Here is a 72089-nt window from a genome sequence, read left to right as displayed (position 1 = left end):
CCCCTTAATTTTTTTTTGTCGACTAGGAATTTTTCGACTGGGATTTTCGTCCCTTTCGGTCAGGATTTTTGTGTTTCTGACCGAATTAACCATCTTTCTTTCCTTGGTTGAAGCTATTTCGAGCAGAATTGATTCGACCAGGAATATATCTTGTCTCCTGGTCGACAGGGTCAAGGAACAAATACTATTCTGGCATTTTGGTCGAAGAACTATCATTTTCAACCAATAATTTTGGTCAGAATTCCTTTTTTGACCGAATTAGCTTCTTTTATCAGCCCTGGTCGAGGGAAATTCGACCTCAGACCATTCGACCAGGATTTCTTTGTGCTTTTTGGTCGACAAGGTCAAGAATATGTGCATATATATTTTTTAGGCCCCTAATGTTGGGCTAAAACTTGGGCTCATTTTAACTGGGCTTTCAATTTGGGCCAACATTTTGGGTCCAGGCCCAATTTTTTTAGTTGGGCTTCTTTTCCACCCCTAAAATCATTTGGGCCCTTAACTGGGCTTTTGTTTTCTAAGCCCAAATTCCAAATTACTCTAGGATTGTTCTGGATTCTTCCAGAATCTTCAAAAAAACTCAAGTTTTTTCTCTTGAATTTTCTAGGAATTTCCTGATGCTTCCAGAATCTTCTTATTTTTGGGCTTGAATGGGCTTTCCTAGGCCCAATTTCCTCTTTTTCCTCCTATATAAAGGTGGGGGGAGTGTGCTCTGACTCACACTCTTCACTCTTCATTTCATTCATTTCTAAAATTCTCCAATCTTTCTCCTCTCTCAACCTTCCTCCCTTAGCTTTCAGAACCTTCTTCCTTTCAAAGTTTCCAAGCTTTTCCAGCTTTACTAATGGCTGATAAGAGTTCCGAGAGGGCGGCCAAGATAGCCTCGGCTTCAAAATGAGGTAAGGATATCGAGATCCGTTCTTCGTATATGTCTTTAATCGATATGATTAATACTAGGGGGGATGAATACCCCTCTACTTCATATCTCGATTCTTTTAATCATTATAATACTTGGCACAACATAGATTTCGATAAACTAAATGCACGTTATAACGTCCTTCCTCCTCTTAGATTAGTTCCAGTCTCTGGTGGTGACTGTACTTGCCACTGGAGACCCGACACTCTCTTTATTTACACTGATGCCCTTAATGCTGGGCTTAAGTTTCCTTTCCAACTTTTTATTCCTCATCTTTTAGGTGATTTATAAATCAACCCGTGTCAGCTTCCTCCAAACACTTGGAGGAACATTTTATGTTTTATGGTCTGCTGCCTTAGGGAGGGCTTTCCTCTTTCTGTAGCTATTTTTAGGAAGGTCTTTCAGTGCTATAATAGTTCTTCCAGTATTTGTGGTTGGTCTATGTCAAGCAAAGGCCCAAAAGTAAACATATCTTTAACAGCGCCTCCATTCCTGATAACAACCAAAACTGGAGGAACAGTTTCGTTGGGTTACGTTGGGAGAATGGTGACTGGGGCACACTCTTCCGATCTTCCTTCGGGAAGGTCAGTGATGGTAGCCTCAAATCAATTCACTTAACTCCCGAAGAAACTATTATTTATAATGGGCTTACTCAAGACGATGGCACTACTACCAGCTGGACTCTCTTAGAGGAGTTTTCCCTCATTCACGTGGGACTATCCGCTGTTTCTCAACAGGGTATTTTTCTTCCCTTCTCATCTTTATTTCATTTCATGCATTATTAACATCACTTATTTTGTCTTTTGCCCTGTTTTACAGCTGCTAAGGAGATTAACGAGGATAATGTTCCTCCCGTTGAAGAGACTGCTAGGATGAAGAAAGCTCGGCTCGCAGGCCTAGACACCCGGGGAAAGGCGACAGAGCCTATCTTCTTGAGAAAACACAAGGAGCCTATGGGGGAGGCTTCAACTGAAGGAGCTGAGGGCCATAATGCTCCTATCACTGCTACTGCCCCTGCTGCTGCTGCTACAGGCGCCTTTCAGCCTCTCTGGGGATTCCGTCGAGAGGATACCGTGGTTGGTTCCACGAAGCATGCTTGGGATTGGTCCTACCATAGCGTGACTCCCAAGGACTTTACTAACGTGGTGGCCACCCCTGACCTTGAGAGGATTAAGCTCATGGGAGCCCAGTCTCTGGCTTCGGTATGCCTTCTCTCTTTTGAACTTATCTTTCATTCTTGTAGCATTTTCTTGCCTTATACTTTGTTAATTGCTTTATTTCAGTCTAACGCCTATTTTCAAGGCGCTGTGAGGCAAGCCGAGTCATGGAAGCGGGCTTCTGATAAGGCCGATAATGCCCTCAGGAGGCAACAGAAGAAGTATGCTACCCTGGAGAAGAAGCTCAAGCGCAAGGAGGAAGAACTCGGAGAGTCTAACGCCGAGCTGGTGGTACTTCGGGCGGAGAAGGATAAAGCTATAGACAACTATCTAGACTCGGAGGAGTTTGCCCAATCCATGAGGATTAGGGATGATTCAGTCTTTCCCGGGTTTTTTAGGATTGGTTGGGACAGGGCCCTTGGGATCATGAATGAGGCTTGTCCTGATATCAACCCGGCGGACTATGTCTGCCCTGATGACGAGGCTTTGCTACAGAGGTTTCGTACCCGAGTAGTTGTCTTGGATCATGTTCCTCAGGATCCACTCCTTCCTCCTCCCGAGTCTTCTTCCAGACCTGTTGAGGACGATAGCTCTTCCTCCTCCTCCGAGACGACAGAGACATCCAGTGAGAGCGGAGATGACGATGATATGGATGCCGAGGGTACCTCAGCTCCTTAGAGCTTTTCAGCCCTGCGTGGCTTGTCTTATTTTCGAGACTTTATTTATCGAACTTTTTGTAATATTTATCAGACCTATTTTATTTATCACCTTTTATGCTTGCATCCATGCATTTGGTTTTTACTTGTTAGGCCATAAACATACTTTGAAGAACTAATGAATTTCCATACATTGTCTGGGATTCGTCCCTTACACAAATCTTAATAAACTTCAAAATAAAACTAGAACATATAAATCCTATGCAAGCAAAGCTTCAAGGTATTTTTCAACCTACTCGTCATCTTGACAAGTGAGAATCGTATCCAACTGCCCTACACATAGTAAACCTTCAGGTTTTGTGCATGCCAAGTTCTCGGGACTTCGAAACCATCCATAGTCTCTAGCTTGTAGGTTCCTCTACCCTGAACACTCTTGACTCTGTACGGTCCTTCCCAATTTGGGGCAAGCTTCCCTTTTTGTCCTACACCAGATGCTTCTATCTTCCTCAAGACTAGATCACCTTATTTGAAAAACCTTTCTTTAACCCTTAGGTTGTAGTAGAATGAAGCCTTTTCTAATATTCTACTATCTTTGCATGTTCCTTATCTCGCACTTCATCAATTAGATCCAGGGCTAACCTCTGCCCTTCTTCATTTTCTTCTGCATTGAAATCCTGAATCCTTGGAGAGGAATGTGATATCTCCACTGGAACTACTGCTTCTGCCCCATATGCCAACATGAAGGGAGTCGCTCCTGTCGTGACTCTACAGGTAGTCCTATAGGCCCATAATATGGGAAGTATCTCATCCACCCAATTATTTCTTGACTTCTCGATCCTCTTCTTTAGTCCATCCAGGATTATTCAATTTGCTACTTCCGCTTGCCCATTGGATTGTGGGTGAGCCACAGAGGTGAACCGTAACTCAATTTCATTTTCTTCACAATACTTCTTAAATTCCTCGTTGTTGAATTGTGTTCCATTATCAGTGACGAGGATACGGGGAATTCTATATCGAAACATAATGTTTTCCCACAGGAATTGTGCAACCTGCTTAGTTGTGATTTTGGCCAAGGGTTTGGCTTCAATCCACTTGGTGAAATAATCAATGGCTACAATCAGAAACTTTCTTTGTGCCATGGCCATAGGGAAAGGCCCCAGAATATCCAACCCCCACATAGCAAAAGGAATGGGCGAGTTGATAGATGTCAGCATCTCGGGAGGTTGTCTAAAAACAGGTGCATGCTTCTGACAGTGGTCACACTTCTTCACATATTCTTTGTCATCAGCCATCATTTCTGGCCAATAAAAGCCTAGACGAGTTATCTTATGAGCCAAGGCCCTGCCCCCCAAATGTTGTACACAAATACCTTTATGCACTTCTTCAAGAGCCAAGCGTGCCTCATCGGGCCTGAGACACCTCAAGTAAGGAACCACGAAAGGTCTTTTATAAAGAATCCCATCTATCAAAGAGTACCTTAGTGCTCGAACAGTTAACTTCCGTGCTTCAGTTGCATCACTTGGCAACCAACCGGTTTGAATGTGAGCCTTGATAGGATCAATCCATGATGTCCCTAGGCCTATGGGAGCCACAAGCTTAACATTTATGCTTCGTGTCTTCAAAACACGGAAGTACACACTTCCCGAACTTTCTTCTATCTCAGATGAAGCAAACTTTGATAGCGCATCTGCCTTAGCATTTTCTTCCCTTGGAATGTGTTCAACATGGCATTCATTAAATTGGGTCATCACAGCCCTTACTAGGCGGACATACTTAGCCATCGTATCAATCCTTGCCTCAAATTCTCCCTTTACCTGGGATATGATCAGCTTCGAATCTCCACGGACCTTTAAGTTTTTGACTCTAAGTGTCCCAGCTAGACCAAGGCCAGCTATCAGGGCTTCATATTCTGCCTCATTATTTGTGGTTGGGAAGTCTAGCTTCATAGCATACTCAATTAAGAACCCATCAGGGCTTTGCAAAACCAATCCTGCTCCACTGGAGTTTGTTTTTGATGCTCCATCAAAATAGAGAACCCAATATTCTTTTTCTTTATCATCCTTCTCTTTGCCCCCATTATCGACTCCTTTGTCTTGAGGTATGGTATCTTCCTGCCCCCCGACTTCTTGGTTGGGTATGGTACATTCCACCACGAAGTCAGCTAGTGCCTGGGCTTTTATTGCCGTACGTGGCTTATACTTGAGATCGAACTCTCCCAGCTCTATTGCCCACTTAATCAATCTCCCACTTGCCTTGGGACTGTGAATGATATTTCTCAGGGGCTGATTTATTAGCACCTCAATCTGGTGAGCCTGAAAATAAGGACGCAGCTTTCTTGAAGCCATTACCAAGGCTAAAGCGAATTTCTTAATAGTTGAATAATTCAACTCAGCACCATGCAGAATTTTGCTGATATAGTATACGGGTTTCTAGACTTTCAGTTCCTCCTTAACCAACACCGCGCTCAAGGCGCTCTCTGAAACAGCCAAGTACAAGAATAAAACTTCATTCAAAGATGGTTTGGCCAACAACGGGGCCTGAGCCATATACTTCTTTAACTCTTCGAATGCCTTCTGGTTTTCCTCATTCCATACAAAGTTTTTGATGTTCTTTAGTGACTTGAAGAATGTCAAGCACTTGTCTCCTGACTTGGAGATGAATCGTCCTAGCGCAGCGACCCTTCCTGTGAGCTTCTGAACATCCTTGACAGTTTTTGGTGGTTCCATGTCCAGGATTGCCTTTATTTTATCGGGGTTAGCTCAATTCCTCTCTTTGAGACCACCAATCCCAAGAATTTTCCAGATCCTACTCCGGAAGCACACTTCGTAGGATTCAACATCATCTTGTGGTACCTCAGGACCTCAAAAGCTTCACTCAAATGGGTTATATGATCAGTCTTTACTAGACTCTTGACTAACATTTTATCAACATAGACTTCCATAGTTTTACCAATAAGATCCTTAAAAATTTTATTCACCAACCTTTGATAGGTGGCTCCTGCATTCTTGAGACCAAACGCCATAACAAGATAACAATAAACACCAAAATCAGTGATGAATGATACCTTTGGAATGTCATCCTTATGCATTTTGATCTGGTTGTATCCACTAAATCCATCCATGAAACTCAGCATCTCATGCCCAGCAGTGGCATCAATCAAAGTATCAATCCTTGGCAACGGAAAATAGTCTTTAGGGCATGCATCATTCAGATCAGTAAAGTCTTTACACATCCTCCACTTTCCATTAGCCTTCTTCACCATTACAGGGTTTGCTAACCACTCCGGAAATTGGATCTCCTCAATGAAACCAGCCTCTAAGAGCTTTTCTACTTCCTGTTTTATAGCCTCTTGTCTTTCCGGGGCAAAAATTTCTTTTCTTTTGTTTCACTGTCTTCTGGTTTGGATCCACATTTAGCTTGTGAGTAATCAGCTCCGGGTCTATGCCTGGCATATCAGCTGCTGACCATGCAAATACATCACTATTTTCTTGCAAAAATTTCACCAATTTCCCTCTAAGGGGCTCCTCTAATGTGCCTCCAATGAAAGTCATCCTCTCAGGATTCTCGGGGTCTAAAGGAACCGAAATCAAGTCTTCTACTGGCTTTCCTCTCTTCTCGTCATTTTCTCGGACATCTATATCCTCAATAGGAAGAACCTGCCCCCCGACTCCATCTGCCCTCAAAGAGGCCACATAACAGCTTCTAGCCATTTTTTGATCTCCTCTCTCTTCTCCAATCCCGTTTCGGGTGGGAAACTTCATAACTGAATGGTAGGAAGAGGGGACTGCCTTAAAGGCATGTATCCCTGTTCTCCCCATGATAGCATTATAAGTTGAACTAGCCTTTACCACCACGAAATCCAACATCTGCGTTGCTTGCCTTGGTTCCGTACCTATGGTGGTTGGCAATTTGATTATCCCTTCCACAGGACATTCTACTCCAGCAAATCCATATATCGGCATGTCTATTGGTGTCAACTGGGAGTCGTTATACCCCATCCTTAGAAAGGCGTCGTGGAGCAATATATCCACAAAAGCACCATTATCCACAAGGACCCTCTTAACCGGGCTATTTCCTATTATTGGTGTTATGACCAGCGGGTCGTCATGAGGAAACTTTACACCCTCTAGGTCAGAATCATCAAAAGCCAATATTACTTCTGTCTTGGCCCTCTTCGGGGCTTCTCCAACAATATGCATAACCTCTCTAGTATATGCCTTTCTGGAATTTTTGGACAATCCAGCAGCAGTTGGAGCTCCAAAGATCGTGTTTATCACAGGTCCTCGAGGTCGCGGCTCTCCAAAAATTGCATTTATAACCGGCCCTCTAGGTTGGGGATTCCGCCTCTAATCGTCTTGGTCCCTTCTACGATCTTCAAAGTTCTTCCTTCCATTATTATTCCTATCCCCTCCTTCCCCAGTATACTTGTTCAATCTTCCTTTTCGAATCAAAAACTCAATTTCGTCTTTCAATTGCCTACACTCATCGATGTCATGGCCAACATCTTTGTGGAATCTGCAATACTTGCTCTTATCTAGCTTGGCGGGATCAGCCTTCAAGGGCTTAGGCCAACGAATATCTCGATCTTTCTCGATTTCCATCAAGATCTGGCTTCTAGGAGCATTCAGCTTAGCGTATTTGGTGAACTTTTGCCCAGGTCCTCCCTTCTTGGGGGTTGAATCAGGATTTTGTTCGGTTCTAGGATACTTATCCTTAGCGATATACTCCAGATCAGTTTTTTGCTTCTTGCCTCCAGTGGGCTCATTACTTACTACGGTCTTCCTCATGCTTTCTTTAACCTTGATATACTTCCCTGCCCTCTCTTGGAGCCGCAACATGCTTTCAGGGGGACGTTTGGCCAAGGACATCTTGAAAAACTCATCCTTAGTTCCTTGTTACAGTGCTATCATGGCTACCTTATCATCAAGGTCTGGGACTTTTAAAGCCTCCTTTGTAAAACGATTCAGGTAATCTCTCAAAAATTACTTAGCTCCCTGCACAATACTCATAAGAGATGCTGAACTTTTCTCATGGACTCTCCCACTGATGAACTGCTTAATAAAAGCCTGACTTAACTCTCTGAACGATCCAATAGAGTTTGGGGGAAAGCGACTATACCATCTTTGAGCCATACCCGACAGGGTTTGAGGGAAGGCCCGACACTTTATAGCATCATTCACGGGTTACAGCAGCAGTGCATTAGAGAATGTCCTAACATGATTAGCGGGGTCTCCCGTGCCATCATAGGCTTTGGTACTGGGCATCTTGAATTTCCTTGAGATATGGGCATTCATTATCTCTTCTGTGAAAGGTGGAGTTGGATCATCAGGATCTCCAAGGTGAAGGAGATTGCATGGATCAGTTCTTGGGACGATAGCCCTTCTTCGTACCGGACCATCCAGGTCTATGACAGGAGGAGGATTTCTCCCCCTAGGAGGTATCTGGGGTCTGGTGGCCAGGTGAGCCTCCAAGTCACGCCTCAGCCTTTAGATCTCAGCCTCATGAGCCCTGATCCTTTCCTGCACTTCTTGGGGATTTGCCCCTTGGGTGCTTTGAGGGCGTTGCCTTCCATCGGCCATTGGCTCTTTGCCAGGATGCCTCCTTCTTGGGGCCACTTCATCATCCGAAGATTCGGAGTCTCTCTCAGTGTAAGGACCAGAAAATTCCCGATCCTCGGGGATAGGAGCCAAACCTCGTATATAGGGGGCGATTGCCCTCGTGTTTCACTTCGCCCAGCATATCCACTTCCTCCAACCTCGGGGTGAAGGGGCATCCCATAAGGGGGGTTAGTAGTAACAACAGTTGAATATTCATACCCGACGGGTCGAGAATTCACAGGTATATATACTTGTTGAACTTGAGGATTCGTACCTTGAATAGTCGGGGGAGTCATCCCTTGTGGCTGAGGTTGAGTTGCCCCTATCTGGGTTTCAGCTTGAGTAGATGCATAAGTTGAGTGGGGAGGTATCTCCACGGTGGACGAAATCATCTGGGTTGTTCCCGATGGTGTTCCTTCCTCCAGAACTCTAGTTGTTCTCCGTGTTCTCGCCATGGTTGTTGTTGTACCTTCCCACAGACGGCGCCAAATGTTATGGATTAAAACTAATATATATAATTGCTGTATTTAATACTAAGGAACGTGTGTTTCAAGGCTCGATTTTGACTGCTCTTGTGTTTCGTGACTCAATCTGCCTTAACAAGATGCCTACGTCCCTTGCTGATTGCCAATGATCAAGTCAAAAAACGTAGTTCTGATTGGTGGGGGTGAGAGCCCTTATATAGATGTTGGGAGTCCTTGAATTGGACTTGGTATAGGAGACTTGGTGGTCAAGTCCCTGAATTAGGATAGACTTAGGAGTCCTAGGGAGTAGGAAGCTGATTCCTTATCCTATGAGGTTCCTTGGAGGCCAATCTACAAGGACTTATATCCTCACTAGGACTTATCTTAATAGCTATTTTTCTCCCTTATTTATTAATTATGAAATTAATAAATGATCAGGGTTTTTGGGCCTTCTTTGTTCCATCAGGCCTGATCTGGTCCATCAGGCCTGATCGACATGTTAACCATTCTGGTTTGAATGTCATACATCTTCTTATTGGGCCTAGGAGCCCATACCTTGTACAATTAATGCAATATTTAATTATACAATGAGGATTTATTTATCCCTATCACCTTCAGACAAATTTCTTGTGGTCTGTGTGGTGCATCAGCCATTCGGAGATGTATGATGGCCATATTTTCTGATATGATTGGCCAGAATGTGGAGGTGTTCATGGACGACTTCTCTGTATTTGGCGATTCTTTTGACGAATGCTTGTAGAATCTTATACAAGTTCTCAAGAGGTAGGGGTAAGCAGAAAACCGCACAAACCGCACAAACCGCCCGCACCGCACCAATCTGCACCGCAAAACGCGGTTTTTAATTTTCGTGGTGTGGTTACGGTTTGAATTTTTAATAAACCGCGCGGTGCGGTGCAGGTTGTGGTTTTAAATTTCTGAAATGTGGTTCAAACCGCACCGCACCGTAATATTTAATATGTTATAAATAGTAAACTCATTTAATAGAAATTAAGAGCTGTATATTTTTACCTTTGGTTACTTGCTCTCGTACAGGGAGATCGGTGGCTTGGGAAAATGACTACTCTGCTGTATTAGCTACCAAAAATATAAAATATTTAGACTTGCAATGAACCATTATTGTGCACTAGTTATTTTTTAACCAGTTGTAAAAATCATAACTTAGATTTTTGATTAGAATAATTATAACTTATAATTTATAAGTTATTTTTGTTTTGTAATTGAATTCCTAAAAAAGTTAAACTTTCCGGTGTGTAATTTCTAATTTATATTATTGAAGAATATTGGCGACTTTGTGTTATATTATTCGGAAATTTAATTAAATTTAAGTTTTGTATTTTATTTAAATTTAAGTTTTGTATTTTATTTAAATTTTTTGACCTTGTAAAGTGTAAACCGCCGTGAACCGCATCACACCACACCGCATTTTTGTGGTATGGTTTATGAGGCTTTGAGGGTACGCGGTGCGGGTGCAGTTTGAAAATTTGATAAAACCGCATGCGCGGTTTGGTTTGCGATTTAAGGAAAAAACCGCACCGCCCGCACCGCGCTCACCCCTATCAAGAGGTGTGTTGAGACCAACTTGGTTCTCAATTGGGAGAAATGTCACTTTATGGTGCGACAGGGCATTATTCTTGGGCATAAGGTCTCTAGAAAGGGTCTTGAGGTGGACAAAGCTAAAGTGGGGGTCATTGAAAATCTTCCTCCACCAATTTTTGTTAAGAGAATTCACAGTTTTCTTGGTCGTACAGGTTTCTATAGACGTTTCATTAAGGACTTCTTTAAGATTTCGAACCATTGTGTAGTTTTCTAGAGAAAGATGTCCCTTTCAAGTTTGATTACGAGTGCCTTGCCGCTTTTGAGACATTGAAGAAGAGTTTAATCACGACACCTATCATAACTGCACCTGATTGGAATGAACCTTTTGAGATGATGTGCGATGCAAGTGACTATGCAGTTGAAGCAGTTCTTGGGCAGAGAAAGAACAACATATTTCATGTGGTCTACTACGCTAGTAAGACACTGAATGGTGCTCAACTGAATTATACTACTATGGAGAAAGAACTCTTGGCTATTGTCTATGGTTTTGAGAAATTTCGATCTTATCTACTCGGGACGAAGGTGGCAGTTTTCACAGATCACGCTGCAATTCGTTATCTCGTCTCAAAGAAGGACTCGAAGCCAAGGTTGATTCGATGGGTTCTTTTACTTCAGGAGTTTGAGTTAGAGATCAAGAACAGAAAAGGGACTGAAAATCAAGTCACTGATCATCTTTCACGTTTAGAGAACCCTAATGCTACTTTACTGGACAAGACATTGATAAATGAGTCTTTTCCCGATGAGCAGCTGTTTGGAGTGCAAGAGGAAGAACCCGTGGTTTGCAGACATTGTGAACTACCTTGTGAGCAATGGCATGCCTCCCGACTTGTCGTACGCTCAAAGGAAGAAGTTACTGCATGAAGTAAAGTGGTATATGTGGGATGAGCCGTTTCTTTTTCGCCAAGGAGCTGACTAAATCATCAGGAGATGTATTCCTTACAGCGAAACAGGGGGATCTTGCGAGATTTCCACTCAACGGCTTATGGAGGACATTATGGTAGAGAAAAGACAGCAGCTCGTATTCTTCAAGCAGGGTTCTTTTGGCCAACTTTGTTTAAAGATGAACAAAATGAATTCAATTTCAAGTTGGGTCGGATGAATAAAAGGATATAGATAGAGCCCTAATGGCTTCAATTTATTGATTATAGGGAAAAAGCAACGAGCTTTTGTTCTTAATTTGAACGATTTTACCGATCTAATTAGACGTTAAATATATATTAGTGCCTGATACGGGAAGGGATCATCCCATGAACAAATTCTTTATATTTTAATGAATCCTAACTGTTGACATTTTCCATTATGTAATAGAAATACTTAGATTTATACTAATTAAACTTTGAATTCTAATTCTTTAATTCTTAATAAGATAAGATATCTTTATTATATATATATAAATTAATAATAACAGGTATCATTATTTCCGAACCCAATGCCTATATTGCATTTGCGGGTAAAAGAGTAATTGAACAAACAAAGAATAAAACAGTACCTGAGGGTTCACAGGCGGCTGAATATTTATTCCAGAAGGGCTTATTCGATCTAATCGTCATCAGTTCGTTTTGAAATGTGATCGATGTCGACGTGTGGGTAATATTTCTAAGAGAGATGAGATGCCTCTTAATGTGCTTCTCGAGGTATGTTTGGGGAATTGACTTCATGGGGCCATTTGTCTCATCTTGTAATAATCAGTATATCTTGTTAACGGTTGATTATATGTCAAAATGGGTTGAAGTTAAGGCGTTGCCAACGAACGATGCAAAAGGGGTGCTTAATTTTCTTCACAAGCAGATATTCACAAGGTTTGGAACTCCAAGAGTCATAATCAGTGATGAGGGGTCACATTTTTACAACCGCAAGTAAACCGCTATGATGTAAGGGTATAATGTGAATCATCGCATTGATATGGCTTATCATCCTCAGACAAATGGTCAAGATGATGTGTCTAACAGAGAGATCAAGCATATTTTGGAGAAATTTGTGTGTCCATCGAGGAAAGATTGGTCTTTGAAGCTTGATGAAGCTGTTTGGGCGCATAGAACAATATACAAGACTCTGTTGGGAATGTCGCTGTTCCAGTTGGTTTATGGTAAGGGGTGTCATTTGCCGGTGCAGATAGAGCATAAAGCGTATTGGGCTTTGAAGAAATTGAATCTGGATTTGGATGCAGCTGGTAAGAAGAGGATGCTTCAATTAAATAAGCTCGACGAGTTTCGACTTCAAGCTTATGAGAACAAAAAAATATATAAGGAGAAAGTCAAAAGGTGGCACGATCGGGGTCTAGTGCTCAAATCATTTGTGCGGGAGCAACAAGTTCTTTTATTCAACTCGCGTCTCCATCTTTTTCCTAAAAAGTTGAAATCAAGATGGTCAGGGTCGTTCGTTGTCAAAATTGTGTTTTCACATGGAGCGGTGGAGATTTTTTAGAATGATACGGGCCAAGCTTTCAAGGGAAATGGTCAGAGGTTGAAGCATTACTATGGTGACACGGTAAACTACGAGGTGGTTAGTGCCATTTTGTTGTCCGTTTGATCTCGAGTTTCTACGTCAAGCTAACGATGTAAAGCAAGCGCTTCTTGCGTGGCAACCCAAGTTTGTTCTATATTAGTAAGTAGAGGAAGCAAGAAGAAAAGAGAAAATCACAAAAAAATCAGAAAAACAGAAAAATTCAGGGCTAACTTCAGAAGCCAGGCGCGCCCATGCTAATCTAGCTCGCGGTCGCACTGAAATTACAGAGACACGGCGCGCCCGCGCTGATCTAGCGCACGCCCGCGCCGATTTGGCAGAATTAGAGCTCGGCCGTGGCGAGGTCCTGACTCTGAAAAATAAAAATAGCAGTTTTGAAGTGGAAAAATGTGATTTTTGCTACAAAATCAATTCCTACCCGAATTTTACTCTCCCACATCCCAAATTTCCCTCTCTAAATCAAACCCATTATTCCCACTATTCCCATAATCAAATCTTACTTTTATTCCATATATAATTCTCCTTTCATCTTCTATAAATACATACACTTATACACAAACTTCTTCACCACTTCAAAAATTTCTCAAACACAAATTCTCTCTCAAACACAAACTCTTATTCTCTCCACTCAATTCCAATGGAACCCAAGAGACAAAGAACACAAGTAAGCAGCAGCACCACCGATTCTTCGAGTGCGGGTAGTGTGAGGCCGAGGTTTTCTACTCTCGAGGCTGAAGCAGAGTATACGAGGCTTCTCTCGAAGCCTATCATCAAGGAGAGAGGTTTTCTGCCATCGGGGAAGGATGGTAACCTGTTGGAGATGATTCTAGAGATGGGATGGGTTCCTTTTTGGGAGGCACCCGCTGCTATGCCCATGAGTGTTGTTCGCAAGTTCTATGTGAACGCGAAGACTGAGAAGAATGGTTTCACGGTGGTGCGAGGGATGACTGTGGAGTATAGTGCTGATGCTATTAAGAGAGTGATTGAGCAGCCCGCGAGGAAGCTCGGGCAGGATACTTGGAATGATAAGACTCTAGAGGACTTTGAGCTGGATCTTATTGTTGCTACGCTATACATGCCTGACACACACTAGAAGATCAAGAGGGGAACTACTGAGTACTCTACGTTCCTGGCTTCCAGCATGAACAGGTTTTCCCGTGCATGGAACGCGTTTATTTGTGCTAACATCATGCCATCTTCGCATGTGTATGAGATTAATGTGGAGCGTGCACGACTGTTGTGGGGATTCTTCAGGGAAATTATGTGGATCTTAGGATGGTGATTTATCAGGGTATTCTGAAGTTCTTGAAGGGGAGTACCACGGGGTCTATACATTGTGCGTCCATTGTGACGAAATTGTGCGTGGCAGTTGGTGTTCATTGGCCAGCACATGAGCAGTTGCAGATCCTGAGTGCTCCTATTGACAGCACTACTTTGGCTATGATACAGAGTGGGATGGAGGTAAGCCCAATATGAAGGGGTTTGGTTATACTTTTGACCATCTACCTGGTGGGAGGCTAGCTGTTGGGGCCATCCAGACGAGCAGGACTGCTTGGAGATTTCAGCTAGGAGATGAGGCGGGGCCATCACAGCAGGCACATGAGGAGGAGGAAGGAGCTAATGTTGGAGCTGGCATGAGCATGGCGTAGTATAGGCGTCTGACTAGGAGAATGGATGCGATGCATGACATCCACAGCAGGTTTACACATGATCTAACCCAGGCATTGGGGACAGCTTTCAGAGCCACCAGTGTTGACATTCAGTGGCCAGTATTTTGTGAGGACTCCGTGTATCCACCTCCAGACACGTCTGACACTCCACCCGTAGAGGGTGAGGATCCTAATTCAGATTAGGTATGCCTGATTCCTTACTATTACCTTCACTGAGGACATTGAATATTTTAAGTTTGGGGGTAGTAGTTGAAGGAACATGTTTGGTGTGAGTCGCATATAGTTTGAATATTCATGATAATTTAGTTCATATAGTTGCATATTTTTTCATGTAGTTTTTTTTAAAAAATTTTCGGTAGTTTTTATAGTAGTTTGTTCATATAGTTCATGCATTTGCATAATAACATGATCCCGTTGATAATTTTTCCGATTGACTTGTGATATTGATGCTAGTATAGTGATGTCGTATTTAGTGATGTTAAGTCTTATCGAATTGATTTGCATGCTAGAGACAACTGTATTTCACTAAGTCTTATAGGTTGCTAAAGTATTAGATCATGGTCATGGTTTATTTGTTTGTCGAGATTTAATCACTTATTTATATTTAGAGTTTAGGATATTCTCTTAATAATAAATTAGCATGGATTTTTAGAAATTGGAGAAAAATTGGATTTCATTGCTAGTTGTGTTGGATAGGTGTCAAATGGCTAGTAGCCGGCTCATATTTATATGAGTAGTCTAGGGTTGAACGAGATGGAGCGAAACACACTCGTTCAGAAATTGTGAAAGAAAAAAGAAAAAAAAGAAAAAAAGAAAAAAAATAAGTGTTATGTATAATTGATCACGAGTAAGCTCTTTAGTACTCGAGTTATTAAGTTCTTAGGGGATTTTGTGCCTAGTGACCAAAGGCTTTTCTAGTCTGGGATCCGCTAACCTAACGTTCGCCACATGGGTACTATTGTATAAGTCTCTTGTGGACCTCACTCATTGCACGATCAAATAAGCATAAGTGTGTTGTTTTATTGAATAAAAGTATGAATCCATATAAAACTCCAATATAAGAATTGAAGTGTTATAAGTTATTTTGAGTCTAGCTTTTATTCTGTTTATAACCTTGTGATTGCTTCAATGAATAGTGAGTCATGATTATTGATCTAGTGGCGATAATATATCTGTAAGCAGTTGCACACGTCTCTGGTTCGTAGATTGATTTATGAGGTTTGATTGATCTTAAGCGAATAACTGCATTTGTTGAGATGTTGCTTGTTGATTGGTTTAGTTATTCTATTGGGGATCGATTGCATTCATTTAGTTGAATTCATGCATTTTTATTTCTTGTTCGTTGAGTCTGTTTATGCTTGGGGACATGCATCGATTCAAGTTTGGAAGTAAATTGAGTGGCATTCATGATATTTTATTACGCTCTGTAAAGCTTTGAATTGATGTAAATGTACTCAAGTTGTTGGTGTTTTAATGTGTTTTCTAGTATTTTTTCATTTCAGGTATTATTCTAATAATCAGGTGAATTAGCATTGTTTTGGTGCTAATATGGTGTTAGGATGATGTCCAAAGAATAAAGCTCCGGAAGCCAACTCGATTGCAGCAGGAATTAAAGAAATTCCGAAGTTTCTCCAAAAGCACGGCGCGCCCGCGCTGGTCTAGCGCGTGGCCGCGCCCATTTGTCAGTGAGCCAGCGCGTCCGTGCCGAGTCGGGATTCCAGAATCCTGATTCTAATTAATTTATAATTGGAGGACTTCTATCTTGCATGGGCTGCTATATATACTTAAATAAAGGATGTATTCTAGATACGGATATACCAGAGCACAAGGAGAGCCGTAAGAAGACCGTGTTAGCACGATTCAATGAAGACAAAGAAGATCTTGTTTTTACTTCTGAATCTTTGTTTTAAGTTGTAACTTGGATGCTAGTTTTCTTATTCGCGAACCTTACTCTTGTTTCGTACTTGGTTTTATTATTTATTCAGTATAAAGACTACGTTTATTATACCATGCTTTCATCAGAACCCACGTTGATGATGAGTTCGATTATGGGCTAATCGTTATCGTGGGGTTCTAGCGGATTTATTTATGGATTTCTTTAGTTAATTTATTTCGATACCTTAGTGTATGGTAATTGTATGATAACCTAGTATTGGTTGTGCTTATTTGTCTTATGAGCGTCGCAAACTTATAAGATAGTGTGTTAATCTTTAATGAAGCGACAATGAATTTAAGGATTTATAACTTGTCATGCTAGCATAGGTTCATGTGTTATTGTTATGCATGATTCGTAGGTAATTTTAACCATCTTACTTGCCCTATGTAATCACGATAGATAACTTGTGCTTTAAACCTTTTATGTTGTCAAATTCTATAGACATATAGGGTCTCAATATAATTGGTGTCTATTCATCTTCTATCTATTTTGTGGATGTCTGGTAGTATGTTATTCGTGCAACGAAAGTTGGCATTTATCAGTTTCATGTTATCTGATTAGTGTCAGCACCATTACACGCTAAGGTTAAGAACAATAAAGCTATTGAATGAAGTATTTAATGAAGTTAGAATCCCATGTTTTTCATATATATTAATTCAACCATTCTTATTCTCTTAGTTATAATTGTTAAGTTAATTCTTAGTTATAATCAAAAACCCAATTTGTTATTCGTCTTAGCATTGAATAATAGCCATATCATTGGTGCATAAGTGCATAAATTAATTAGTTAACCAAAGTCAGTCTCTGTGGGAATGAACTAGAAATAATTCTATATTACTTGCGAACGCGTAAACTTGTGTGTATTATTAGTGCGTGTTTAGCGACTAACAGGAGTATATTTTTATTCGCGGTGGGGATTTGGCATGGGTGTCGGGCTGGAATATGAAGATTGATATCCCTCTTAAACCATTTACCATGTATGAGGATGAGTTGCGTGAGATCCACAGGTTCACGCATTGTGAGCCGGACGACGAGCGGATTTTAGAGTTGATCCAAGATAGGTCTTTCTTGGTGATGTATAAAAGTAAGAAAACTTTTTGCTTTCCCTACCCATTTTATGCTTTCATACCATGCATATATGTTTTTTTTTGTTTTTTCGGTTTGTGATCATAAGTTGTTGCATAACATAGTGTATAGTTATTGCCCGGGTTTGTCACATTTGGTGGTTTGACTCTTTATTATCTCTCTTGCAGTTCTTCACCATGCTCTTACATATCCAGAGATGTTGACCAAGAGGGCCATGCTCAAGGTTTTTAAGGAGAAGTCAATAGATGGCCTAAAAGAGGGCATAACCAAGCGGAAGCTGGCTGCTGCTACTAGCGGTGATACTGACACCGCGTCTCATGCGAGTGAGATGACCGTGGGAATCCTTTTAAGAGACATCACACTTTGGAGCCTTATCTTCAGCAGGCTCTGGATCGTACTGGTACGGTTGTCGTACTGGAGTGGAGGAGATTTTGAGCTCGGATGGGGAAATTAGTCCTCCGAAACGGGATGTTGGTAAGGAAAAGGCCAAAGAAGGTGAGGATGTGGAGAAGTGGGAAGTAGAGGAAGAGGTGTGGCCAGGTGTGAAGTCCGTGGTCGGGGGTTACCAGGAGCCGATCAAGAAGATGACGGGGCCCGTAGGCGACTTGAAGTGGTCAACCCTTGACATGCGGACTTATAAGGGTTGGAAGATGTAGGGTCCCCCTTACCCTTATGACAGTTTAAAAGCATTCCAGATCCCAGTCAATTTCGAGTATTATCGGGGTCTGAGCTTGAAGGAACTCGACTAGATACTCAAAATAAAACAAGAAAGGAATGCACTAGTCTCGTAAGTCCGATTTTTGTAACTCCCTTTATATGGGCGGACTTGATGTTTATCCGATATGTTTATGTTTTTCTTCTCAGTTGAGGTCTGTGGTGATGGCCACTTCTGGCCGATTGGCGGGTCATCGCAAAAAATTTGAGGCCGAGCAGCGGAATAAGGAGAAAGCCGAGTTTGATGGTACCTTGGCTGCGTCTGAGCTAAAGATGGCCAAAAATTAGGCCAAGCTCTGGGAAGGGAAGGCTAATGAGTTTAGCAGCAATATTGGGAGAAGGATCTTGGAGATATCAATATGTGGGTGCTCTTAGCAAGCCGAGGAAGGAAAAAGGAGAAATGGGAGGCATATAGGGTCAAGTTTGAAGTGATGAAGAAGGAAAATGAGAAGTTGAAGGCTAGGAAGCCCGCCGAGGGGTATGTTGAGAGTGTGAAGAGATTTTTGAAGATTATGACCTATCCCCAGCTAGTTACTCAAAAGGCGGCCCTCTCCTATGAGATGGGTTTTAACGACTTTGGGAGCTTTTTGGGGATGAACAATGTGTATGACCCAACGGTCCATACCTATGAGGCGTATGTCTGGGTCAAGCTGGAGAAGGGTGAGAATATCGATGCTGATGCTGAAGCGGAGGAAGAGGTCGGCCCTATTGCTCCGACTGAAGATGAAATTCCTCTGGCCGAGCTCGGAGAGCCCGTGGAGGAGGAGGCTGAAGATGGTCCTTAGTTTGTTTACTCTTTATTCTTCATAGTTTGTTATAACATTTCCAATATTTTGTTGAACAATTGATTTAGGATTTCCCTTTCAGTTGAATGGTTTAAATTTTTGTTGAATGCTTATTTGATTTTTATTTTATTCGTATTTTATGAACTTCATTGCCATTTTAATTTTTGTTCATAGAGCATAAAAGTACATCTTTTTATAAATAATCATGGGTTTGGTTTTTTATAAAATAAGCTTGCCACAACCGAATATGGTTATATAGATAATTTTTGATACATACTTAAGCATAGAATTTCTGTAATTAGAGCCCATTCCAGGCATTTGGAAGCTCTGTTCCTTCCATATCTATGAGTCGATAAGATCCGGGTCAGATGACTTTGACGATCTTGTATGGTCCTTCCTAGTTGAGACAAAGCTTGCCCTGATTGGAGACTTCGGTTGCTTGGAGGATAAGGTCATCTGTGAAGTATTGGTAGGGCCTGATCTTTTTGCCATAGTTTTCTGTTTATAATGATGATAGCCTGATCCTGCCATTCGTCAAGCAAGTTGAGGTTTGTTCTGAGCCCTTGCTCATTGGTCAATTAATTAAAGTTAATAAGCCTGAATATGGGTTCACCGATCTCGATCGGGATGATGGCCCCGGTCCCATAGAAGAGCTTGAAGGGTGTTTCTCCTGTTGTCGTCTGGGGCGTGGTTTGATATGACCATAGCATCTTGGGTAGTTCCTCGGCCCATTTGTCTTTGAGTTTTGTGCGGCATTTTTCCATGCCCCTTAGAAGGCTCTCATTGGTGACTTTGACTTGCTTGCTGATCTGAAGGCGTGTTACTGTCGATCGACGGTATGTGATGTGGAAGCTTCAGAAGAACTCCAAGAATAGGCTGCTCAAAAATGGGTTTCTTTTTTGGAGATTAAAATGACTAGGATTCCGAATCATAAAATGATATTTTCATAGAAGAATCTTCGACAGTCTTTGTCAGTGATGTATGCCAGTGCCTTTGCTTCAACCCATTTGGTCATGTAGTCAATTGCGACAATGATGTATTTCAGGCGACGGGGAACGGTCCCATGATATATGTTCCCTAGGTGGCAAACGGCATAGGAGAGAGAATTGAGGTCGGGGGTACCGGGGCATATTTAGGGACGTTGCTTTAGAGTTGACATTTCTTGAATTTTTAGACGTAATAGATGGAATCTTTGAAAAGCACGGGCCAGTAGTATCCCGTACTCAGTAGCTTGTGGGCTAGGGCCTTTTCCCCCAGCCCACAAGGACTTCAATCATTGCGTATTTAGCTTTCTCTGGGACTAGGCATTTTAGCAAGGGGTACCTGGAAGCCTATTCGGTAGAGTGCTTCGTCGATGAGGGCGTATCTCGAGGCTTTGGCCTTGATCGCTTTTTCTTCTGTTGGGTTCGTCAGTAGCACCCCTTGCCCAACGTATAGAAGGAATAGGCTTTGCTAGCATGGGTTATTTGATATTTGCATGATGTCGGCCAAATTGATGCTTGGTTTTTCCAGGTACTCAAGGTAGACGGGCCCTTCTAGCTATGATGACCAACTGGAATATGGCTAGCTTGGAGAGCGTGTTAGCTATGATGTTGTTTTCTCGGTCCACCTGCTCCGAAAGTTTGAAAGTTTTGGATTCTTGTTGGGCAAGATGATAGTATTTGAGAATGACAGGGTCTTTTGCCAGACATTCTCCTTGGATTTTCTTGACGACCAACTGGGAGTCGCTGTGGGTGGTGACATGGCTGGCCAGCAAGTGGCACGCGAGGCGGATACCGGCAATTAGTGCTTCGTATTCGGATTGGTTATTGGTTGCTTTGAAGGAGAAGCAAAGGGCCTGCTGTATTTGGATCCCGTCGGGTGAAGTCAGGAAGATGCTGTGCCGCTTCATTCTTCCGTGGAGGATTCGTCTACGAATAGCTCCCAACTACAAGGTTGGCAGATTTTTCCGTTTTCCATGGGGTTGAATATTTCCCGAACTTCGGCTAGGAAGGTGTATTCCATGACCAAATCTGCTAAGGCCTGTCCTTGGATGGTTGCACGTGTTGGGTTTCGAGCACATAAACGCAACGAAAACAATAATTAAAATATGAAAAATCAGAGTTTTTGAAACCCACCACAGGATCCATGCGAAACACAGATGTTTAATTCAAAGATCAGATTGTTTATCTTAAGAAGCTTTACGATTATGGTTGTCAAAAAGAGATCTTAGCTTTAACCGAACACCACGTATCCCGCCTTAACGATCTACGCCGTAGAGGTATCCACACAAAAGCTGGTACGGAGGAGGCGTGTACTAGAACCAAGAACAGACTTATTTTCCCCTCTCTCACTCTCTCACCTTTAGCTGCTAGGGTTTTATGTTTTTATCTAATAAAAACGTAACCCTAATTTTAGCCTTAAGGATTTTTATATAGAGAGGCCAAAAATAGTCCTAACCCTAATCCAATTTAGAGTTTATTAAAATCTAAAATTCTATTTATTTAATAATTAAGTTTAACTCAATTACTAAATAACAACTGAATTTCGGATTTAATAATATACAAATTCGAAATTCATTTATCACATTAACTAAGTCCAACTTAATTAATAATAAATATTCAAATTTCCTTTTTTAATTCAAATCCAAATTTAAATTAAATATTCCTCCATGCTTTCTTTGTGTGACCCTATAGGTTATTATTACGTTGGCAATAATTTAAATATCTTATTTTTAAATTATAAACAATGAGTGGCATCTAGTAATACACCATTACTACCCAAGTAATAAAAATTAAATCGGTGATCGATTAAATCTTTCGTGAATAATGTACAATGTAATATAATCCTTTAACCAAATATTATAGATTAAACTAGAGGCATGTAATGTGTCATCCTCATCATAGTTTAATCCAAGTTTTCTTAATCAATGAGTAGACTATCATATCAAATCAACATTTGAGCGTGGCCACGCATTTCGTAGTCTAGCTCACACAAAAGGCCAATAATATCACTCCTAAAATAGGAGAGTTAAATCCCATCTAGATTATTCATATTTCTCATATGATTCATAATATACCCAATGTCCACTTTTATCATTACCTGGTCAAGGATAACTTTTAATGAAATCAATATATATTAATTCTCGTATAATAATATAATGACTTCAGGTCTAAGGACTATTACATCATTATCACTGTGAGAATTACTTATGACACAACAGACATGTAGAATCTCATATTGGATATGTCCAGCATCATGTACATATACATCTGCCTGTGTTTTTGACTTTAGTATCATTATACCTATGATCAATGAGATGTGATCATCAGTCAACAAACACACCAGTCTTAATACATTATTATTGTCCCTTAATAATAATACTCGACTAGGGACCTTTAGGAATATTGATACTATTCTCATAATCTCATTTCTAAGTCATGTACTTAGAGATATAGAATTGCATATCATATTTCAAGGAAATTTATTAATATAACATTTATATCGCAGTAAATTAAGAATTAATAAACTATAAAGGGAATAATCGATAGAACATAAACATTAATAATCCTAATGTCTTAAACTAAAACATCATAGTGTTGGCTCTAGGGCCCAAACACTAAAAATCTCCCACTTGCACTAGAGCCAATTACCCATGTATCTAGTACTCATGGAACTAGTATGACCATCGTGCTTATGCTGCGACAAAGCTTTAGTCAGTGGGTCTTCAATACTATCATTACTATGCACTTTACATTTATATCTCATTGATCATTTATCTCATTAATAAGGTGATATCACTTAAGGACATGGCTAAACAGTCTCTTTGGCTGTTTCGAAAATATCAATATATTCGGCTTTCATAGAATCATCAATGTTCTTGCTGTGAACTATTCAAGCTAACATCAATTATATTTAGACAAAACATAAACCAGGCATAGACATATAATTATCCTTGTCTATCCATAAATTAGTTTAAGAAACTAGTATCAGTGTAACCCTTTACAACTAGTTCCCTATCTTCTCCTTACACCAAAAATAAATCTTTAGTCCTCTTTAAGTACTTAAGAATATTCTTGACAACTATCCAATGACCCTCACCTGGATTAGACTGGTATCTGTTCATCATGCTCAAAGCATACGAGATATCAGGACAAGTACATATCATTACATATATTATAGATCCAATTGCTGAAGCATATGGAGCTTTTCTAAGATGACCCTTATCATCTAATGATTTAGGGCAGTTATCCTATGAGATCACTATCTCATGAGACATCGAAACATATCCTTTCTTTGTCTCTTACATCATAAAATACTTTATCAATATATGTACTCCGACTAGGTTGATTGATCTCTTCAATCTATCTCTACATATCTTGATCCCTAACATATATGTAGCATCGCCTAACTTTTTCATCGAGAAACTATTTCTCAACCAAGTCTTAACAGCCTGTAGAGAAGGTATGTCATTCCATATATGTTATATATAATACTGTGAATGTCACATGGATTCCACTAACCTTCTTGCAAACACATCCTTTGGCCAAATCTCATAGTCAAAGTAAGCAACTATTGCTAACAAAATCCTGATGGACTTGACCATAGCAACTGGTGAAAAAGTCTCATCATAGTCTATACCATGATTTTTTTTGAAACCTTTTGCCACTAGTCGCACCTTATAGGTTTGTACTTTACCATCCATGTCCATTTGCTTCTTGAAAACCCACTTGCACCCTATAGGTTTTATCCCTTCGAGTGGATCAACTAAAGTCAATACTTTATTTTGATACATGGATTACAACTCGGATTTCTTGGCCTCCAGCCATCTCTCGGAGTTTGGACTATTCATAGCATCTTGGTAGGTGAGAGGCTAATCATTATCCGTAAGCATCACATCACCATCTTGAGTCAAAAGAAATCCATAATTTTTCCCGGACTCATAGTGAATCCTACTAGATCTGTAAATAACCAGTATTTCCTAAACAGGATTACTTTCAACATTTTGATGTACATCCTAATCTTATTCCAACTATGGTTCAATATTATCATGTGGTTCTCGATCTTCATCGAGATGTATTATCCTCCCACCGATTTTCTTAGAAAGTAGTTCTCCCTCAATAAATACAGCGTCCCGAGCAACAAACATTTTGTTCTCGTAAAGATTATGATAACTATAACCTAGTCTCACTTGGGTATCCCACAAAATAGCATCTATCTAATTTCAGTCCAATCTTGTCAGAGGCTAAACGTTTTACAAACGCTTCACGTCCACAAATTTTCATAAATGACATGCTATGACATTTATCAGTACATATCTCATACGAAGTATTTTGAACTGCTTTAGTCGGAACTTGGTTAAGTGTATATACAGCCATTTCCGGAGTATAACCCCAGAAATCGAGTGAAAGATCCGCTTGATTCATCATCGATCGCACTATGTCCAACAAGGTAGGATTTCTCCTCTCAGAATCCCTATTCCATTGAGGTGTTCCAGAAGGAGTAAGTTATGATATACTATCACACTCCTTCAAGAAACTCTTGAAATTAAGGCTTAAGTATTCTCCTCCACGATCTGATCGTAGAACTTTTATACTTTCCTCTATTTGCTTTTCTACTTCGACCTTATATTCTTTCAACACTTTAAAAGAATCGGATTTGTTCTTCATAAGACATACATATCCATATCTACTAAAATCATCAGTAAAAATTATGAAGTAGTATAAGCCACCCCTTGCCATTATACGCATTCGACCACATACATCATTATGTATAAGTCCTAATCGTTCGGTGGCCCTTTCATCTGATCAGGTAAAAGAAGCTTTAGTCATTTTGCCAATGAGACAAAGTTCGCAGCTTCCCTATGATTCAAAATCAAACTTATCCAAGTATTCATCTATATATAACTCAGAAATGCGTTTCTCATTAATATGGCTTAACGACAATGCTAGAGGTAATGTTTGATTTGAGTCAACTTAGAACATATAAATTGTTAACTAATTGTGCAATATTATAAGTATTATCATTGAAATAGAATAAACAACTATTGTTTATTTAATTAAAATGAAAACCTTTCTTGTCTTGACAAGAAATTGACTTAATGTATCCGCTAAAGGCAGGCACGTAATAAGAATTTTCAAGTTCTCAATCTCGCCTTATGGGCAAAATTAGGTATCGAGTTCCTTCAACTAGAGCAACAACTTTTGCTCCAATTCTAACCCTGTACCTGAAACTTGACCATTGCTAGTCTTCTTCTTTAGATCTTCCAAATAAGCTCAACAATTTAACTTCCATTCATCTAGTTATTTCCACAGAAATGACAATCATCTCCTTTAGCAACACCACTATTAGGCTTCAAAAGCCCTTTGGGATTGGACTTTGGTTTGGCACTGAATAAGATCAAATCTTCACCTTGCCTGTCCACTTTCCTTTCCCATTTGCATTCCATGTGTACATCATCAATATAGACGTAATTCATGCATTTACCGTGTTATTTTCAGCAGTTCTAAACATGCTTAACAACTTAGTGAGTGTTCAGTCTATCTCATTCCTTTTGTTCTTAAAAAACTGAGAATAGAATTTGTTCAAAGATTGTTTGATCAAATCAAGCTGAGTCTCTAGACCATTCTTGAAACCCAAAATATCAAGGTACATATGCCTATCACCTTTAGAACATGCGGTCCAACCAGATATGATTTTCCCATTAATGTAAAAGTATGGTGCCTTATTATTGTCAAATATTTCTGATGAGCCTATCCTTCAAACATCTTTTGAAGGTGCTCAATCATATTATAAGCATCATTATTCTCTTATTGCTTCTAAAGCTCAGCACTCATAATTACAAGCATGAGACATGAAACATCAGTTGCATAATTAATTTGCTTCTGGTAAGCATTTTGTTCTGCACATGTTTCATTCTCAGCTAGAAGAAATAAAGGAGGGGTTTGAGTGACATCCTTGAACCCGAGGACAATCCTCAAGTACCCATGTCAATCGAGGAAATTATTTCATGTGAGCTTGTCCTTCTCAACGACTATTACATAGAGAAGTTATTTGTGTTATTTGTCATTTGATATCTACAATATTAAAGTGCATAAAATGACTTAGTCTACAGATGATCATTAAATTATGTTCAAGTGATTATTCATATATATATTCACAATATATATCTCCCACTATTTTTATCAAATCAATAGCCCTAACTATTAATTTGGAAAGAATATCTTCTATATCCTTTCTAGTGAGCCAAGATCCATATTTCAATATCTGTTAGGTCAGTTTTGGATTTTCTCCTAAAACATGATTATTTAGGTAGACAATATTTGTCAATTATATCAACTATTTAACTCTTGGATAGCTTGGTGGAACAATTTGTTCATATTTATCTAATAAATCTCGCCAAACTCGATGCCTATAAGTTCACAATCCTATTGTGGTAAGTTAGTTAAGTCAAACCCAATAGTCAAAAAGTATTGTGGTAACTTAGTTAATATACTTCAACACATCTCCCACGATAGATGGGAGTATTTCGCTTTGGCGAACCCACTCCTTTTCGATCTAGGGGTTAACGCATTGGATGCATTGGAAGACATATGATCAACTTAATATTAACATTAGGGTTTTGTTAATTTTAAAACAATCATGATCACATCATTAAGAGATTCTCAATTTTTCCTTGAATAAAATACTTCAAATTAATATTCTCCAATGGTTTGATTTCTAGGTAGTGAGGGAGTCACAACGGTCTCGCTTAAAACCCACAACCTTACAAGTTCAATGAACTCGCTTTTGACAAAATCTCCCCATGTCAGAAACAAAGAAAATTTGTATTTTATTTCGTGTTTCATAAACACGAGAATCTCATAATCGTTTGTTCATTTTAAAATCTTGAATCATTACAGATTTTATCTTGTTTAGCAAGCATGACATGAGTGTCGTATCTAATACATACATCCTTAATCTAATTAAGCATGCATCTTTATAAAATACTCTACATATAAATTCATCATATGCGCATATATATGTAAAGTGCAATAAATAAACGTGGTTGTTTACGGCTTTATCCTATGTGATATCCATCAAGCTAATGACAAAGATCTAGGTCAATCTAATGTGAAAAATAAATATAAGCTAACTATTACATGTCTTCTTTCATGTATTACTTCCTTGTATAGTTCCATCAGATATTACCCTTCCTTGGTCTTCAAATCTTTATGTCTTCATGTACATTACACGAATGAAAAAATAAAATCAATCTAATGTACTTACAATAAGAACTCGAGTTACATTCGAGATTTAATAATTACAAGATCGAACCAAAACCATTAACCTAAGGTCATAAGCCATAACCATCCACCATGCTCAATTAACACATAAGAACATGTTAAAACACATAATCTGATCTTAACATATCATACCTATCATGATCTAATCATAAAAACAAAATATGGAAAAAATCTGAAAAATCAGAATCAAATTCTGAAAACATTAAATCGCTGATTACAGGGTCTTAACGAAGTCAAACGCCTCTCAGATCAGTAGATGATAGCTTTGGCTATCTATTTCATTCAGACGCTCGATTCCATATGAAATAGCGTATTCGTTCATTAAAATCGGACACCAGACCCAGATTTTAGCAAATCCGCTGCATCCGATTCAGAATCGTATCAAATACGATTCATATAATAAGAACAAAAACAAAACATGTTTATATCAGTATATATACATATTATATAATCATCATATTATTATACAACTCTCATGAATTTCATATATTCAAAATATATACATAATACGCATATAAGTTTCAACGGATAATGCACATTATACTTTAACGGATAAATCCATCAATGGATAAATCATACTTAACGGATAAATTCATCAACAGATAAATCATACTTTAACTGATAAATCCATCAACGGATAAATCCATCAACAGATAATCAGTTCTGTGCATCAACGGAAGACCAGTCTTGTACAGAAATCTCAATTTCAGGACTACAGATCATATCTGAACCAGTCTCTGCCACTACCGCATCGTGATGTAGTTTCAGAAGCATGTATCATATACATACTAATCATTCCCCGTTTAATAGATCATGTCAATACATCATCAGGCTAACAGTTTATATCACTTAATATAAACCAGACATCAAACATAACATACAAATCGCATACTTATCAGTCATGGCATATTATATACATGTTATCATCATAAAACTAGTAAACAAATAAACAAATTAAACACTTTTCGCAAGTAGATCTGATACCATTGTTGGGTTTCGAGCACATAAATGCAACGGAAACAGTAATTAAAACGTGAAAAATCAGAGTTTTCGAAATACACCACAGGATCCATGCGAAAAATAATATTTAATTAGTAGATCAGATTGTTTACCTTAAGAAGCTTTACGATTATGGTTGTCAAAAGAAGATCCTAGCTTTAAACGAACACCATGTATCCCGCTTAACGATATACGCCGTAGAGGTATCCACACGAAAGCTGGTACGGAGGAGGCGTGTACTAGCACCAAGATCGGACTTGTTTTCTCCTCTCCCACTCTCTCACCTTTAGCTGCTAGGGTTTTATGTTTTTTATCTAATAAAAATGTAACCCAATTTTAGCCTTAAGGATGTATATAGAGAGGCCAAAAATAGTCCTAACCGCAATCCAAGTTAGAGTTTATTAAAATCTGAAATTCTATTTATTTAATAATTAAGTTTAACTCAATTACTAAATAACAACTGAATTTCGAATTTAATAATATATAAATTCGAAATTCATTTATCCCATTAATTAAGTTCAACTTAATTAATAATAAATATTTCAAATTTCCTTTTTTAATTCAAATCCGAATTTGAATTAGATATTCCTCCATGCTTTCTTTGTGTGATCCTATAGGTTATTATTACGTTGGCAATAATTTAAATATCTCATATTTAAATTATAAACAATGAGTGACATCTAGTAATACATTATTGCTACCCAAGTAATAATAATTAAATCGGTGATCGATTAAACCTTTCGTGAATAATGTACAATGTAATATAATCCCTTTAACCAAATATTATAGATTAAACTAGAGGCATGTAATGTGTCATCCTCATCATAGTTTAATCCAAGTTTCCTTGATCAATGAGTAGACTATCATATCAAATCAACATTTGAGCGTGGCCACGCATTTCATAGTCTAGCTCACAAGAGGCCAATAATATCACTCCTAAAATAGGAGGGTTAAATCTCATCTAGATCATTTATATTTCTCATACGATTCATAATATATCCAATGTCCACTTTTATCATTACCCGGACAAGGATAACTTTAAATAGAATCAATGTATATTAATTCTCGTATAGAAATATAATAACTTCAGGTCTAATGACCATTACATCATTATCACTATGAGAATTACTTATGACACAACAGACATGTAGAATCTCACATTGGGTCTGTCCAACACCATGTACATATACATCTTCCCGTGTTTTTGAGTTTAGTATCACTATACATATGATCAATGAGATGTGTTCATCAGTAAACAAACACACCGGTCTTAAAGCATTATTATTATCCCTTAATAATAATACTCTACTAGGGACCTTTAGGAATATTGATACTATTCTCATAATCGCATTTCTAAATCACGTACTTAGAGATATAGAATTGCATATCATATTCCAAGGACATTTATTAATCTAACATTTATATCACAGTAAATTAAAAATTAATAAACTATAAAGGGAATAATCGATAGAACATAAACATTAATAATCTTAATGCCTTAAACTAAAAACATCATAGTGTTGTCTCTAGTGCACAAACACTAACAGTACGCGGTACATATTGTATCTAGAATTGGCTGAGTTCCATCGCCCGGTTTAGCATTCTTCTACGGTAACTCGGGTTTATACAGGATCTTACAGAGAGGCTGATTGGGTACGACCCGTATTTCACTGCCTTGAAAAATAATGCCTCAGTTTTCTACTGGCTGTGACCAGGGTGAAGGAGAATTTTTCGAGGTCTGGGTATCTGGTTTCTGCATCCTTCAATATCTGGATGACATAATATACCGGCCGTTGGCCATCGGCATCTTCGCGTATAAGGGCGACACTAACCACTTTTACACCTTCCAAGAGATAAATGTATAGTGGTTTTTCTGGTGATTCCTTTGATAGGATGAGGGCGATGGTCAGGTAGCATTTTAAGACTTCGAACGCGAATTGGCATTCCGGGTTCCATTCGAAGGCCTTGATACTTGTAGCCCCTTTGAGAGTGTCGAAAAACGGGATGCACCGTTCCACAAGCTTGGAGATGAATCTTCTGAGGGCCTCTAGATGACCCGTGAGCTGTTGGATCTCTTTTTAGTTCCGTGGGGGTTTCATGTCCAGCACGGCCTAAATCTTATCTAGATTGGCCTCTATGCCTCGATTGCTGACGAGAAAGCCCGGGACTTTCTCGGCTCTTATCCCAAAAGTGCATTTCGTCGGGTTGAGTTTCATGCCAGTTTCCCTTGAGTTGCCGAAAAATTCCTTCATATCTAGGTGGTGGTCCTTTTCTTTCATAGATTTGACAATCATATTATCGACATATACCTCCATATTTTGGCCCAGCTGGGTTCTAAAGATTTTGTTCATTCCGGGTATTATATTTCATAAATGATTCTTGCCATGAAGAGCTTCTGGACCACGGTCTCGATTGCATGTTGTCTTTGTGGTACAAAGTTTCGTCTTTTTTGTTTGACAGGGTGACATCGAGGGCCGACGCCTAGCCGGTGAATGGTAACTAATTCTGGTATATCAGTCGCTGACCATGCGAAGAGATCTTAGTAAGTATGTACAAGGTTGATTAGCCCTAATCGGGTTTCGGGCCGTATCTCAGGACCTATGCTGATCCTCTTCTCTGGATCTTCCGGGGCGATCAAAATATCTTTTGTCATTTCATCCGGGAGCAGCCGTGGCTGGTCCTCGATCGTAGATTGGGTGGAGGTTGAGGCCTTTGAGGTTTCAACCGAATGCTCCATCACGTGGCCCTGTTCTGCCGGTCTGAGGCGTTCCTTTTATTTCCTTTGCGAGTTTCTCCCAAGGCCAGAGCAATTTCTTAGCAAGTCTTGGCTCTCAAGAGGTCGGCTCTTAGTTCCTCGACTCTCTTGGGGGTTAAAAATTTGACCTTGAGGTGGGGGATCGAGGTTATTGCATGGATTTTTTGTAAGACATGCCTCCCAAGGATTGCATTATAGGTCGAAGGGATGTTAACGAAGTAGAACTTTATGACATGAACCACTTGCTGATGTGCGATTCTAAAGGCGATGAGCAGGTAGATGACCCTTTGAATGACGATTGTTTTATGTCCAATGTCATAGAAGGCGCATTCACGCTTATGTCCTCCTAGGTGCAGTTGGCTAAGGGCGTCGGAAAAAAGGACATCTATTAAGGACTCATTATCTACCAGAGTTTTTCAAACACCATGATCGGCGATATCCAATGTGATGACTATCGCGTGGTTGTGGTCGGGGCAGATTCTCTCATAGTCGGCTTCGCTAAAAGATATCACATTATAATTTTGAGATCGGTCGATAAGGTGGACCTTCTGAAACATGTCCGGCTCGGGGGGCTGAGTCTCTTCGATGAGCATATTGATCACCATTTGGGTTTGGCTGTCGAATTTGGTACCATGGCGGTAGATGGTAAGAAGGCTGAGAGGTGTCCCTGTTTAGCTAGTTTTTCTAGTAGGAACTTTAGGGAGATACATTCCTCTATCGTGTGCTTGGGTTCTTGGTGATAGTCACATTTCTTTGATGGGTTTTAGGTTATAGACGGGGCCATTAAGCGCGTTTTCTCAAATTAGGGTTTGTCTTTTATGTCGACATAGATGGATGAGGGGCTGCAGGTGAATTTCGTCCACTCCACTAGGGGTCTGGGTGGTCGAGAAGTGTCTGAAAATTGGGAGCGGCTATTTCTGACTGGAGGAAGAGGAGATTCGAATGCAGGTATACTTGTAGTGGGAAATTGGTGGATGAAATGGCTTTGTTGGCTGGGTGCTAGAGCTCAGTTGTGATGGTGATATTTGTTCTTTTGTGGGCTTCAGGCTCTTCATCTTCGTCATCTCCTCGGTTGATTCTAATGGCATTGAGAGTGTTGTCGGCGGTAATGTATTCGAAGGCCATGACATATATCTTAGCTAGGTCTCTTGGTTTCTTTCTGATGAGCTCTAGGACGTAATCTTTGTATACGTAGCCCTTGAGATTTCGGCGAAAAGCACTAATGGCCTCGTTTCCGTCCACGGAGCTAACCTTGTTGACACCTTCTTTGAACCTTCCAATAATGTCGCTAAAACTTTCATTCTTCTTTTATATTATGGCTTCCAAAGAGACCATGTATATGTCATGGGGTGGTTGGCTTTAAATCGTTTAAGGAACGCAGATCGAAATTCATCCCGAGTGCCTATGGTGCGGGCTAAGAGAAGAGAGAACCACTTTTGTACATGCCCTTCTAGGATGGATGCGAACAATCGGCACTTGATCAGGTCATTGTGGTCGTATAGAGCCATCTGTTTGTCGAAGAACTGGTTATGGTCCCCCGGGTTTTGATCCCCATTGTAAAGTCTGAGCTGCGGGGGCTTGATCTTAGGGTTCTTTTTCTAGACTTCGAGTTTGGCCGTGAATGAGGACTCTTTTGGGTCACAGTCCTCTTCGTCATTGACACGACGATGCAATTGGTCGATCTGTCTATGAAATTCCTTGTCGAAGCTCCTTCTTGGGTCGGAAGAGGATTTTTATCGCTCTCGGGTAGGGCTATCATGTACTGTTATGTGCGATCGTCTCTTTTGGGGTTTTTTACCCTCGTGTTTTTCGGTCTCTTTTTCCTTTCCGACGGGGTGGGGGTTGATCTAGCTCGTCGTGGCCTTTAAATGGGCCCTGGGAAATTATAGTTCTAAGGTCGAAAAAGTCCTCCAAATTTTCCTTGAAGTGGTCTTGTGTTTCTTTTCTGTGATAAGGGCCACTGTGGCGAGGGTGGTCTTCCCAATATGATTCGCCGAGGCGGGAGAATACCGCCTCCTTGGGGACCCGACTTGAGAGTTTTCATCCGGGTAATGCGACAGGATAAGGTCCCGGTCAGCGTTTTGTGTTGAGGATCTGGCTCAGGGTGTGAACAAGAGGCTGGGGGCATCATGGTTTGGTAGAAGCCAATGAGGGCTGCTAGTTGGGGTTGAGTTAGTGTCTGTAGCTGTTGTGCGGTCATTATTTGAGGGACCGCCGATCCGAGAGTGAGTGAAGGAGGGCCGGTGTCTGGCTGGTTACGGGCCTCGACTGTTCTTTTGTGCGCAAGCTCTTTCTCACGGGCCGCAGCCTGCCGGTCAAGTTTCTACCTTTGGTCTTCGATTCGGTTTCTCCAACCAGGGGAGGTTGTTGAAGCACCATCGGTTCTAAGTCGTCGTTGAGGGTGTTGTTAGATCGGGTTATTGCCATGATGCTTTGATTCGGCGTAAAATGCTGATTGGATGTTAACTGCGTCGTGGCCCAGTTAAGTACTAATCAGCACAGATGTGGGGTTTTGGTTCAAGATCGGATGTTGGGTGGAAGAGCTTTGGAGGCCCCTCCTTCTAGCGCCAAATGATAAGACTCTATATCTTCATGGGTTTTCCTTTCTCCTGGGTTGGGTCGGGTTTGAGAGGAGAGGTACCTGAAATAGAATGTCCGGTGGAGATTGGATCTCCGGTGTAAGAGTAAGTATTCCGGCCAAATTCTAGAGAGATAAATTAGAGAGAAGGTAGAGTTTACTACGTAGAAAAAATGTGAACCATTTTACCTCTCACTTCCTTGGGTATTTATAGGGGATGGGAGCATGTGGGCATCACGTGTGCTTGGAGAAATGTGTAGGAGTTGTCCTATCTGCTGACATGGGTGGCGATGGTGTGATGTGGGGGTTAGTGACGGCTGACGCCGTGTCAGACACCCCCACGTGGATGTGAGTTGCCCATGTGGGGGTGTGTACAGGGTTTGTCCGGTGGTGCTCGGTATGGCCGAGCATGAGTGTTTTGATGGGGAGTTGACTTAGCATGTTCTTTAGGCTTTTTAGGGGGTCTGGGTCTGGCCGATTGGGCCGGGCCTATCACAACCCATAAATTTGTTACTATTAAAAACATTTTTAACTTAAAAGTAAATAACGTAGTGATGAAAAATAACAAATAGAATCGTTGAATCATTAATTTTCAGTTTAAAATTAATAAATGTCACTAAAGTCATTTACTATATCTTAATTTTTTTAAAATAATATTATTCAATTTAAAAATAACATGTCGCTAGGATGGACACTAATTAATAGAAAATAAAGTTTACGGAGAATACAAGTCAATTCGTGTTAGTAGTTTACTTAGTAGTAGTTTTTCAAATTAAAAATAAAAATATATTATTTTACTTAATTTAATGCAACTTAATAAAATATTAATATAATTCATAAATTCGCTTAAAAAATATTTTTTTTATAAAAGTAAATAGATGATTGGGTGGACACTAACTATTAAAAAATTAAATTTACAGAGAATAGAAGTTGAATTTTTTAATACAAAATTTACAGAGAAGAGAAGTTAACGTATGTCAGTATCAAAATTTGATACTTTTAATATTTTTAGTCCAAATTATACATAATTTTACTTATTAATAAAAAGTATAAATAACGACTTACATAGTTCATTTACGGAAGTAACAGTATCAAAGTTCAAATTTTAGTTTTAACGGAATCGGTATCGTGTGCCCATGTACACAACATAGAAAAATCGGTATCGTGTGCCCAAAATTGATTACGTTTCAATAACTTGGAATCAAATATTAAAAAAAACTCAATTTCAAATAAATTGTATAATTGGATGAAAATATGAAAAAAAATATATTTGACTCCAAATTTGGGACCAAAAAAAGTGTACATGCATCAATTAGTCATAAATGGAATGTATTTTCGTGTATTTGAAATGAATTTAGGAAATAGAGTGACAAAAAAGTTACTAATTTTAAATTTATTTGGTTGTCATTACAATTATTACGGAGTTCAAATTTTATTTTAAAAGCAAAAAATATTTTTAATATCATATTAAAACAATGATTATAGTCACTTTTATATTTTGTATCTACAATTCTGACATTCTCCCAAGCTAACTTACATTACATGTATGAGATTGTAATCTATTTACTTGATCAATATTTTTCATAAAATCAATTTAACAATAATAATCGCAGAAAGTAGAGCGAAAAACAAAGGGGAGGACAAAAAACAGGTGCAATTTATATATTGATAGAGAAATATCTGGAATTCATAATACAGGCCATATATAAAGTACAAGCTTTGTAACAATTAACTTGTAAAGCTGACATGATAATGGTCATGTGTACTAGCTACTAAATGGGACCAATATTATTATCCTGAACATTTCTTTTATAATGACTTCATGATTGCCCTGATTTCTGTTTTGGATTCCAAAAGGAATCAAAATGCAGACCAACTGAAGATATCAGAGGAATTCCCCTGGAATTTGTAATCCTTATTTTCACACTGTACCCCTCAATCACTCCGTTTTTAAGCCTATGTAGCTTCTTGTACCCAACTGTGCTGCCACTGGCAACTAATTTTCGGTCGACATAGATTTTATGTCGTCCGATTCTTTGTCCAAGCCCGATTGCTTCTTGGATCCTGATCACGTTAAATTTCAGTCGTTTCTCCTTTGCTGTAAGTTCGATCCAGTGATGCTTGTGATCTTCACTTGGTGCCCAGTATGTCCACAGATGGTCACTGTCTAGCACATTTTGTGGTCCGAAATCACTATTAGGACCACCCCTCTGGCTACTTACTTTAACTAAAGATTTTTCAGCTAGATTGGTGGAAAATATTGTGTCAATTGCAGACTTGAAATCTTTGAGGCGTTGCACATCATTATCTGATATTAATCCTTTTTTATTGGGTGGCACGTTAAGTAATAACAAGCAATTTCTCCCAACAGAGTTGTAGTAGATCTCAAGTAGCTGGCTTAGCTTCTTGGGACTTTCTGATTTGTGCCAAAACCATCCGGGTCTGATCGACACATCGCATTCGGCTGGTAGCCAGTCAGTTCCTCTTGGATCGCCAGTGTTGAGATAGCTGCAACATTTTTATTGTGTGCCACTAGACAATCAGATACATTGCGAAAATAATGTACATGCATCACGTTACTACATTTCAGCTCCATGCTTCACGAATCCAAATCTAATGTTGACAGTACAATGATCTTTGGATGTCTGCCCAAATGATCTATGCATGTGATAACAGACATTTTTTAAGTCATATGAATGGGATTATAGTGTCAAGAGATGGGAAAATTTAGATGATAAAGTACAATGGTGACTCATAAGTCATAGTAACTAGTTAATGATGAATGCCTTGACCACATATGGGTTGCCTGTGATCATAGTATTTAATTTGCACTACAAGACATTGTCAACAACATTGTGCCCAACTAAACTCAATTAAAGCGAATCAAAGTACCTGAAGATTTAGTATTGATTACCCAAAGTTCAACCACTAACTAATTTATCTAGTAAGTGGTATATATCAAAAGAGCCATGCTAAGTAATCAAAAATGATTTTAAAAATTGTTACAAAATGTTACCTCATTTTATTTGTAGTTCTCGTATTCATATGCCAGAGGTCTATATTATTAATAAGCGAGTAACCAATAATATATTGACAATTAAGTAATTGAAAATTGATGGTCTCATTTTCAGGTGATTAAAATCCTCTCTTTTTCTTTATGATCTGTAAGGACCCGTGATTATTTTGGTATCGAAAGTGTGTTTCTCTATTTGCTCGTTTTCTTTTATTTATTTCCGTTGCCCGGTGTCCTAAATAGTCTTAGGATAGTATACTGACTGGTGAAAGCTAGGTGGGTATATAAAAAATAGAAAGGAGATACTAGGATGTATGGATAAAAGACACGTAAAAAGTAGGCTGATTGATAAAAATAGGGAGTAGAGTCTATGTGAACCGAAGACGTAGCTTTCAATTTACGTGATATTATAATTGTGAATATGGATCACGGTATGTTTATAATTATGAATATGTTCAATTTACGTGAGTATGTAAATATGAATACGGATAAGTAATTGTGAATATGGATGCCACGGTCTACTATAGGCCCAAGGGCATGGGTTTTCTTTAATCAGAGAAGATATACCCATAGATAAGTAGATTTGAAAGTCATTCGGAACTGTATCATTTTTCATATTAAAATGAATGATAGTGTAAACTATGATCCCAATTACCTCACGTTTCTAATTAACTTGCACAGGCAGTTTGCAGTGAAATTGTCAATCATCACACTAACACCAACGGAATGATATATGCATTATTCAACAAGAGTAAAAGTGTCATTAATAAAGGTGGATATCAACTTGACTTACCCAACAACGCTATCATTTCCAATAGACAAAGAAGTGCGATTAATAGTGGACCAACATGTATTTCCGGCAAAGCCTTTTTCATTTCCCACCCATCTAACGTCCGGCCCAGCGTCAGAAAATATGTTGATTGTGCTCTGCAATTCCTTCACCATTGAAAACCAGTCACTGAAATAATATGACATGTTTGGTGCATTTGTACCTTTTGCTCCGTCGAACCATATCTCTTTCACATCCCCGTATCTACGATGCCAAACAATCCCTTAATTATCAAATGCCTCAACCAACATTAACAAATTAAATGGTTGGTTGTTACTATATTTTAAATTTTCAAAATCTTCTAAATCTCAAGATTATATGAACGAATCGTACGTTATTAATGTTCTTCCTCAATTGCAAATTTGCAATAAAAAAAACCATATTATTAGCAAAATTATATCCCGAATATCAGGCATCTCGAGAACACAATTTCAAAATTTTAGCCGCACATAATTGCACAATGTACATGATTTAACAATGCTAAAGGTCTGAAAAAATCGTGCTAGAAATAGTACATTAACGGTAAGATGTTAAATATATAAATCCCAAAAAGCTTAAGGTGTTAATTAGGGGAAAAATCCAGAAAAGCAATCTATTTGTATTATACAACTTACTTGTGAAGAAGTTCTTGCAACTGAGCTAAATAATACTCATTGTACTGCTTGTTTCGCCCGTATCTTCGATCATGCCGATCCCATGGCGATAAATATAAGCCGACGTCCACACCCCGTTGCTTTGCTGCATTGACAAGCTCCTTAACAACGTCACCATGACCATTTTTCCAGGGACTTTGTACGACAGAATGGTCAGTATATTTGGAAGGCCACAAACAAAATCCATCGTGGTGTTTGGCGGTGAGGATCATAAGCGAAACACCACCACCAATCGCGGCATCAACCCATTGGTTGGCGTCGAGAGCGGTGGGATTAAAAATGGAAGGATTTTCTTTTCCAGTACCCCATTCGGAGTCGGAAAATGTGTTGACACCAAAGTGAAGGAACATGATCAGTTCTCTTTGTTGCCATTTTAGTTGAGAATATGATGGGAGTGGAAGAACAGGCAATGGTGGTGGCGTTACTGATTTTGCATTGAGGAATGCAAAATTTAAGGTTATGAATAGAAACGTCACGAGATGATAAACCTTAGCCATAAAGCTAGCTAATGAAAATTTGGATGTGTTGTGCAAAAACCAGAAAAGACCTGTAAAGATAAAAGGAGAAGAAATGGACCCGCTAAAAGTTAAATTTAATAAAAGCTGTTGTTAAGGGATGGTTATCAAGCACTAATAAAGACTCGCGCACCAACTTTTATATTCTTGTTTTATCATTAATATAAAAAGAATAATGATAATTTTAGGTGAAAGTATTAGTTTTAAACGTTTTCTATTACATGGCTGGAAGTTAATGATAATGTTAATTCTGATAGGAGTACTTGAAAACAACAATTATCACACACATACAGACATACAGTGCGTCAGGGGCCGTGGGAGATTTCTAGGTGTCTGTGGAATATGTATGTACAACTCTTGTTTTGTTTGATTATTTGGTATTTTATGCAGAGGAACCAATAATGCAAAGTATGTGGGGGTGAAAATTCAAGAACTCTTTTGTTTATTAGTTTCTGTAATTAACTTGTAATTTTTTTAGTGATTTTGATTTTCGTTCAAAAGTTACAGCTCATGAAAGCAAACTAGCAGCAAGTTGAAGTCGATAGTTATGATTCTCTGTATTTATTCTAAAATTTAATTTAAATTTGACATTCGGTTGTTTTGTCATTGTTAATTTGGGCCTCTTGGAAAACATAGTCCATTACAGACGGTCATTTATAGAACCAGAACAACATTGAAAAGATGTAATGGGCTTTAACAGTAAGAGACATAAGTCCATCTTCGACAACAATATATATGTAAGCATTTCTAGTCATGTCACTCTAGCTAGCTACTGGTATAAAATTTCATCCTTCATCTTTTTTTCCAGTGAAATGGTTAATTGGATAAGGAGGACGTACCTTATATATTTAAGCCATAAAAAATTTCGATATTATTGAACCGCGATTAAACAAGTCCACATACACAAGGTCATATAAATTTTTGAATAAGAAAGCGTTATCGGTTACATCATTTAATATAAAATTTTGCAAGACTAAAGCCATCTCATGATTCTAAGAGCATGTTAGTACAAACTGGCCATCATCGGATAATCACAAACAGTACAACCGACAATCTGTTAAGGAATGAAACATAATATATCTGCCAGTCCCCAAAGTGCAAGCCTCTGAAGATGCGTCTGTGCTAACTTTTATAAGTTCAATGTTTAACAAAGTCAATTGATGAAATAAAAATGATTAGAGGCAAGCAGGCAGGCGTGTTTGAGTAGGTGATAGAAACATAGTCATACGAGATGATTGAAAGGAACATGTATGTATCTAAGAAGATTTCACAAAATCATGTTACATCCAAACAGAAAGAGGAGTGACAGAGTATAGTTTGAGAAAAGGAACACAAATATGGAAAACAGAAAACTACAGCCAACTAACAGCTAGAGTATCATATGTCAAGCCAACCAAAACAAACTAACCCTCTGTTTGTTCACCTACAAAAACAAATAAACCGCAGGCAGATCAAATTACAATAGTTATCCAAAAGATAAAACAATATTAAAAACCTAAAGCACAACCTAAATCACTATTTTTTAAAATACCCTTAATGACGTATTTAGGGGTCGTTTGGTTCGGCTCATTCGGTTATCATCAGGTATGAGTTCCGTTCCAAACCGATACCTGGTGTTTGGTTTACTTTTTTTTAAATCTCATACTAATTCCTTATATCATCTGTAATTAGATTTGATACTTTAGTGGGGAAGTGAGTTTGAAAGAGGGGTATAAGGTATCAAATTAAATTTTATTATTTCATTTTTATTTATAAAGTTAAATATAATCTCAAAACATATATTTTAAATATTATTGTTATGGATAAAAAACCAAGGTTATTACTTGCTGTATTTAATACTAAGATTCGGGAGCTCAAGGCCTTTAATGGTTGCTCTCGTGTTTCGTGACTCAATCTGCCTTTACGAGATGCCTACGTATCTCTGTGAATTAGAGAATCAAGCCAAAAAACGTAGTTCTGATTGGTGGGGGTGAGACCCCTTATATAGATGTTGGGAGTCCTTGAATTGGACTTGGTATAGGAGACTTGGTGGGCAAGTCTCATAATTAGAATGGACTTTGGAGTCCTAGATAGTAGGAAACTGATTCCTTATCCTTTTAGGTCCCCTTGAGGCTAATCTCCAAGGATTTATATCCTTATCGGGACTCTTTTCAACATCTGATTTGTCCCTTATTAATTAATTACGAAATTAATTAATAATCAGGGCTTTTGGGCCTTTTTTATTCCATCAGGCCTGATCTGGTCCATCAAGCTTAACCTTTCTGGTCTGAGTATCATATATCTTTTTATTGGGCCTGGCAGCCCACAGTTCGTAAAATTAATACAGTATTTAATTATACAAACATAATTTATTTATCCCTATCATTTGCCCCCCAACTTTTGGGAAACATTGATTATGTTTCGCAGAAGTTAAGTCTATTTGTTCCCTTACAGGGTTTCGTTTTTCCGTAAAGTGTGGAGCGACCTACACATTTACAACGAATTTTTCCTTTTATTCAGGAATTATCTTAATTTCCAGGAATTTTTCCCTTATTTCCGGGATTTTTCCCTTATTTTCTGGAATTTTTCCCTAATTTTCTGGGATTTTCCCTAATTTTCTGGGATTTTTCCCTAATTTTCTGGAATTTTCTTGGATTTTTCCTTATTTTCTGGAATTTTCCCTAATTTTCTGGGATTTTTCCTTATTTTCTGGAATTTTCAAATTTCCAGCCCTTTTTTCGACCAGGATCCAGGTCGAAATTTCGACCAGGATCCTAGTCGAAAAATGGGGCCAGCCTTGTCATCCTGGTCGAAGGAATTCGACTAGGATCCACGACCTGGAATTCGACCAGGATCCTAGTCGAAATTTCGACCTGGATCTAGGACCTGGAATTCGACCAGGATCCTAGTCAAAAATTCGACTTGGATCTAGGCCGAAAATTCCCCCACCCTTTTTTTTTTAGCTTCTGGTCATGAGCCTATCGACTAGGATTTCAACTAGGATTCTAGTCGATATTTCGACCTGAATCCTGTTCGAAAATTCTTTGGTTTTCTTGCTTCCTGGTCGAAGGATTTCGACTAGGATCCACGACCTGGAATTCGACCAGGATCCTAGTCGAACTTCGACCTAGGTTTTTTTAATCCCTATTTTTTGAAAGATGCTTGGTTTTATTCGACCTCATTCCTGGTCGAAACTTCGACCTCAATTCAGTTCCTTTATTCCAGCTATTTTCGGGTGTCTGCTCGAAAGATTTCGGGCATGATTCACGACCTGGAATTCGACCTGGATTCTGGTCTTTTTTACCCGCTATTTTCGGGTGTCTGCTCGAAAGATTTCGGGCAGGATTCACGACCTGGATTTCGACCTGGATTCTGGTCTTTTTTACCCGCTATTTTCGGGTGTCTGCTCGAAAGATTTCGGGCAGGATTCACGACCTGGATTTCGACTTGGTTCCTGGTCTTCCACTAGCCTTCTTTATTTAGCTTTAATTTAGGGTATTGTATTTTCCAAATCCTAATTGGATTTGGGCCTAGCCTTTTTTGTTGGGCCTTATTAAATTTTTCTGAGCCTCTATTATTGGGCTTTTCCAAATCTTATTGGGCCTCTTTTATTGGGCCTTTTCAAATCTTATTGGGCCTCTTTTATTGATCTGGGCTTAATACACCCTGTTAAGAATGCTCTAGAATTCCTTGGAATATTCTGGAATATTCTTTTTTCTGGGCTTTTTCTTATGGGCTTTTGTCCTCAATGGGCTTTTCGTCCCTTCAACTTCCTTTTCCTCTTATATAAAGGAATGAGGAAAGGCTATTACTCCTCACTTTCTCATTTCTTAGTTTTCTTCTTCATCTTCCTGCTAAGATTCTCAGAGGAATAACAGCAAGTCGGAGCTCAAAGCCTTTTTTCAGGAGCGCTTCTTCAGGTAAGATTCCTCCCTTTGCTTTTCATTATTTTTCCATTGTGTGCCATTTTAAGATAGCCTATTTACGTGCCTCATACTTTTTTTCAGATGGCTGACAAAAGAATGACTCGTTTGGCCAAGATGAACGTGGCTAGAAAGTCCAATGATTTTCCTATTCGGTCGAGGTATACTTCTTTAATCGACATGATCAACACTCGAGGGGGCGAGTATCCGTCTGATGCGCATCTGGACGCACACGATCATATCAGTGCTTTACGGGATCCCAAGGAGCTGGAAAAGTTGAGCAGCTGCTTCAAAATCAAGGAGCCTTTTAAGCTGGTTCTTGCGGGTCCGGCCGACAGGGCCTGTCAGTGGAAGAAGGACGCGCTATGCGTCTATAGGGATACTCTGAGGGCAGGTATTAGACTCCCTTTTCATCCATTCATTCCTTTGCTACTGGCTGATGTGGGCATCAGCCCTTGCCAACTTCCCCCTAATTCCTGGAGGTTGATTCTGTGTTATCTGTCGCAATGCGCCAAGCACAACGTCCCCACATCTGTTGCTGTCTTCAGGAAGATTTTTCAGTTTAAAAACAGCCCTGATAAAAGTCCGGGTTGGGTTTCTATCAACCAGCGCCCCACTATCCCCCATATCGTAAATGGGAAGTCCATCCCTGACAACAACTTGGGGTGGAAGAAAGATTTTTTATTTGTTATTTGAGAAGGTGGAGATTGGGGCTCCCTGTTTCGATCATCCTTTGGGCTGGCCGTAGACGGGAGCCCGAATGACATAACTTTGTCTGAGGAGGAAGCTAGAGGTTTCAACCTCCTTACGCAAGACAACGGCACTTCCCATTGTTGGGACCTTATCCGGGAGACCGTCCTGGTAGAACGCGGCCTTTCGCCCGTTAATAAGAAAAGTAAGTTCCCTTTCTTATTTCCTTTATTTCCTGCACTTTTATTTCATTGATTTTCAACTGACTTTGTTTCTTGCAGTGGCTGAGAAGATTGAGGAGGCTACCAAGCCGAAGGACCTGGAGACAACCAGGATGAAGAGGGCCGGGAAGATCTTTAAGGACCCTCGACTGGGTGACCGCTTCCCGGAGTTCCTTCTTCAGGCGATGGAGCCAGATGAGGAAGGCCCCAGCCAAGTTCTGCGCACCAAGCAGAGGCCAGGTGCCTACTTTCAACCTGCTTGGGGGATCCGGGGCAAGGACTCAATTGTGGGCAGCACGGCCCTGTCCAAGGAATGGTCTAAGCATTCCATTTCCCCGGTGGATTATCAAGATTTTGTCCTTCAACAGGACTTGGAGGGGAATGAGCTGTTTGGAGCCCAAGCTCTGGCGACGGTATGTACTTTACTTATGCTTTTTACAATTCTCTTTTCTTTCTTTTCTAAACCTTTGCTGTTTTCTCCTGCAGGCTAACGCCCATTTTCAAGGGGCTATTCACCAAGCCAAGGCTTGGAAGGTTGGCCTGGAAGATGCCAACAAGAAGTTGGAGGAGGCCAATCAAAAAATTGAGGCCCTTGAAGCTCAATTGGCCTCTTCCACTTCTGACCTGGAGACTGCCCGGGCTGAAAATGTCATCTTGAAGGCGCAGAAGGAAAAAGCCTTTGATGGCTGGATGGACACTCAAGAATTCAAAGACTTGATGGTGGAGCATGACGCCCTTCTTCATCCTGTTAGCTATAAGGAAGGCTGGGACGCTGCTGTGGAGGCCATCCAGGATGAGTTTCCCGAGGTCCTTGAGCAGTTGCCCTTTCCTTGCCCAGTGCGGGTTCCAGAGCTTGGAGGTGTTACTGAAAAGCTTGCTGGTATGATCAAGGATGGAGAGGAGGAAGATTCCCCCGAGGAGGAATTCGAGCCTGTTGCTAAGAAGGCCAGGGTGGAAGAATCTCCCAAAGCAGCGCCTCAACAGCCATCATCTTCTGCCGAGGGAACTTCTACAGGGACTTCGGAGGGGACGACCGAGACGTCCGAAGAAATGACTGAAACTTCCGAAGAGACTTCGGATAGTGGTTCTGAGGAATCTCATCCTTCCAAGGCCTAGCTTTTTGTATATCTTCTTTTTGAACTTTATTTGTATCAGAACTTGTTACCCTTCGGGGTTATGTTTTATACGTTGCTTTTCTTGCCTTTTTCTGTTTTATCTTTACAATCTTAATATGCATTTGAACCTTAAACATCCTTAGATAGAAATAATTTCAAACTCTTTAATATGAAGTCTGGTTTTCCAAAACCTTACATAGCATGGGTTTGACCCTAATCAACAATAACTAGACAATGTAAATTCTACTGGAATATAAAATCCTATGCAAGCAAAGCTTCAAGGTGCTTTTAAACCTACTTGTCAATGACAAGTGAGAATCATACTTCTCCTATCTTACACATAGTAAACCTTCAGGTTTTGTGCGTGCCAGGTCCTCGGGACTTCAAAACCTTCCATAGTTTCCAGCTTGTAGGTTCCTCTACCCTGAACGCTCTTGACTCTGTACGGCCCTTCCCAATTTGGGGCAAGCTTTCCTTTCTGTCCAACACCAGAAGCCTCTATTTTTCTCAAGACTAGATCTCCTTGTTTAAAAAATCTCTCTTTAACCCTTAGGTTGTAATAGAATGAAGCCTTTTTTTGATATTCTACTATCTTTGCATGTGCCTCATCTCGCACTTCATCAATTAGATCCAGGGCTAACCTCTGCCCTTCCTCATTTTCTACAGCATTGAAAGTCTGAATCCTTGGAGAGGAATGCGATATCTCCACGGGAACTACTGCTTCTGCCCCATATGCCAACATGAAAGGAGTTGCTCCTGTCGTGACTCTACAGGTAGTCCTATAGGCCCATAATATTGGAAGTATCTCATCCACCCAATTATTTCTTGACTTCTCGATCCTCTTTTTTAGTCCATCCAGGATTATCCGATTTGCTACCTCTGCTTGCCCATTGGCTTGCGGGTGAGCCACAGAGGTGAATCGTAACTCAATTTCATTTTCTTCACAATACTTCTTGAATTCCTCATTGTTGAATTGTGTTCCATTGTCAGTGACGAGGATACGGGGAATTCCATATCGGCACATAATGTTTTCCCACAGGAATTGTGCAACCTGCTTAGTTGTGATTTTGGCCAAGGGTTTGGCTTCGATCCACTTGGTGAAATAATCAATGGCTACAATCAGAAATTTCCTTTGTGCCGTGGCCATAGGAAAAGGCCCTAGAATATCCATCCCCCACATGGCAAAGGGAATAGGCGAGTTGATAGAGGTCAGCATCTCGGGGGGTTGTCTAACAACTGGTGCATGCTTCTGACAGCGATCACACTTCTTCACATATTCTTTGGCATCAGCCATCATTTCTGGCCAATAGAAGCCTAAACGGGTTATTTTATGAGCCAAGGCCCTGCCCCCCAGGTGTTGTCCACAAATACCTTCATGCACTTCTTCAAGAGCCAAGCGTGCCTCATCGGGCCTGAGACACCTCAGGTAAGGAACCACGAAAGATCTTTTATATAGAATCCCATCTATCAAAGAGTACCTTAGTGCTCGAACAGTTAACTTCCGTGCCTCAATTGCATCGCTTGGCAACCAACCGGTCTGAATGTGAGCCTTGATGGGATCAATCCATGACGTCCCCAAGCCTACGGGAGCCACAAGCTTAACATCTATGCTTCGTGTCTTCAAAACACGGAAGTACACACTTCCTGAACTTTCTTCAATCTCAGATGAAGCAAACTTTGATAGCGCATCTGCTTTAGCATTTTCTTCCCTTGGAATGTGTTCAACATGGCATTCATTAAATTGGGTCATCACAGCCCTTACTAGGCGAACATACTTAGCCATCGTATCATCCCTTGCCTCAAATTCTCCCTTTACCTGGGATATGATCAGCTTCGAGTCTCCACGGACCTTTAAGTTTTTGACTCTAAGTGTCCCAGCTAGACCAAGGCTAGCAATCAGGGCTTCATACTCTGCCTCATTGTTTGTTGTTGGGAAGTCTAGCTTCATGGCATACTCAATTAAGAATCCATCAGGGCTTTGCAAAACCAACCCTGCTCCACTGGAATTTGTTTTTGATGCTCCATCAAAATAGAGAACCCAATATTCTTTCTCCTTGTCCCCATTGTCGACTCCCTTGTCTTGAGGTATGGTATCTTCCTGCCCCCCGACTTCTTGGTTGGGTATGGTACATTCCACCAGGAAGTCAGCTAGTGCCTGGGCTTTTATGGCCGTACGTGGCTTATACTTGAGATCGAACTCTCCCAACTCTATTGCCCACTTAATCAGTCTCCCACTTGCCTTGGGACTGTGAATGATATTTCTCAGTGGCTGATTTGTTAGCACTTCAATTTGGCGAGCTTGAAAATAAGGACGCAGCTTTCTTGAAGCCATTACCAAGGCTAAAGCGAATTTCTCAATGGCTGAATAATTCAACTCAGCACCATGCAAAATTTTGCTGACATAGTATACGGGTTTCTGGACTTTCAGTTCCTCCTTAACCAACACGGTGCTCAAGGCGCTCTCTGAAACAGCCAAGTACAAAAATAAAACTTCATTCAGAACTGGCTTGGCCAACAACGGGGCCTGGCCCATATACTTCTTTAACTCTTCAAATGCCTTCTGATTTTCCTCATTCCATACAAAGTCTTTGATGTTCTTCAGTGACTTGAAAAATGACAAGCACTTGTCTCCTGACTTGGAGATGAATCGTCCTAACGCAGCAACCCTTCCTGTGAGCTTCTGAACATCCTTGACAGTTTTGGGGGGTTCCATGTCCAGGATCGCCTTTATTTTATCGGGATTTGCCTCAATTCCCCTCTTCGAGACCATCAATCCCAAGAATTTTCCAGATCCTACTCCGAAAGCACACTTCGTCGGATTCAACATCATCTTGTGGTACCTCAGGACCTCAAAAGCTTCCCTTAAATGGGCTATATGATCAGTCTTTACTAGACTCTTGACTAACATGTCATCAACATAGACTTCCATAGTCTTACCAATAAGATCCTTAAAAATTCTATTCACCAACCTTTGATAGGTGGCTCCTGCATTCTTGAGACCAAACGCCATAACAAGATAACAATAAACACCAAAGTCAGTGATAAATGATACCTTTGGAATGTCATCCTTATGCATTTTGATCTGGTTATATCCGCTAAACCCATCCATGAAACTCAGCATCTCATGTCCAGCGGTAGCATCAATCAAAGTATCAATTCTAGGCAGCGGAAAACAGTCTTTGGGGCATGCATCATTCAGATCGGTGAAGTCTATACACATCCTCCACTTTCCATTAGCCTTCTTCACCATTACAGGGTTTGCTAACCACTCCGGAAATTGAATCTCCTCAATGAATCCAGCCTCTAAGAGCTTTTCCACTTCCTGCTTTATAGCCTCTTGTCTTTCCGGGGCAAAATTTCTTTTCTTTTGTTTCACTGTCTTCCGGCTTGGATCTACGTTTAGCTTGTGAGTAATTAACTCCGGGTCTATGCCTGGCATATCAGCTGCTGACCATGCAAACACATCACTATTTTCTTGCAAAAATTTCACTAACTTCCCTTTAAGGGGCTCCTCTAATGTGGCTCCAATGAAAGTCGTCCTCTCAGGATTCTCGGGGTATAAAGGAACCGAGACCAATTCTTCTGCTGGCCTTCCTCTATTCTCATCATTTTCTCGAACATCCATATCTTCAATAGGAAGAACCTGCCCCCCGACTCCATCTGCCCTCAAAGAGGCCACATAACAGCTTCTAGCCATTTTTTGATCTCCTCTCTCTTCTCCAATCCCGTTTCGGGTGGGAAACTTCATGACTGAATGGTAGGAAGAGGGGACTGCCTTGAAGGCATGTATCCCTGTTCTCCCCATGATAGCATTATAAGTTGAACTAGTCTTTACCACTACGAAATCCAGCATCTGCGTTGCTTGCCTTGGCTCCGTACCTATGGTGGTTGGCAACTTGATTATCCCTTCCACAGGACATTCTACTCCAGCAAATCCATATATCGGCATGTCGGTTGGTGTTAACTGGGAGTCGTTATACCCCATCCTTAGAAAGGTGTCGTGGAGCAAGATATCCACAGAAGCACCATTATCCACAAGGACCCTCTTAACCGGGCTATTTCCTATTATTGGTGTTATGACCAGCGGGTCGTCATGGGGAAACTTCACACCCTCTAGGTCGGAATCATCAAAAGCCAATGTTACTTCTGTCCTGGCCCTCTTCGGGGCTTCTCCAACAATATGCATAACCTCTCTAGTATATGCCTTTCTGGAATTTTTGGACAATCCAGCAGCAGTTGGACCTCCAAAGATCGTGTTTATCACAGGCCCTCGAGGTCTCGGCCCTCCATAAATGGTGTTTATAACTGGTCCTCTTGGCTGGGGGTTTCGCCCCTGATCGTCTTGGTCCCTCCTACGATCTTCAAAGTTCTTCCTTCCATTATTATTTCTATCCCCTCCATCTCCAGTATACTTGTTCAATCTTCCTTTTCGAATCAAAAACTCAATTTCATCTTTCAATTGCCTACACTCATCGGTGTCATGGCCAACATCTTTGTGAAACCTGCAATACTTGCCCTTATCTAGCTTGGCGGGATCAGCCTTCAAGGGCTTAGGCCAGCGAATATCTCTGTCTTTCTCAATCTCCATCAAAATCTGACTTCTGGGAGCATTCAACTTAGCGTATTCAGTGAACTTTTGCCCAGGTCCTCCCTTCTTGGGGGTTGAATCAGGGTTTTGTTCGGTTCTAGGATATTTGTCCTTAGCGATATACTCCAAATCAGTTTTTCGTTTCTTGCCTCCAGTGGGCTCATTACTTACTACGGTCTTCCTCATACTTTCTTCAACCTTGATATACTTCTCTGCCCTCTCTTGGAGCTGCAACATGCTCTCAGGGGGTCGTTTGGCCAAAGACATCTTGAAAAACTCATCCCTAGTTCCTTGTTGCAGTGCTATCATGGCTACCTTATCATCAAGGTCTGGGACTTTTAAAGCCTCCTTTGTAAAACGATTCAGGTAATCTCTTAAGGATTCCTTAGCTCCCTGCACAAGACTCATAAGAGATGCTGAACTTTTCTCATGGACTCTTCCACTGATGAATTGCTTAATAAAAGCCTGACTTAATTCTCTGAATGATCCAATAGAATTTGGGGGTAGGCGACTGTACCATCTTTGAGCCATACCCGACAGGGTTTGAGGAAAGGCCCGACATTTTATAGCATCGTTCACGGGTTGCAGCAGCAGTGCATTAGAGAATGTCCTAACATGATTAGCGGGGTCTCCCGTGCCATCATAGGCTTTGATAGTGGGCATCTTGAATTTCCTTGAGATATGGGCATTCATTATCTCTTCTGTGAAGGGTGGAGTTGGATCATCAGGATCTCCAAGGGGAAGGAGATTGCTTGGATCAGTTCTTGGGACAGCAGCCCTTCTTCTTACCGGACCATCCAGGTCTATGATAGGAGGAGGATTTCTCCCCCTAGGAGGTATGTGGGTTCTGGTGGCTTGGTGAGCCTCCAAGTCACGCCTCAGCCTTTGGATTTCAGCCTCATGAGCCCTGATCTTTTCCTGCACTTCTTGGGGATTCGCCCCTGGGGTGCTTTGGGGGCGTTGCCTTCCATCGGCCATTGGCTCTTTTCCAGGACGCCTCCTTCTCGGGGCCACTTCATCATCCGAAGATTCGGAGTCTCTCTCAGTGTATGGACCAGAAAATTCCCGATCCTCAGGGATAGGATCCAAACCTCGTATATAGGGGGGCGACCGCCCTCGTGCTTCGCTTCGCCCAGCATATCCGCTTCCTCCAACCTCAGGATGAAGGGGCATCCCATAAGGGGGGTTAGTAGTAACAATAGTTGAATATTCATACCCGACGGGTCGAGAATTCACAGGTATATGTATTTGTTGAACTTGAGGATTCGTACCTTGAATAGTCGGGGGAGTTGTCCCTTGTGGCTGAGGATGAGTTGCCCCTGTCTGGGCTTCCCCCTGAGTAGATGCATAAGTTGAATGGGGAGGAACCTCCACGGTTGATGAAATCACCTGGGTTGCCTCTAATGGTGTTCCTTCCTCTAGAGCTCCAATTGTTCTCCGTGTTCTCGCCATGGTTGTTGTTGTGTTTCCCACAGACGGCGCCAAATGTTATGGATAAAAAACCAAGGTTATTACTTGCTATATTTAATACTAAGATTCGGGAGCTCAAGGCCTTTAATGGCTGCTCTCGTGTTTCGTGACTCAATCTGCCTTTACGAGATGCCTACGTATCTCTGTGAATTAGAGAATCAAGCCAAAAAACGTAGTTCTGATTGGTGGGGGTGAGACCCCTTATATAGATGTTGGGAGTCCTTGAATTGGACTTGGTATAGGAGACTTGGTGGGCAAGTCTCATAATTAGAATGGACTTTGGAGTCCTAGATAGTAGGAAACTGATTCCTTATCCTTTTAGGTCCCCTTGAGGCTAATCTCCAAGGATTTATATCCTTATCGGGACTCTTTTCAACATCTGATTTGTCCCTTATTAATTAATTACGAAATTAATTAATAATCAGGGCTTTTGGGCCTTTTTTATTCCATCAGGCCTGATCTGGTCCATCAGGCTTAACCTTTCTGGTCTGAGTATCATATATCTTTTTATTGGGCCTGGCAGCCCACAGTTCGTAAAATTAATACAATATTTAATTATACAAACATAATTTATTTATCCCTATCAATTATGTTGTTTAATCTTAAATAAGTTGTACTTATTTTTATTTAATATAAATTAGTAATATTTTATTTTATTTGTTTTAAAATTATACATTAACATTGAAATTCAAAAATTTTATTTTTTTAATCACTTATATTTATTTATTTTTGTTTGTAAGTTGTATAACTAACTTAAATTCGACATATGCAACATATAAAAGTTTGATTCAATCACTAAATAAAAAATATTTAAATCAAACAGATTTCATTCCAACACCGAACCAAACACATTATATGAGGAATGATTCCTCGGCCCCGCTAACCCGATTCCTTATTCCAAACCCATACCGAACCAAACGACGCCTTAGATAGTTACATGAATATGCAGTGCTTTTTTTTTGCCAAAAGATATGCAGTATTTTTTTTTTTTTGCCAAGTTGAAGTATATTTTTATTGATAAATATATATTTTTTTATCAAATTCAATAATTATAATAATATCCTCGAACATTAAGCCCTTTTTATATTTATAATAACAAATATTAAAGCACAAGACTTGCTTGATAACTCAGTGTAATAATTTATTTATACCAAACTACCTGCTCCTCCACCATCTTATTTTAATTTATATAAATTCAAGTATGACAAAAGCTCAAATAAATCCGAAGCATGATTAATCAAGGGAACGTTAAAGTCCACAGTTTATAATAATCCAATTCATCTCTAACCACATAAGTTGTAAACTTTAATATTTTAACTCAATTTAAAGATTTATTTCGTTTTGAAAATGATAAGTATGAGGGTGACCTATGATAGGTTTTTTTACTACACATTTACATATAATCATCTTGTAATAAAAACAGAGTTTAAGCTATGAACACAACTCAAGACTTGACTTGTTGAAACTTGATATTTGATCTCAAACATGTATCATCTTCTTCATCCCTGTTCTATAATTCCTGCAAACACCTAGTAAAATAGTGTTTTCTTACCACATGTTCTCTATTTTTATTTTAAAATTGGTTACTATTTGAGCAGAAGCCGAAAACACAACTATTTGATCATGCCATCTCGTTATATTCCACCACGCATACTCCTGCAAAACTCCACCACCCCACACCACCACCACCACAAAACTAACCTCCTTGCTCCCCTCCTCGTCGCCATCGCAGCCACCTTCATCATTATCGTAGCCTTTATTATCTACTACTTTCGAAAACTGGCTCACAAAACCACCTTAACATACACTGCCTCCACTCCACCTCACCGTTTTGCATACTCTACTCTCCGTCATGCAACCTCTTCTTTCTCCCCCTCACGCCTCCTCGGACAAGGCGGCTTTGGCTCTGTCTATTCGGGTAAAATAAACAAAGCAAGCGTTGCTATAAAGGTCATGGACGCAGGTTCTTTACAAGGCGAGCGTGAGTTTCAGAATGAGCTTTTCTTGGCTGCTAAGTTTGAGTCTTGCTACATTCTGTCACTTATTGGTTTCTGTTTGGACAGAAAGAGACGTCGTATGTTGCTTGTTTATGAACGCATGGTTAATGGGAGCTTACAACACTGTCTTTTGCAATGTAAGTCTGTTGAACTTCAGTGTTGGAAAACTCGGTTTTTAATTGCGGTTGATGTTGCTAAAGGATTAGAATATTTGCATCATTTTTGTGATCCTCCTGTTATTCATGGCGATATTAAGCCTAGTAATGTTCTTCTGGATGATAATTTTAATGCAAAAATCGGTGATTTTGGGCTTGCCTCGTTGAAAATGAAAGATGTTAGTATAATTCAGACAGAAGAAAAAGATGGTACTTGTAATGAATTAGATATTGGTTTGGATCAGTCACCTGAGAGTTATGTTACACTTACAATTATGGAAGATTTGACAGAGGTAGGATCACCGTATGAAGGTTTTGATAGAACAAGTGGATGTGAAGGGAATTTTGAGAAGGTTTGTGTGGAGAGTGGAAATGAAATGGTGAATGAGGAAATGAAGGATTTGCGGAGGAAGCAAGATAATGATGGGGGAGAGCAGGGAGTAGTGAAGGATTATGTCATGGAATGGATTGGGAATGAGATTAATAAAGAGAGGCCTAAAAATGATTGGATTGGAGGCTCATCAAACTCAGAGGTGATAGAGAAATCAGAGAGGAAGAAGAAGAGTAAGAGAAGGTTGGATTGGTGGGTGTCATTAGATGAGGACAAGAACATGAAGAGAGATAAGAGAAGGCCTGCTAGGGAGTGGTGGAAGGAAGAGTACTGCGAGGAGCTCAGTAGAATAAAAAAGAAGAAGGAGAAGCAGGGAAAAAATATGTCTGCAGTTGATTACGAGGAACATATGTGGCCAAGGGACGTTGATGATTTATATAGGAAAAAAAAGATGAAAAGGACTAGGAGCAAGGGTAGTGTAGATTGGTTTTCTGATGGACTAAGTAGTGAGCTCGGGAGAGGTAGGCGTAGTAGTCATGATTCTGTGAGTGGAGATATTCCTAAGAGTTGTGGTATTAGTAGCACTCCGAGTATGAGGGGTACTGTTTGTTATATTGCTCCCGAGTATTGCAGTGGTTCCACTCCCTCAGAAATGTCTGATGTTTACAGCTTTGGAATGGTGGTGTTGGTTCTGATCTCGGGGCGTAGGCCACTTCAAGTTACAGGATCCCCAATGAAGGAATTCCAGCGTGCTAATTTATTATATTGGACACGCCATCTTGCCCGTGCAGGCAAGCTTCTTGATCTGGTTGATCAGTCAATTCGATTTCTAGACAGTGAGCAAGCTTTACTATGCATCACGGTAGCCCTTTTGTGTCTGCAAAAATCACCTCTACTCCGGCCATCTATGAAAGAGGTTGTAGCAATGCTAACTGGAAAGCTGGAACCCCCAGTATTGCCGGTTGAACTTTCCCCTTCTGCACGCTCCCCCTTGGCATCAAAATCTCGAAAGAAGCCACAGTGAGAGTGTAATGTCATCTGTCATTATACTGTATAGTCTTATCACTGATGCAAATTATTACATCTTCTTCATTTTGCATGTAAACACCAGAATTTATTACGCATCCAATAATGTTTTAGCTTCTACATCTGCATCAGGCATAGGATATGCCTTCTCAACGAATTTGCTTATAGATAAATGAAGGCTATCCGACAAATGTTTACTCTGAACGGTGCAGGCCTCTTATCTATATGCAATTTCCATGACAACTACCAGTTACTAGCAGTTGCCGATGTGTACTACAGAAATAGATGTCGGTTCAAATACAACTGATTCAACCGAAAACCTACAAGCTAGTGATTTGTACTACTAAGATAGTACTGTTACCAGTGTGATCTGTGCTAGACCGGTAATAGTGTAGCTCAATTTGTATAATTTGCAGACAAAAATGATAGTACTTACAAGAAGCCACAATGAGATTTGTGAATTGTAATATACATGAATTTAAAGTAATACTACTTGACAAATCTAGACTAGTGGAAGTCTGAGAATAAAATCCCACAACTAATAAAAGACAAGTACTGTCAGTGACGGGAACCAAAATTCATAGAGAGCCGGGCTCAAAATATGTATTGTTGAAATTGAAAGTTCCGGGCATCAGCTTGATTAAAATTGATGGAGTTGTCCACAAATCAGTAAGGGGATTTTCTGATGCTGGTTGAGAGGAAATAATCTATCCCTTGCTCAGTAAGTGATGAAATGAACATAGAAGTGGATGTGAATAATTTAAGGCAATCATAAGTAGGTTCTTGGTGATTTCTGCAGTAAGAGATGGCCTCGTCAAAAGTCTGCATCACCGATCACAAACAAACTTCGTGGTAAGGCAATCATAAGTAGGTTCTCGGTGATTTCTGCAGAAGGTAAACAGGGAACCGAGTGCTTTTAGAGATTGTTAGTGAGGGTCGAGTTAGCAGGGTGGCTGGGATATTTGTTTTTAACTGTTTTTTGGAGTTGACGGGTGACTGAGACATCAAAATTACGTAATTAGTGTAGGTAGGTGTACGATTAACGTTTGGTTTGATGTGTTTAGAGTACTTTTCTAACACGGAATGTCATAAACCGTAGCTGACAAGTGACACCATATTTTAGATATTATTGGCAGGCCTCTAAAAACCAACTACATAGAGCTGAAATAATCTGTAAAATGGAGATGCAAAAAGAATAAGAAACAAAAAAAGGTATATTTATTTAAAGTAGTTGAAGTTGAGTATCATGATGTCGATATTATTTGGTTAGTATCAGAATGAATAAATACATTTGATGACGAGAATGTAAATGCAATTTGATTCTTCATGTATAGGAATTTTCCTGGTTGAATCTGACTTGCATCTCAAAGATAAAGTCCCTCTTATACCTCTTCATTATTGTGGATTTTATCTTTACTGATAATTAATCAGGTTTAATTCAGAGTAGGCAGTTGGTGTTACAGGACACTGTAGATGAGACAAATTGCTTAAGAGCTGCAATGAGTCCATCAGCTTTTGAAGGTTCCATGATTTCCATACCATGATAGCCCTCTCCCAGATATAGCACCATCTGTACACCCTTCTCCTCCAACATCCTGTGCAGCTCCATCTGCTTATCAATCAAATGATCCCCGTAAACACCACATGTAAGTACCCTCCACCCGAGGACACGGATGCGCTCAATGTTAATTGATCCACCACCAACTAATGGATTGCAGTACTCATGGTCACGATTTGCATCAACTGGCAACGACATATTCCACATACGATCGCTGCCTGCAAGGGTCAGGATTGAACTGCTTCCCAGTCTTACCTCTGACTCTGTCCTTTCTAACCCGCTAAAAAAAGCATGCTGCAATATCAGCCCTTTTATCTTTAGCGGTTCCAGATCATCAACTATCTCAGCTGCAAGCATTCCTACATGATAGGCTATGTTCCCCCCTGCACTACAGCCTCCAAGAAAACAGTTAGATAAGTCAGCATATTGACGGAGCCATATATCTTGGCTGATCTTGATGCAATGCAAAGCCTCTAGTGCATCATCATATGCAGCAGGCAGGCGGTGTTCGGGGGCAAGACGATACTCGATAGAGGCCACAACTACAAGGAGCTGAGACGCTATTTTAGAGCAGAAATTATGGTTTGTGGTTGAGGCGGCACTCATGAACACAAAGCCCCCGCCATGATAAAATACGAGTATAGGGAGTTTCTGATTACTATGAAGCACTTGTCGTGGGATGAATACTCGGAACCAAGTTCCATTCTCAGCATTTATAACAATGTCTTTACTGAGAACAGAAGAGTGTCCATCATCGTCCGGTGTAGCAGGGATGGACGGCAAATGAAATAGTCGCGTATAAGTGCCATCAGGATTGCTTACAATTGGATTCGTGTTAGGTGGAAGTGGACTTGGATTGCCTGACATATTTTCAAATGTCTTAGATGTTGAAGCTCAAAGTTTATTCTTCATGTAAATCATTAGAAGAAATTATGTTTTTATGTTTACATGAGGCCTCTCAAGATTCTTGGATACAAATGAGTAATTTCCAAAATTGTTTTATAACATTAGCCTGCCAATAGCTTTCATCAACAAGACAACTTTTAGGACAAACGTTGTTTACTAATCAACTGTGGAAGATACATTAAACTGTTAGAGAGTGACTCGTAATGTCGTTTGTTATCTATCCTAGAGAATATCTTATCAAATATAATCAAATAGAACTTATACCTAATAACGTGTAAAATTTTACTGCCTTTCAGAGATATGTTCTGAACTAAATGTAATTTTTACAGTTCTAAAGTTTACAATTTGATTTATGCTGAGTTGTTCACCCAACAGAGTCAGAGACTAAGCATTCTAGAAACTGCTCATCTTCTTTATGGTTACAACTTCTTGGTACTGACAGATGGAGCTCATTTTATTAGCTCATATCCGTAACACCGTGGACCTTCACTTCTATAATAGCTTAGCTGCTTTTAGCGTGTCAGTCAAAGCTTCATTTGAATGGCCCAATTAAAGGCTCACACCGGCTAACACTTTCCAGCAAGCGTGATCATTTAATTTGAGCCAAGCACACTTGCCAAAAGAGATTGTAACATATGGAAAATTATATGACTAAAATACCACATTTGAAAATTCAATTTATCAAGAAACCAGTTCTACTAGTTTAGAATTTGATCTCCTGACATGTGATACCATCACTAGGCTTTTCATCAAATCCCTTATGAATTGAACTATTTCCCTCAACTCTGAACTCAAAAGTTTAGTTGACTAAGATTCTTTTTTGTATTTATATGTTTTAAGTCTATTATTCTGGAATTCTGGACATCTTTAAAGTTTTATTTCAACTGTAGCTTATACAAATTTCAAACTATTTTTATGAACATCTAAAATGGTTCTTCATAGAACCTTGCTCATGTACACAATATATGTTCAACCGAATAATCAAGTTTTTGTTGCACGATGGAGATTGATGGAATGAAAGGGATTATATAGGGCTATTACTACTTGCTTCTAGAGGTGGCCAGACGGCCGGTTTGACTCGGCCTGGACGGTAACCGGCTCGCCAAAAACTCGCTTGACTCGTCTCGTTGCGTGCCAGTTAACTATTCGGCACTAACCGTATGTGGAGGCGAACCGAATACGAATCAGTATTCCAGAAACCGCGAACGGACCGGCACGACACGTGAACCGGCCTATGTAACTCGTGAACGAATAAGAACATGCTGTATTCGTTATTCGGCCCGGCACGTGGCGAATAACCGGCCCGCGAAGGTAGCACACGCGAATTGCCTAATTGCCTTAATATACTAGTTCAGATTCAAAAGTAGTCTCTGACATATTTTAATACCAATAAATAGAATATAAGCATTATTATAACTTTCAATTTAATCAATTGATTAAATTTTACAAGGTACTTTAATAATTCGATTTTTAAAATTCGATTGATCATTATATATTTTTCATTTTAATATAACAAGGATAGTAAATTAATAATATTTAATTATTTTACTACATCAAATGAGGAGGCCCGCGGTTATTCGCGGTTAATCGGAAAGTTTTTAGTCGTTTTATTTGTTAAACCGGCCCGATCGTCGGAACCGTTAAAATCGTCTAATTCGTGAGCCGTTCGCGGCTTACAATTCCTTCGACTCGGCACAGCACGGCACGATTCGTTTAATTATACGGGTCGTTCACGACTTAAGTTGCTGGTGAACCGGACCGCCGGAAATTCGGCCCAGCACGGTCGGTCCGACCGTGTGGCAGGCTCTACTGGCTTCTGCTAGATTATACGATCCTTGAGTTGCATCTATAATTTATGACAAGTAGGACAAAATCACTGTCATCGGCCACCAAAGATTATCTCATACATCCCTTTGAGAGAATTGGAGAAGAGAGCCATGTTGTTAGCTCAGGCTAAATATGGAAAAAGAAATATATGTGGAGTTGCTTACTCAACATCAATGATATGATTTTGGCATTATGAGGTATTTTAAATAACTTCATTAATTCGAGTGTTGGCATGATCATGATGTTAATTTTGTCATTTCTAACTGATATTCTAAGCCATCTTACAGCTTGAAAATTTTATTACTTATATACTTCTTGAATTTAATTGTGGCCTAAACATGAACAACATGTAGAAATAGTACACATAATCTATTTTATACATTCGGGTGTCGATTATATAAGTAGTCACTGATAGTACATATAGCTCCTGGGAGGACTACTCCTAGGCTTTCAATTCTAAACAGCTCCTAGAAGGACTACTCCTAGTCTCCTAACTCCATATAGCTCCTGAGAGGGCTACTCCTAGGCTCCTAGCTCCACGCGGCTCCTGGGAGGAGTAGTCCCGCACACTACCACTCCTAACCAGCTCAATCCCGCAAGCCTAACCTTGGTCAATCCCAGCTCGTGAGACGTTGGCCCAGGCACGTGATGGGGGCAACTATCACACATCAATCATGGGAATAATCAGGGCACGTGTCAGAGGATCCTCAGAACATTCCTCAGCCAGTCCCGCACTGACACATGTAAAGCATCCACTCCAGTCAGGTGTCCTCCGCTCCCAGAACCAATGGCTATGATCTAAAGGTACCAACCCCAAAACCCTACCCTTGGGCTATAAATAGCCCAAGAAGGTGAGGTTTTGGGGTTAATCATTCTTTGACACGCATATACACACACAGCCACCTTACGTTCATATTCATCTTCATCTACCCAAAAAGCTAGTTCTTACTCTCACGCCGAAGGCGCCGCGGGACTCCAACCCCCCTTTCGGTGTTATTTTGTAGGAACCCAACCACAACTACACCTACACAGCGACGAAGGATCCAGGACGACGTCGAAGGAGCGGCCCCGCCACCAGGAGTTATCATTTTATGCTAGAAGGAGGGGCTCTTCATCCTTGGGTCTCGGTGCCCCTGGATTCACCTTGATCAACAAACTCTTCAAAGAGTCCATTTATTCAAACTTGTAAGAACCCAAGCAACCAACCTCTTCCATAAGCATGAATGTTGTTTATTTCAGCCACGTTTGTGTGTGCTCGTTGAGTCCGTTTTGTTGATTTAAGCCACGTTTGTGTGAGCTATCGTTAGTTTTAATCGTTTTTGATCTAGTTTGAATATGGCATTTGCGTTATGCTACATCGTTGAGTAGTCCCAGGAAATTGTTTAAACTGCTCCCAGGAAGCTATTTGTTAGTGTTTGTTGTTATTCTGGTTAGTTTCTGCAAATTTCGTAAAGCAACCTTAGAATAATATTCTCTGTAGCATATTGTTGTTATTTGTTGTTGGTATTGTTGAGGAATGGCAAGACCAGGTAAAAATACCTCTGGGAGACCATCTGCTAGTGCTCAGGTCCAGGAGCCGGACCACTCCCAGGCCCATGACCCAGGAGCCGAGAGAGAAACATTCCAGGAGCAGCCGCTACACACTCCTGTAGTGGAGAGAATTGTAAACACCAGGGATGCCAGGACCCTCATAGAGTTCAATCAGTACAAGTACACCAACGTCCCAGTAACCGAAGAGCATATGGCTAACCTTACAAGTGATAAACTAGCAGAAGCAATCAGATTATACAGACAGGAGCAGACCCGGCTCCAAGAAGAAGCCGAACTCGAGGAAGAACCGGAGGAGTCCGGGGACTCCCAACAATCAAAGAGATCTGTATTCGACCGAATTGGAGCCAAAGGGAAGAAAAATAAAAAAGATCAAAGCAAGAAAGAAGCAGAAGCTGCTAAGCAGAGAAAGTTGGAAGAGGTCCGGGAGCAAATCAGGAAAGAAGAAGAAGCAAAGCTTGAGCTAAAGATCCAAAAGAAAATGCAGCTAGAAGAAGAAAAGCTATTGGCCAAGTCTAGGAGCAAAAGAGCCCGGAGAGATCCTACTCCGGAGCTGATTTCTGATGGCGAAGAAGAAAAGAGGCAGAAGGACCTAAAAGATATGATTTATGAATTGCAGAGAAAGATGGACAGAGACTCAGGAGTAGAGGTCGAAGAAATATTAACTCCATTCAGCCACTGCCTGGAAGCTATCCCCCGGCAGCGGAACTTGAAGCATTACAACTTCGACTCCTTCGATGGACTAGGAGACCCGGAGGAGCACTTGAACTACTTTGAGCAGATAGCGCAAATATATTACTACAATGATTTAACGAAATCAAGGTTCTTCGCTTCAACTCTTAAGGGAGGGGCCTAGAGATGGTTCAGCAGAATCCCCTCCCGCAGCATCCACTCTTGGAAGGAATTTCGAGCCTCCTTTCTTCGGAGATTTCGGGCAAACAAAACGCACGAAATGCACATGTGTCACCTGGAGATAATCCGGCAGCATGACAATGAGTCCCTCTCTGCATACATGCACCGGTTGCAGGAAGCAATCAATAAAGTTTCAAGTTTGGATGAGAGGGAAGCTTTAAGCATTTTCAGAAGAAACTTGAATCTAGAGCACAATGAGAGATATATAGTGGAGCTAATCAATAAGGAGCCGCAAAGCCTGGCAGCAGCTTACTCAATGGCTGCCAGGTTCATTAAGGAAACAGATGTGCTCCAGGCAATGAGGATGACCCGGAATGGGGGGTCCAGGAGTAAAAACACTGATGACCGATCGAAAGGGGGTTACCATCAGGATAAGAAATTCAAGCAAAGCAACCAAAGCCAAGAAAGACAAACTACTCCGGTTTTCCAGAGACTTGGTCCTAAGAAGGAGTCGAGCAGTGACCCAGGACCCGTGAAGCAACCCCGGGAGCCGAAGCAGGAGCCGGACTGGACTCCTCTCAACATGACCCGGGAGGAAATCTTGAAAGAGGTAAAAGACAAGCCTTTCTATTATCCTCCGAAACCAATGCAAACTCCTCCGGAGAGCAGACCTTACAATAGGCAGTGTGATTACCACGAGACCCATGGCCACAAGACTGAGAACTGCTTATCACTCAAGTACTTCATCGAGGACCAAGTGAAGAAGGGAAACAGGAACAAGTACTTAGTCCGGGACAATAGAGGGGAAGCGCAGAATAAAGGAAAGAATGTAGTCAATGTGGTCCTAGGTGGATCATACTCCCCACCCCGGAGCCCGGACTTCGGCAAAGAAGTGCTCTCAATCTAATCACTCCCAGACCTGGTGATATCCTTCAGCAGCAAGGACTACGAAGGAGTCAACCCTCATCACAATGCAGCTCTAGTTGTCACTCTGGACATCTTTGATAATGAAGTAAGAAGAATGCTTATAGACAATGGTTCCTCAGTAAATATTCTCTTCAAGCACACAGTGGACATAATGCAGTTAGGAAGCATCCGCTCAAATGAGTGCTGGGAGGACCCACTCTATGGTTTCGGCCACAACTTAGTCCCGACCCAAGGAACTTTATATCTGCCAGTCATTTTTGGATCTGCTCCTAATCAAGTGACTCATGTCATCAAATTTTATGTGATCAATGCCCCTTCTTCATACAACGGAATCATTGGTAGATCAGCTCTAACCATGATGCAAGCAATAACTTCAATCTCCCATCTCAAGATCAAATTCCCAACCCCGACAAGAGTCGGGGAGATTAAAGGAGATTATGGAGTTGCAGAAACATGCTACAACCAGGGGTTAGTTATGGCAGAAACCCATCAGGATAACAAAAGGAAGGATACGGTCCTTCGCAAGCAACAAAGCATGAAGAAGCACCGACCCCGGACAAGGGAAGAAGCAAAAAAAACAAGTCCAGAAGAACTGACAAGCAACCAAGTCATGATAGTGGACAAGGCAAATCAAGTCCCAGACCAAGCTAGTCCTACCATGCAAGCAACCAAAGAATCTGAATAAGCAAACTTCTATCTAAAAAAGAACTCTGAAGCCCGAATTCATCAAATGGTTTCAAAAAAAGAGCAAGCAAAAATTGAAGCTGCAGTTGAAACAGAAGAAGTCCAGGTAGATGATAGCAATGCTAGCAAAAAAGTGAAAGTTGGGTCAAGACTCGAGGAGTCCTACAAGGAGAGATTAGTGTCCTTACTCCGGGAGTACAAAGATGTTTTTGCCTGGAGTCCAAGGGACATGCCAGGACTACATGAGTCCATAACAATGCACAGCTTGGATGTCAACCCCAACAGAAAACCAGTCAAACAGAAGAGAAGAAATTTTGCCCCAGAGAAGCAAAAAGCAATCGATGAAGAAATGGAAAAGCTTCTCAAAGCAGGAATCATCAAAGAAATCAAATATCCGCAATGGCTAGCTAATGTTGTTATGGTGAAGAAGTCCAACAGCAAATGGAGAATATGTGTGGACTACACTGATCTGAATGATGTATGCCTGAAGGACCCGTATCCTCTCCCAAATATTGATCAACTGATAGATGCCACCTCCGGACACATCATGCTAAGTTTCATGGACGACTTCTACGGATACAACCAGATAAAGATGAACCCAAAGGACATCCCCAAGACAGCATTCATAACTCACAGAGCAGTCTACGCATATGTGATGCTACCATTCGGGCTTACCAGCGCAGGATCCACTTACCAAAGAGCAATGAACAAGATATTCAAGTCCCAGATTGGGAGGAACTTGGAGTGCTATGTCGATGACATGATTTCCAAATCAACAACTATACCAGGGCATGTGGAAGATCTGAAGGAATGCTTTGACAACCTAAGGAAGAACCAACTCAAGCTGAATCCGGAGAAATGTACCTTTGGAGTGGGAGCAGGAAAGTTCCTAGGATTCATGATCAGCAACAGAGGCATAGAAGCAAATCCGGAGAAAATAAAATTAATCCAGGAGATGAAAGCTCCCAGGACACAAAAAGATGTACAGAAGCTAGCAGGATCCCTAGCAGCACTCAGGAGATTTGTCTCAAAACTAGCAGAGAGGTGCCTACCATTCTGTGATTTACTCAAAGGAGCAACCAACAAGAAAGAAGTAAACTGGAGTCCGGAGTGCCAAAAGGCATTCGAAGAAATCAAGTCCTACCTCTCTCAGCCACCAGTCCTAACTAAGGCTCAACCAGGAGATCCTCTCTACTTATACTTGTCAGCAGGAGCACAAGCTATAGGAGCTGCCCTAATCAGAGAAGAGAACGGAAAATAACAACCAGTTTACTATGTAAGCCAAGTCCTCAAAGATGCAGAAACAAGATACCCAAGATTGGAGAAGTTTGCCTTTGCCTTAGTCACAACTTCAAGAAAACTCAGGCACTACTTCCAAGGGAGAGAAATCAGAGTAGTAACAAATCAACCACTAAGGAAAATAATTCACAAGCCATATGTCTCGGAAAGACTTGTCAATTGGGCTGTGGAGTTGAGCCAGTTCAATTTAAGCTTCATTCCCAGGACGGAAATCAAAGCTCAAGCTCTTGCAGATTTCATAATCGAATGCAATTTCACAGAAGAAGAACCGGAACCAATGGACATGGATCAGGAGCCAAAAAAGGAAACAAGTCCGGGAGCCTGGACCTTAAAGGTAGATGGTTCTTCGACAAACGAGAGGTCGGGAGCCGGACTCATACTCAGAAGTCCAGAAGGATTCAAGATATAGACAGCTATATCTTTCAGCTTCCCCGCAACAAACAATCAAGCAGAATATGAGGCATTGATCGCAGGACTAAAGCTCTCCAGGACTCTAAAGGTCCGGGACTTAAAAATTTACAGCGACTCCCAGATAGTTGTCAAGCAAACAAATGGAGAATACATAACAAAGGACCCTACTCTGGCAAAGTATCAAGCCTTGGTTCAGAGCTACTTAGCTTCAATACCAAGCCATCAAGTCATTCAGATATGTCGAGAAGAAAATGAAGAAGCAGATATCCTATCCAAATTAGTCCGGAACTCATCAGATCTAGACTGTTCAGTTTATTTCGAAGAACTCCTCAAACCATCCATCGAATCCGGAGAGGTCTTGGAGATCGAAAGCAGCCACAACTAGATGACTCCCTTCATCAAATACTTGGAAAATGGAGAACTCCCAGAAGATAAAGGAAAAGCTCAAAGACTGAAAGCAAAAGCAGCCAAGTTCTTCCTCGAAGAAGGAGTACTCTACCGTAGGACCTTCTCATCTCCTATCCTGAAATGTATTGTCCCAGAAGAAGCAAAGTACTGTTTGGCAGAAGTCCATAAAGGGAAATGCGGAGACCACATGTCTGTAAAGGCCCTAGAATTCGTCAAGAAGTGCAGAGAATGCCATCTTTTCAGCAATGTGTCCCGAATCAGCCCAGTTCTACAATCCTCAGTCCTGTCACCTATCCCCTTCGCTGTGTGGGGTATTGACATCATGGGACCCTTCCCCCAGGCCAAAGGAGACCTCAGGTACCTGCTAGTCTCTATTGATTACATGACAAAATGGGTTGAAGCAAAAGCTATGAGGACAATCAATCAACAAGACTGCATAAAGTTTATGGAAAATATTTTGATGAGGTTCGGGATACCACGAGTCCTAGTATCAGACAATGGGCCCCAATTCATTGGATCAGAATTCGAGTCATACCTCCAAGAGCGCGGGATCAAGTACAAAAAATTATCAGTGGCATATCCCCAAGGAAATGGCCAAGTAGAAGTAACTAACAGAATCCTGCTCCGAGGTATCGAGAAAAGACTCAAAGAAAGCAAAAGCAAATGGCCAGAAGAACTACCAAGTGTACTTTGGTCCTACAGGACAAGCCCAAGGATGAGCACTGGAGAAACTCCATTCAAACTAGCCTATGGAACAGAAGCCATTCTTCCTATTGAAGTGGGCTCTCCTTCCCACAGAGCAATAAACTTTAAAGAAGAAACAAACGAAGAAGGACTCAGAACAAACATGGAGCTAATTGATGAGGTCCGGGACCAAGCTGTAAAAAGGATGGAAAAATACAAGGAGAAAACAAGAGAACACTTCAGTAAGAAGTCAAGAGTCAAAAACTTCCAAGCTGGAGACTTAGTCCTTCGAGACACTGAAGCATCAGATCCCACAAACACTGGAAAACTAATGCCCAAATGGGAAGGACCATACAAGATCAAAGAAGTCCGCAGGCCAGGAACCTACAAGCTCAAGAATATGGATGGCTCAGAAATCCCAAACACTTGGCATGGACTAAGGCTAAGAAAATTCTACCAGTTGGAGAACAAACAAAGCAACCAAAAATCTTGTAGCCAATATGGCAAGCAACAAATTTATTTCTCCTTCTATTTTGTATGGATGATTAATGAAAAGCTTTTCCCCTTTACATATTTTTCAAAACTAACCACTAGTCTGGACAAGCTATTAGTCAGGACTAGAGCACCCATTTTTACTTAGAATTAATTTTCTAACTAAAAGCCACCACTAGTACGGACAAGCTATTAGTCAGGACTAGAGCAACTATTTTTACTTAGAATTAATTTTCTAACTAAAAGCCACCACTAGTCCGGACAAGCTATTAGTCAGGACTAGAAAAACCATTTTTATTTAGAATTAATTTTCTAACTAAAAGCCACCACTAGTCCGGACAAGCTATTAGTCAGGACTATAGCAACCATTTTTACGTAGAATTAATTTTCTAACTAAAAGCCACCACTAGTCCGGACAAGCTATTGGTCAGGACTAGAGCAACTATTTTTATTTAGAATTAATTTTCTAACTAAAAGCCAACACTAGTCCGGACAAGCAATTAGTCAGGACTAGAACAACCATTTTTACTTAGAATTTCTTTTCTAACTAAAAGCCAACACTAGTCCGGACAAGCAATTAGTCAGGACTAGAACAACCATTTTTACTTAGAATTTATTTTCTAGCTAAAACCCACAACTAATCCGGACAAATCCGTTAGTCTGGACTAATACAACCATTTTATTTGGAATAAATTTTCTAAGTAAAAGTGCTAAACACGGGTCCGGACAATAAACTAGTCAGAACTAGCGCAACCATATTTCCTTAGAATAAACTTGCCAAGTAAAAAACCTAACTACTAGTCCGGATAAGCAATTAATCAGGACTAGTACAACAGTTTTTACTTGAAAAAAAATATTTTAAGGCAAAAAACAAATGTAACACCCCCAGATCCGGAGTCGGGGATCCGGGTCGTCACGGTCTTTCTTTCCACAATATCACTTCACTTAATTAATAATAATTAACCTTATGATGTGACCCCACACTAACACACACCACAACTCGTTATAGTCTCAGAGATGAAATTGAAATAAGTACAAGTCTTTGAATCCACAATTTAAAAGTTATTACAACCCAAAATGATTACTTAATAAGTTTATAATTAATTGCCATTATCTGCCACAAGTTATAATTATACATAATTGATTCTCAAAAGTAGAAGGTCTGATCTACAGATAGATCTACCTCTGCAGCTATAGCAGCGATGATCTCAACGGGAAGGCGCGGGGCGCTTCCCACGCTCTTGCGCTGGGTCTGCTTGAGTCTGGCCATCCTTCTTAACTATTGTTGTGTGATGAAGAAATAAAGCAAGAGTGAACATTACAGCTCGCAAGATAATATATAGTGTAAACAATAACGCAAGCATCTAAATGGATAACTCAAATATATATTGTAAACTCAAATACCGCTTATCTCTAGCATAGGTATTATGCAACTATAAGCATTGAACCAACAGATATATAAATCAAGAATATGAAACAGGCATGCATATATACCATATCACAAGCTACAATATATCGCAAGAATTTGCTAATATCAAATATGCATTTATCGCAAGATCATGCATATACACATATACATCACAACAACAGTTATACGGGTAGAAAACTTGCCTGAGCGACTGGGGGTTACAAATGGCTCGGGACGAGTCTGGTAACCTATCAACAACATGTGAGTTGAAATTAAACCAAAGTCACTTGTAAATCTGTAATTTAACCAAATTAGACTCTAACGCTCGCTTTGCGCTTACTGATTCTCTTAAGTCACTCGAGTACCCTCGGCTCCACCATTTTTAATAATTTAACCATTACGAGTTTTAAGGCAATTCTTTCGCGAGAGTCTTACCAACTGCCTAACACACTTTACATAAATGTTTCATACTCCAATTAGCCCTTTTAGGTCATTAACATATGTTTCAAAGTAAGGCGAGGGGTAATGATTCGTTCGTGAAACGTCGTTATTTAAACCGGCCGTTTCTCCTAAACCGTACATCAGAATCAAACGAACCACATATCAAAACGAAGCTCGTAACATGAAATATCTAAAAATGGCAATGGTCAAAACCTAGCAGGGAGTTCTCGGGTCCTAATATTATGAACAAAAGCAGTCTAAAGTAAATCGGACATTACGACGGCTATGTTTACGCGATTTCCCAATTTTATACCATTCCAATTCAATCACCAATCAATCCCAATTCATTCATACAACCAACATCCATCCACAATACATCATAACAGCCCCAATAAACTCAATATTAACAATTATACTTATTCTTAAACTTGAATTTAAACTATACTTAAGTCCTTTAACCAAACCATAAGATTTCAACATTCAATTCACCACCATTCCAACCCAAACTCTAAACCAACTAGCATTAAGCTACTCTATTACCATAACAACCAAAATAATCCTAATATACAAAGTAAAGCTAGGGTTTGGAGATGATATACCTTCCTTGAAGTGATGTGAGTAGCTAGGAAGCCTTAAGAAGCCTTGAGATGTCTTAGGGATGCTTGGATCTTAAAGGAAAAACAAGAAAAATCAAGTTAAAAACCTTGAAATCACTATTCAATATCTTCTTCATTGATTTCTTGGAGAAGATTGAGAATGAATTGGAGGCTTAAACTCATAGGATAGCCATATCTATGCATAAGGAGTACTAAATAATTAACTTACCAATTTAGGAAGCTTGGAACTTGAATTTTGAAAATTCCTCTTCTTGAAAATGGAAAAAGCCGAGAGAAAGCTTCTTGGTGAAGATAAATAAAATTTTTGTTTTGATGAAATGATTTGTTTTGGCTTGGTGGATGTAGTTTTGTTTGGATTTTTGGTTAATTACCTTATTAACCTTGTCTTTGTGTGGTTTTAATTCAACCACATCTCCTTCCCCTTATGTCATGCTTATGTCATGCTTATGATGTCATCATCCCTTACTTGCCCTCTTCTTATTGGTTGGATGACCTCATCATCCCTAACCTCCTTGATTAACTCCCTAATTGTTTGCCTAATGACCGCTGATCTGTTATACGGTTCGCTTAACTTTCGTTCTCGTTTCTCGTTTGAGGGATCATACCCGGGATCTTATTACTTGGGTTTCCTTAACCTTTCTCAATACATTATATTCCTTTTATGATCCTCTCTTATAATCCTTTAATTTAATTCCTTTTTATCATGTTACCTTATACTCAATTCTTTCCGTATCTAGTGGATTTCCGGGAAAAATCAAAGTGTTCGGAATTGGATTCTGACGATCTTTACATACACTTATATACCATATATAGTACTAATAAAATCTCAGAATATCCATAAAAGAAACCCTACATAGTGTGGCATGAACAGTTTTCTTATTTAGCAATATCAGCAAAAACACTATTCATAAGGGTTACAAAAAGTTCAAAATTTTGAGGTTATTACAGTCTCCCCTCCTTAAAAGGATTCCGTCCCGGAATCAAATAGAAAATAATTGGGGGTATTTTTCTAGCATTGCGCTCTCTAGTTCCCAGGTTGATTCTTCCACATTATGATTCTGCCATAGCACTCTGACTAGCTTGATCAATTTGTTCCGAAGCACCTGCTCCTTCTTATCCATAATCATTACTGGTTTCTCCACGTAAGTCAGATCTGGTTGCATATCCACATGCTCGTACTCCACTATGTGTCTGGCATCCCGATGATACTTCCTTAGCATTGACACATGGAACACATTATGAACTTGTTGTAGGTTCGGGGGTAAGGCTAGCTCGTAAGCCAACTTCCCAATCCGTCTTAGTATCTCAAAAGGTCCAATGTATCTTGGGCTTAGTTTTCCTTTCTTTCCAAATCTCATTAATCCCTTCCATGGGGATACCTTCAGCAATACTAAGTCCCCTACTTCATATTCCTTGTCCTTTCGGGCTAGGTCCGCATATTTCTTCTGTCTGTCTTGGGCTGCTACAAGCTGCCCTCTGATAAGATCCACTATGTCTTTGGTCCTTTGGACCACTTCGGGTCTGAGCATCTTCCGCTCCCCTACTTCATCCCAGAATAAGGGAGATCGACACCTTCTTCCATACAGGGCCTCATAAGGCGGCATTCCGATGCTAGCATGAAAGCTATTGTTATAAGAAAACTCGATCAACGGCAAGTGATCATCCCAACTTCCTTTAAAGTCTATTGCACAGACTCTCAACATATCCTCTAGTGTCTGGGTGGTCCTTTCACTCTGCCCATCTGTCTGGGGATGGTACGCGGTACTCATATTTAACTTGGTCCCAGCACATTCTTGAAAGCTCTTCCAAAATTTGGAGTTGAATCTAGGGTCTCGGTCTGAGACAATGGACGCTGGGACTCCATGTCGCGTCACTATTTCCTTAAGGTAAATGTCCACCAGTCTATCGACTGTGTATCTCTCATTGATAGGAATGAAATGAGCTGACTTTGTCAGTCGGTCTATAATTACCCATATGGCGTCATGATTGGCTTTCGTCCTTGGCAAGCCTACAACAAAATCCATCGCTATCTGTTCCCATTTCCACTCGGGAATCTCCAGGGGTCGTAAAAGTCCACTGGGTCTCTGGTGCTCTGCCTTTACTCTTTGGCAAGTCAAACATTTGCTTACCCATTCTGCTACGTCCCTCTTCATGTTGGGCCACCAGTAATATTCCTTCAAATCCCTATACATCTTGGTGCTTCCCGGGTGAATGTAATACCTTGAACTATGACTTTCATCCAAAATCTCGTCTTTAAGTTCTTGAACATTCGGAATCCAAATCCTGTAGGAATACCTCATTATCCCCTTATTGTCTCTCTCAATATGGATCTCTTCTCTAGTCATTGACTCTCTGCCCTCATTCATCATTTTTTCTTGGCACAACCTAATCTTTTCTAATAACTTTGGCTGCATTGATATCTCAAACAGCTTTTCAGTTCCGGTTCCGGTTACCTTTACTTCTATTTCCATTCTTTCGAAATCCCTGATTAATTCCTCCGAAGTCATTAACATTCTGAGCCTTTCCTTCCTACTGAGGGCGTCAGCCACCACATTGGCTTTCCCCGGATGATAGAGAATCTCACAATCATAGTCCTTGATTAGTTCTAACCATCTCCTCTGGCGCATGTTGAGCTCTTTCTGCGTAAATATGTACTTGAGGCTCTTATGGTCTGTGAAAATCTCGCACTTCTCTCCATACAAGTAGTGCCTCCAAATTTTTAAGGCAAAAACTATTTCCGCGAGCTCAAGGTCATGAGTAGGATATCTAATCTCGTATTCCTTCAGTTGTCTCGATGCATACGCAATCACCTTACCGTGCTGCATAAGCACACACCCTAATCCTTTGTGCGACGCGTCACTATATATCACAAAATCTCCTTTTCCGTCTGGAAATGCCAACACCGGGGCCATTACCAACCTTTTCTTTAATTTCTGAAAACTATTTTCACATTTCTCCGTCCATTCAAACTTTTCTGTCTTACGAGTAAGTCGTGTCAAAGGGGCTGCGATCTTCGCAAAGTCCTAAACAAATCTACGATAGTAGCCGGCCAATCCTATGAAACTCCTTACCTCTGTGGGTGTGGTTGGCCTTTCCCAATTTGAGACCGCCTCTATCTTGGAGGGGTCGACCAATACTCCTTTTTTATTGATCACATGTCCTAAAAACTGTACTTTATTCCGCCAAAATTCACACTTCGAGAATTTGGCATATAACTGTTCCTCTCTGAGGATTCCTAGAGCTATCCTCAAATGCTCTGCATGTTCTGCCTCAGTCCTTGAGTAGATCAAAATATCATCGATAAAAACTATCACACACTTGTCCAAGTACTTCTTAAATACTCTATTCATTAAATCCATGAAAGCCGCTGGGGCGTTGGTTAATCCAAAGGACATTACCAAGAACTCATAATGCCCATACCTGGTACGGAACGCTGTCTTGGGGATATCTTCGGGTTTAATCTTTAGTTGGTGATATCCAGTTCTCAGGTCAATCTTGGAAAAATAAACAGCATCCTTTAGCTAGTCGAACAGATCGTCTATTCTAGGTAACGGGTACCTGTTCTTTATGGTTAGCTTGTTCAACTCTCGATAGTCGATGCACAGCCTCATGCTTCCATCTTGCTTCTTAACAAATAAAACTGGTGCTCCCCACGGAGACACACTGGGTCTTATCATACCCTTATCCAAGAGTTCCTGCAATTGGATAGCTAATTCCTTCATTTCTAACGGGGCTAACCGGTAAGGTGCTTTTGAAACTGGCGCCGTCCCTGGGGCCAACTCAATCGCAAATTCAATCACTCTATCGGGTGGTAATCCCGGAAGATCTTGTGGGAATACATCTTCAAACTCGTTGACTACTGGAA

General features: G+C 40.3%; 3 protein-coding genes across 3 annotated transcripts; 1 reads left to right on the top strand and 2 right to left on the bottom strand.

The window, feature by feature from the left end:
- Positions 1 to 35295: 35295 nt before the first annotated feature.
- Positions 35296 to 38738, bottom strand: LOC141708161 (alpha-L-fucosidase 1-like). The gene is made up of 3 exons (XM_074511643.1): positions 38114 to 38738; positions 37464 to 37703; positions 35296 to 36165 (listed from the first exon to the last, which is right to left on the bottom strand). The coding sequence occupies exons 1-3, from the start codon at positions 38647 to 38649 to the stop codon at positions 35478 to 35480; spliced, it is 1464 nt and encodes a 487-aa protein (XP_074367744.1). The 5' UTR covers positions 38650 to 38738; the 3' UTR covers positions 35296 to 35477.
- Positions 38739 to 52066: 13328 nt separating this feature from the next.
- LOC141708159 (receptor-like serine/threonine-protein kinase At4g25390) lies at positions 52067 to 54623 on the top strand. The gene has a single exon (XM_074511641.1). The coding sequence runs from the start codon at positions 52277 to 52279 to the stop codon at positions 54158 to 54160; it is 1884 nt and encodes a 627-aa protein (XP_074367742.1). The 5' UTR covers positions 52067 to 52276; the 3' UTR covers positions 54161 to 54623.
- A 756-nt stretch (positions 54624 to 55379) lies between these two features.
- LOC141708160 (carboxylesterase 1-like) lies at positions 55380 to 56859 on the bottom strand. The gene has a single exon (XM_074511642.1). The coding sequence runs from the start codon at positions 56585 to 56587 to the stop codon at positions 55601 to 55603; it is 987 nt and encodes a 328-aa protein (XP_074367743.1). The 5' UTR covers positions 56588 to 56859; the 3' UTR covers positions 55380 to 55600.
- Between the last annotated feature and the right edge of the window lie 15230 nt (positions 56860 to 72089).

Source organism: Apium graveolens, chromosome 2 (assembly GCF_009905375.1).
Source record: "Apium graveolens cultivar Ventura chromosome 2, ASM990537v1, whole genome shotgun sequence".
Lineage (NCBI taxonomy): Eukaryota > Viridiplantae > Streptophyta > Magnoliopsida > Apiales > Apiaceae > Apium > Apium graveolens.
The sequence above is the reverse complement of the archived record's forward strand: the minus strand, read 5'-3'. Positions and strand labels throughout refer to the sequence as shown.

Coding starts and splice junctions, on each gene's coding strand:
- LOC141708160 (XM_074511642.1), bottom strand. CDS start 56,587: ATGTCAGGCAATCCAAGTCCACTTCCACCTAACACGAATCCAATTGTA.
- LOC141708161 (XM_074511643.1), bottom strand. CDS start 38,649: ATGGCTAAGGTTTATCATCTCGTGACGTTTCTATTCATAACCTTAAAT. Junction 37,704..38,113: donor TTGCAAGAACTTCTTCACAA/GTAAGTTGTATA, acceptor TTGGCATCGTAG/ATACGGGGATGTGAAAGAGA. Junction 36,166..37,463: donor GGAAATGATAGCGTTGTTGG/GTAAGTCAAGTT, acceptor AAAATGTTGCAG/CTATCTCAACACTGGCGATC.
- LOC141708159 (XM_074511641.1), top strand. CDS start 52,277: ATGCCATCTCGTTATATTCCACCACGCATACTCCTGCAAAACTCCACC.